The following is a 60,948-nucleotide window of genomic DNA, read 5'->3' on the forward strand; positions in this document are numbered from 1 at the left end:
CAGAAAGAGAGAAGAGTTATGTAATAGCTTAGAGTGGACATGCAATATTTAAGAGATGTACTAGTTGTGTATTCAGTTAGAATTGTGCTTGACATAGTTGTATTGTAAATCTTTGGTTGATGTACATGATCTGTATATGTATATGTTTTACAGAGTATGTGAACAACCAGGCTTAACAGGTATGAGATAACCCATCTAGAGCAAGCTCTAGTCAGGGGTACAGGGTTCGGTGATAGTGCATGAACAGGTTAAGTCTTGGTTCAGAAAAGAGTTTTATTTTCACAAAAAATGTATGATCATGTATGAGATTTACAGGTACACAGAGAGTATAGCAGGCTTGCTACGGGTTCTGACGGCCTTAAGCTGACCTGAATCCTAGCGCCGGTGACGGTCCATTTTGGGGTCGTTACAGATAAGGGTACCAAAAGCGACCTGATGACTTCTAAACTAAGAAAATATTTTAAATGTCCAAGATCTTTAATAGTAAATTTACAATGTAAACTACATTTAATTTGATCAATGATAGAAATAGAATTATCAGTTATGATCACATCATTTACATAGATAAGCATAACAGTGAAGGTACCATTGGCATCTTTTATGAAAAGGCAATTATCATGTATTGACTGAACAAATCCCAAGAACTACAGGAAGGATGTGATTTCCAAGTTCCATTGTCGAGAAGTCTGTCTTAAACCATAAAGTGACAGTTTCAATAAGTAAACTTGTCATGGATTAGCTTTTGAATAACCTGCAGGGGCTGCATGTACAATTTTTCTTTTAGGAAACCATGTAAAAAAGGTATTATTAATGTCAAACTGAAAGATAATCCAGTTTTTAGAAGTAGCTAAGGAAATAAAAATGTAAATAGTAATAATTTTGGCTATAAGAGAAAAACGATCCTTAAAATCTAATCCTTTCACTTGATTATACCTCTTAGCCATTAAACGAGCCTTATATCTATCAACTTCCCCATTGGGCTTGGTCTTAATTGTAACGCCCCGGAAATCCGGACCGCTACCGGCGCTAGGATTCAGGTCGGCTTAAGGCCGCCGGAACCCGTAGCAAGCCTACATACATCCTGTTTACCTGTTTAATCCCATACATGATCAACAAACATACATAAGAATTAAAAACTTTTCTTTTTCTTCATTCACCAAACTCAACCTGTGCATACACTATATTCATCATATACATAAACATTAATCCCTCTGTGGGATTTCATCAAAGCCTCAATGGGCAATGTATATCCTGTGTTGAGTTGGTTCACATATACATCATAAAATAAGATCATGTACATACCAAGGGATTAACATATACTATGGTCAAGCACAACTCTATCCTCAATAACATAACTATTCAAAACTTTACATTACATTCTTATCATTTGTCATGTCCACATACTCTAGCTATTACATACATATGACTTTTCTCTTCTTTTCTTCTCTATCAAACCCGTACCTGCAAACCTGGGGTTAGGGGAGAGGGGTGAGCTAAAAGCCCAGTGAGCAGAAACTAAAAACATTATATTGAAATTCATGCTTTCATGGAATGCATCATATCACAAACAATTCACATCAAGGGTGAACCTGTCACCAATTAGTCCCAACATAGTCTCGTGCCAGGCCGTAGCATGGGGTCCTGGTCTTCCTGTCATAACATACATAAAGTCTCGTGCCAGGCCGTAGCATGGGGTCCTGGTCTTCCTGTCATAACATATATAAAGCCTCGTGCCAGGCCGTAGCATGGGGTCCTGGTCTTCCTGTCATAACATATATAAAGCCTCGTGCCAGGCCGTAGCATGGGGTCCTGGTCTTCCTGTCATAACATATATTAAGTCTCGTGGACTAATTGGATCATACAGCATTCACCCACAACCACAAAATAAAATGCAATGCGACATATTCGTGAACTAATGCAATCAGCCTATTACATGTCATCATGATGCATGAACCATGCTCAAAACATTTAATTGCTTGATTTAAAACATTAAGCTTGTTTCCACTCACCTCTGGCTAGCTCTGACCAGACACTGAAGCAGCTCACTCACTGCTGGGGTCCTCGGTTCCTCGGGTCCGAACCTACACAGGTGGACTCCAATGAGGGACCAAACATATATAAACACAACTCTAATATATCCCCCAAAAACCCCCTAAAACATCATGAAAACATCACAGAAAATATGCATGAAATGGCTGAACAGGGCACCTTCGGCGGCACCTTCGGCGGCCGAAAGCCCCAGACAGAGACGAAACTCAGCTAGGTTCGGCGGCACCTTCGGCGGCCGAAAGTGCCAGACAGAGACGAAAGTCTCTTTTCGGGGGCACCTTCGGCAGCCGAAAGCTGCCTCCACAAGGGGGGTTCGGCGGCCGAAACTCCCTTCGGCTGCCGAACCTGGTTTCTGCCAAACGGCAGAAACTTGGTTCGAATGAACCTCCTGCCTCCCAAAACCATAAATCATGCATATTTCTCAACTAAAACACACATACAAGTTCCTAGGGGCCTCAAACATGCATATACCCCATCTACAACACTTCATTCACACACAAACAAGCTACATTGCTCAAAATCACAACTTAAACCCATAAACCTACACAAGAACTAAACATGCCTTTAATCCCCAAAGATCTTCATAAAACTTGTGTCAAGCATAAAAGAGTTCAAGATCGACCCTTACCTCTTGAAGATCGAGAGTAGAGGCGATCTAACTTGGAGTTGGAAGAGATTTAGCTCCTTGGGTCTCCGAGCTCAAAACTTGCTCAAAACTCGATTCAAAAGCTTAAAAACTTCAAAGCAAGATGAAAACTTGTTAAAACCATGAAAGATCTAGAGGAAACACTCAAGATCGAGGGAGGAACGGTGGAGACTCACCTTGGCCGACAATGGGAGAGAAAAAGCTCGCCCGTGCGGACCAAGGGGACCCTTTTATAGTGGCTGGCCAGGCCACGTTCGGGGGCCGAATGTGCCTCCGCATCCATGCAATGTTCGGCGGCCGAACATAAGGTTCGGCGGCCGAACCTGCACTTCCCTCACTTAGACTTTCGGGGGCCTAACGTGCCTCCCAAAGTCCATGCATGTTCGGCGGCCGAAAGTGAGTTTCGGCGGCCGAACCTGGGTTTTTCCTTAAAGAATTTTCATGCAAAAACTTATTTAAAATCATACTTAAAACATTAAAATACATGAAAACATTTTATAAAAACATGCTTTTACCCTTCTAGAGGTTTCCGACACCCAAATTCCACCGGACGGTAGGAATTCCGATACCGGAGTCTAGCCGGGTATTACATTCTCCCCCCCTTAAGAACATTCGTCCCCGAATGTTCCTCAACTAGTACATGCATAGTGAAACAAACATAACATACACACATATAGCACATGGTACACATCTCAACTAACCTCAGAAGAGGTGGGGGTACTGCTGGAGCATGGACTCCCGGGTCTCCCAAGTGCATTCTTCCAAATTGTGGTGGTTCCAAAGGACTTTCACCATTGGGATTTCCTTGTTCCTCAACTTTCTGATCTGAGTGTCAAGAATCCGCACTGGCTGTTCAACATAAGTGAGATCCTCTTGGATCTCCACATCAGGCTCGCTAAGAACCTTGCCCGGATCTGACACGAACTTCCTCAACATGGAAACATGGAAAACCGGATGGATTCTCTCCATAGAAGCAGGCAAGTCCAGCTTGTACGATACATTCCCAATCCTTTGCAGGACTTCAAAGGGTCCAATGTACCGCGGAGCTAGCTTACCCTTCTTACCAAATCGAACCACCCCTTTCATCGGAGACACCTTGAGCAATACTAGATCCCCCTCCTGAAACTCTACCTGTTTCCTGCGGATGTCTGCATAACTTTTCTGCCTGCTGGTGGCAGTCTTTATCCTTTCTCTGATAATGGGCACCACCCTGCTGGTGATCTCAACAAGCTCAGGCCCTGCTAAGGACCTCTCTCCAACCTCTTCCCAGCAAACGGGTGACCTGCACTTCCTCCCATACAAAGCTTCATATGGAGCCATCCCTATGCTAGCATGATAGCTGTTATTGTAGGCAAACTCCACCAAAGGTAGATGTTGCTTCCAAGAACCGCCAAAATCTAGCACACACATTCTGAGCATATCTTCTATGGTCTGGATGGTCCTCTCTGACTGTCCGTCTGTCTGTGGATGGAAGGCAGTGCTAAAATCCAACCTAGTACCCATAGCACTCTGCAGACTCCGCCAAAACCTGGAGGTAAACTGGGGCCCTCTATCTGACACTATAGATACCGGGACCCCATGTAGTCTGACAATCTCCTCAACATACACCTGCGCTAATTTATCCACAGAGTAGTTGCTCCTAACTGGAATGAAGTGAGCAGATTTGGTGAGTCTGTCCACAATCACCCATATGGAGTCTAGTCTGTTGGATGTTGCCGGTAACCCCACTACAAAGTCCATAGCTATGTTCTCCCATTTCCATTCTGGAATAGGTAGCGGGTTAAGCATTCCAGCCGGCTTCTGATGTTCCAGCTTCACCCTCTGACATATTTCGCAGGCTGACACGAATTGTGCCACTTCCCTCTTCATAGCTGGCCACCAATAAACCTTCTTTAGATCTTGATACATCTTGGTGGCTCCAGGGTGAATGCTGTATCTTGCATTATGAGCCTCTCTCATAATGTCTCCTTTAAGCCCGATGTCATCTGGTACACATAGTCTGTTCCCATAGCGGAGGATCCCCTTATCATCGAATCTGAACTCACTATCTTTGCCTGACTGAACAGTCCTGGCAATCTTCACTAACTCTGGGTCCTCGTGCTGTTTCTGAGCCACCTGCTCCAGAAACACGGGGGTTACTTTCATCTGTGCAATCAAAGCACCTGTACCAGACAACTCCATCTGTAGACCCTCCTCAATGAGCTTATAAAATTCCTTCACCACCGGTCTCCTCTCTGCCGTGATGTGGGATAGACTGCCAAGTGATTTCCGGCTTAAGGCATCAGCTACTACATTAGCCTTACCCGGATGGTACTGTATCTTACAATCATAGTCACTGAGCAGTTCTACCCATCTCCTCTGCCTCAAGTTCAAATCTCTCTGACTCAAGATGTGCTGCAGGCTCTTATGATCTGTGAAGATCTCACATTTTACCCCATAGAGGTAATGCCTCCACATCTTGAGGGCAAAGATAACTGCTGCCATCTCCAGATCGTGTGTGGGGTAATTCATCTCATGCCTCTTTAGCTGTCTAGAAGCATAAGCGATCACCCTACCATTCTGCATCAACACACAACCCAAGCCTACTCTGGATGCATCACAGAATACTGTGAAGTCCTCATTGCTGGTTGGCAGAGCTAACACTGGTGCTGAAGTCAACCTCTTCTTGAGCTCCTCAAAGCTTTCTTCACATCGATCGGTCCACTCGAACCTCTGATTCTTTCTGGTCAATCTGGTTAAAGGAGCTGCAATTTTGGAGAAGTCCTGTACGAACCTCCTGTAATAACCAGCCAAACCCAAGAAACTTCTGATCTCTGTCACTGAGGTGGGTCTGGGCCAGTTAGTCACAGCCTCTACTTTCTTGGGGTCTACCTCTATTCCATTCTCTGACACTATATGCCCCAAGAATGATATGCTCCTTAACCAGAACTCACACTTGGAGAACTTGGCATACAAGCCATGTTCCCTCAAGGTCTGCAAAACTATCCTCAGATGATGGGCATGCTCCTCTGCATTCCTGGAATACACTAGGATATCATCTATGAAGACAATAACGAAGTGATCCAGGTATGGTCTGAATATTCTGTTCATGAGGTCCATGAATGCTGCAGGGGCGTTGGTTAACCCAAACGGCATTACAAGGAACTCATAGTGCCCATATCTGGTCCTGAAGGCCGTCTTTGGCACGTCCTCCTCTCTGATTCTCAACTGATGGTACCCGGATCTCAGATCTATTTTGGAGAAACAGCCCGCTCCTGCTAGCTGGTCGAATAGATCGTCGATCCTTGGCAATGGGTACTTATTCTTGATGGTGACTTTGTTCAACTGCCTGTAGTCGATACAAAGCCTGAGGGATCCATCCTTTTTCTTCACAAAGAGTACTGGAGCACCCCAAGGTGAGGTACTCGGTCGGATGAAACCCTTGTCTACCAGTTCCTGCAACTGTTCTTTTAACTCTTTCATCTCGGCTGGTGCCATCCTGTAGGGAGGGATAGAGATCGGTCTGGTACCAGGCATTAACTCAATTTCGAACTCTATCTCCCTAGCAGGTGGTAACCCTGGCAGCTCGTCTGGGAAAACATCTAAGAACTCACTCACCACAGGCACTGAGGCGGGCTCTCTAACATGACTATCCAACTCCCTCACATGAGCTAGAAACCCCTGACATCCCCTCCTAAGCAACCTACGAGCCTGAAGAGCTGAAATTAGACCTCTAGGTGTACCCCTCTTGTCTCCTCTGAAGACGACCTCTGACCCATCCTGACATCTGAACATAACTACTTTGTCCCTGCAGTCCAAGGTAGCACCATGGGTAGATAGCCAATCCATCCCTAGAATGACGTCAAAGTCTGTCAAATCTAGAACCACAAGGTCGGCGGACAAGCATCTTCCCTCTATAAAAACTGGACTACACTGGCAGACTGACTCTGCAACTGACGGATCACACTTGGGTCCACTGACCCATAGGGGACACTCTAACTCAGAGACCATCAATCCTAACCTCTGAACGGCTCTCGGTGCAATAAAAGAGTGAGATGCACCCGGGTCCATTAATGCATACACATCAGAACACCCAATGATGAGATTACCTGACACCACGGTGTTGGATGTGTTAGCCTCCTGCTGCGTCATGGTGAAGATCCTGGCTGGAGCTGATGGACCTTCACCTCTGAATCCTGCTGAGGAAGAAGCTGACCCTCTCCCTCTGCCTCTGCCACTGGCCTGTGTAGCAGCTGGAGCTACTGGCTGTGCCACACTTCCTGAAGCTGTCTGCTGTGTCTGTGCCGTAGGAACTGCTTTAGGACATTGCCATGACATATGCCCCTCTTGCCCACATCTGTAGCAGGTCGTTGTCCCAAACCGGCATAAACCCCTGTGTGGCCTACCACACTTCGCACAAGCTGCATTATCTGCTCCAGAACTAGAACCACTGCCAAATCCCAGACTAGACTTGACCTTGTTCCAGAACTTATTCTTCTTACCCTTGGGCTTACCCCATCTCTTACTGCCTGAAGCTGCTGCACTCAAGGTAGAGGGATCTAACCTTCCCCCACCCGGAGTTTTAGAACCAGAAGCTTGTGCCACTGCCTGTTTGACTGTCCCCTGAACGATGGCACTAGCCTCCATTCTCCTAGCCATGTCTACTATGGCGTGAAAACTCTCTCTATCTGCTGACTGTACCAAGGAGGAATACCTGGGATGGAGCTTCATGATATACCTCCTCGACTTCTTCTGGTCTGTGCTAAGGTCTTGCCCAGCAAAAGGCAGCAACTCCATAAACCTGTCAGTATATTCGTCTACACTCATGTCATCGGTTTGCCTCAACTGCTCGAATTCTATCATCTTTAATTCCCTTGAACTATCAGGGAAAGCCCATCCTGCAAATTCATTAGCGAACTCTTCCCACGATAGGCTATCCACCCTCGGCTTCACATAGTTTTTGAACCACTCACGGGCCTTTTTGCTTTTCAAGGTGAAACCAGCCATCTGAATGGCTCTACTATCATCAGCTCCGATCTCCTCTGTGATCATCTTGACCTTCTCCAAATATACGAACGGGTCATCACCTGACTCAAACTGGGGAGCACCCAACTTCATGTAATCTGTCATTTTAGCCTTACTTCCCCCAGATGAGCTAGGCTGAGGTATCTGGGTATCTGGGCATGTAGGTGCTGGTGGTGGTGGAGGTACAGCATCCCCCGGAGTGGGGTTTGCTGGATTTGGATAGTATGGTGGAGGTGGGTACACTGGGTACTGTGGATATGGTGGGTAGTATGGTGGGTATGGCATCTGTGTGGGGTAGGGGTTAAAACTAGGGTAATCCGATGTACCTCCCATCGAATACCCGGGATTTTGGGTGTAGGGCGGATAGTGAGGTGGCTGAACAAATCCCGAGGCCTGAGTGCCTCCTTGGGATTCTCCCATACCCTCTTCTGACATACTGACGCCCAAACTGCCATCCCTCCTTTGATCAACATCCATCTGATCCCCCATATCCTCTGACATACCTCCCTGCACTGTTCCTCTGACTGATCTGCTTCTTCCCAGATCTAAAGACCTTCTAGGGTCTCTCACTGCTCGGTCCCTGTTGGACCTACTTGACATTGCCCTAGGCAATGTTGAAGGACGGGCATCAATGCCCTCGTCCTGAGGTGGTATTCCAGTCAATCGTGCAGATCGACGGGTTCCTCTCATCCTGTTTTCTGAGAAACAGTAAACATCACATAAACATTAGCATATCATCATGACATATCATACAATCATAGCAAGACAGGACTCTACATTCTACCCTAGTGGACATGATTTTTGCCTATTGTGCTTGACCTTCTATAACTTCTATGAGCCCGACACTCTAGGTCCGACCATATGAACCTAGGGCTCTGATACCACTCTGTAACGCCCCGGAAATCCGGACCGCTACCGGCGCTAGGATTCAGGTCGGCTTAAGGCCGCCGGAACCCGTAGCAAGCCTACATACATCCTGTTTACCTGTTTAATCCCATACATGATCAACAAACATACATAAGAATTAAAAACTTTTCTTTTTCTTCATTCACCAAACTCAACCTGTGCATACACTATATTCATCATATACATAAACATTAATCCCTCTGTGGGATTTCATCAAAGCCTCAATGGGCAATGTATATCCTGTGTTGAGTTGGTTCACATATACATCATAAAATAAGATCATGTACATACCAAGGGATTAACATATACTATGGTCAAGCACAACTCTATCCTCAATAACATAACTATTCAAAACTTTACATTACATTCTTATCATTTGTCATGTCCACATACTCTAGCTATTACATACATATGACTTTTCTCTTCTTTTCTTCTCTATCAAACCCGTACCTGCAAACCTGGGGTTAGGGGAGAGGGGTGAGCTAAAAGCCCAGTGAGCAGAAACTAAAAACATTATATTGAAATTCATGCTTTCATGGAATGCATCATATCACAAACAATTCACATCAAGGGTGAACCTGTCACCAATTAGTCCCAACATAGTCTCGTGCCAGGCCGTAGCATGGGGTCCTGGTCTTCCTGTCATAACATACATAAAGTCTCGTGCCAGGCCGTAGCATGGGGTCCTGGTCTTCCTGTCATAACATATATAAAGCCTCGTGCCAGGCCGTAGCATGGGGTCCTGGTCTTCCTGTCATAACATATATAAAGCCTCGTGCCAGGCCGTAGCATGGGGTCCTGGTCTTCCTGTCATAACATATATTAAGTCTCGTGGACTAATTGGATCATACAGCATTCACCCACAACCACAAAATAAAATGCAATGCGACATATTCGTGAACTAATGCAATCAGCCTATTACATGTCATCATGATGCATGAACCATGCTCAAAACATTTAATTGCTTGATTTAAAACATTAAGCTTGTTTCCACTCACCTCTGGCTAGCTCTGACCAGACACTGAAGCAGCTCACTCACTGCTGGGGTCCTCGGTTCCTCGGGTCCGAACCTACACAGGTGGACTCCAATGAGGGACCAAACATATATAAACACAACTCTAATATATCCCCCAAAAACCCCCTAAAACATCATGAAAACATCACAGAAAATATGCATGAAATGGCTGAACAGGGCACCTTCGGCGGCACCTTCGGCGGCCGAAAGCCCCAGACAGAGACGAAACTCAGCTAGGTTCGGCGGCACCTTCGGCGGCCGAAAGTGCCAGACAGAGACGAAAGTCTCTTTTCGGGGGCACCTTCGGCAGCCGAAAGCTGCCTCCACAAGGGGGGTTCGGCGGCCGAAACTCCCTTCGGCTGCCGAACCTGGTTTCTGCCAAACGGCAGAAACTTGGTTCGAATGAACCTCCTGCCTCCCAAAACCATAAATCATGCATATTTCTCAACTAAAACACACATACAAGTTCCTAGGGGCCTCAAACATGCATATACCCCATCTACAACACTTCATTCACACACAAACAAGCTACATTGCTCAAAATCACAACTTAAACCCATAAACCTACACAAGAACTAAACATGCCTTTAATCCCCAAAGATCTTCATAAAACTTGTGTCAAGCATAAAAGAGTTCAAGATCGACCCTTACCTCTTGAAGATCGAGAGTAGAGGCGATCTAACTTGGAGTTGGAAGAGATTTAGCTCCTTGGGTCTCCGAGCTCAAAACTTGCTCAAAACTCGATTCAAAAGCTTAAAAACTTCAAAGCAAGATGAAAACTTGTTAAAACCATGAAAGATCTAGAGGAAACACTCAAGATCGAGGGAGGAACGGTGGAGACTCACCTTGGCCGACAATGGGAGAGAAAAAGCTCGCCCGTGCGGACCAAGGGGACCCTTTTATAGTGGCTGGCCAGGCCACGTTCGGGGGCCGAATGTGCCTCCGCATCCATGCAATGTTCGGCGGCCGAACATAAGGTTCGGCGGCCGAACCTGCACTTCCCTCACTTAGACTTTCGGGGGCCTAACGTGCCTCCCAAAGTCCATGCATGTTCGGCGGCCGAAAGTGAGTTTCGGCGGCCGAACCTGGGTTTTTCCTTAAAGAATTTTCATGCAAAAACTTATTTAAAATCATACTTAAAACATTAAAATACATGAAAACATTTTATAAAAACATGCTTTTACCCTTCTAGAGGTTTCCGACACCCAAATTCCACCGGACGGTAGGAATTCCGATACCGGAGTCTAGCCGGGTATTACATTAATCTTGTATACCCATTTGGAGTCAATGGCCTTTTTGCCTTTTGGAAGATTAGTAAGTATCCAGATTCCATTCTTTTCAAGAGATTGCATGGCCTCAACTCAATTAGAGTCAGTTGAAGCTTGAGTGAAAGTGCAAGGTTCATAAATGTGAGATATTGTGTTGATTAAGTGTGATGTGAAGGTGTAAAGTGAATAGACAAATCAAAATTAGAAGCAGTGGATAAGTGATTCACAATAAAATCTTGTATCCAAGATGATTAATTATGAATTCTGGTGCTCTTTTTTAAAGGTAGGGGAAGAGAACTGACATTTTCTTGTGAAGGTGACTGGGAAACACAACCAGATTGAGTGAGAACCTGAGGAAAATTAGACAAACTCACAGGGAGGACATAATTCAAAATGGAATGCCCTTGAGAAGGATGATTTTAGAAAGGAAAAATATTTTCATGGAAAAGAACATCTCTACTGACAAAAATTTATTTTGTGTCTAAGTTTTGTAGTTTATATCCTTTCTGAGTATTAGAGTATCCAAGGAGAATGCATTTGGCAGATGTAGGATTAAACTTATCTTTGTGAGAACTGTGATTGATGGTAAAACATAGACAACAAATAGTTTTTAGATGATTATAATTAGGTGGTTTATGAAACAAAGTTTCAAAAGGAGTTAACCAACCCAAAGTTTTAACTGGTATTCTGCTAATGATGTAAGTAGCTAATATATATTCAGACCAATAAGTTTTTGAAAAATGAGCTTGGAATTGAACGGCTCTAGATATATTGAGAATATGTTTATATTTAATTACTACTGTACTATTTTGTTAAGGTGTATAAGAGCAAATAGTTTGATAAATGATTTTATGGAAAGAAAACAAAGAAGTACATCTTTTATTAAGAAATTCTCCTCTATTTTCAGGCCTTATAGTTTTAATTATTATGCCAAATTGTGTATTGACATATTGAATGATAGATATCAAAATATAATATGTTTGATATTTAAACCTAAGCATATAGGTCCAGATTGCTCTAGTTTTATCATCACTAATTGTTAAAAAAAATCTGGCACCAGTAATAGAGTGAATGGAATAGGGTCCCCATAAATCTATATGTACAAGGTCAAAAAGGTTAACAGTAATACTATTATTGTTATGAAAGGGCAACTTAGACATTTTAGCTAAACGACACAAAGCACATATATGATTAGTATCAACAAATTGCTTAAAAGCAGGTATATGAGATATTTTATAATAAGAAGAATGTCCTAATCTAGCATGAAGTACAGAAAAAGAAACTTTTCTTATGAAGTTTGCAACTTCTATATTTCAATTATAAAACTAAGTAGTATTTACAATGAGATTTGAAGCTACCACATTACACACAAAGTTGATACAGGATTGAATATTGGATGTAGAAAAACTATTATTGTCTAAAATATATAGCCCATTGATTATTCGTCCAACAACTATAATAGACCTAGTCTTCTGGTCCTGAAAGAAGCAACATGATGAATAAAACTGTACTGCCAAGCTAGTATATTTAAGCAGTTTGGACACATACAAAAGATTCATGGTAAAATAAGGAAGAGAAAGAGAGCATCAATTAATTTCATATGTGTGTGTGTAATGCTACAGTTCCAGTGTGTGAAGCTTGTGTGGAAGAGCCATTCGGCAAGTGCACAGTTACTGGTGCAGAAACAGAATCCATGTATATCATATGATGCCTATATGATGTGACATGATATAATGTACCAGTGTCAACAATCCGTTCCAATTATCATGGCACAGGCAAAAACCAAAGAAGAAACTTTATGATTGAAATGATAGGGGTTGAGGTTATTACCAGAATAATCGTCGGATTATAAGAGTAGCCTAAATGTGAATTGACTGTATTTATCGTAGGAGCTACTTTACCTTTGATCAGCCTACTCATCTCTTGTTGTAGTAGTTCGAGCTTTGCATTGACCTCTTCCATTTTTTTCAATTTGGTGGTGGCGACTGATTCAGCGCCTGCTAATGGTGTTCCCGAGATTGATTATGTGTTATGACCTTCGGTGTGTGACATATGAGCTGCGTATCTTGGTTTGGATGCCCATGGTTTGGTGAATTGTTTGTTCTTATTCTTGAACCATTCTGGATAATCGATCAGCTTGAAGCACCTACCCGTGTATGCCCATCTAAATCGCAGTAATCACAATGGCCCTTTCTCGTGTCATATCTCCTGCAACCACGCATGTTACCTTGAGATCAGACAGCTAGGGCAGTAACCTCAGTATGCTCTGTGAGGTTGGTTTGAACTTGCTTTTGAGACACTACTCGCAGAACCATCGAGAAGGCTTTGTTCACTGTCAGTAATGTATCCAGAAGTAATACTTGGCTGTAAACCTAGTCGAAGGCATTATTGAGTCCCATCAGAAATTTCATTAGATGATTCGCGTTGTGGATTTTTGTTGCAAGTTTCTTTGATCCACAATTGCATGGAGGAACAGGGACAATGTTGGCTAATTCGTCCAACAGTTGCTTCAATTTATTATAATACATCATCATCGAGAGATTCTCTTAGGAGATCGATCATATTCTTTGCTTGATTTAATAAATCATCGGCCTATTGCTCTCGCCATATCGTTCTCCTAGTTGGACCCAAGGTTCTTGAGTGGTGGTGGCATACAAGAAGCTTTCGACCATATCTTTTGAGATAGAGTTGAGAATTCATGACGTTGCCATGTAATTACATCGTCTCCACTTCTCGTAATCTTCAAATCCATCTTCAGGTAGAACGATTTTTCCTTCCACGAACGTGAGCTTGTTCTTAGCACCGAGAGCGATTTTCATCGCTCGATTCTAGCCTCTGTAATTAATGCCGTTTAATTGAATGGAAATGAAAACCATCATCGGATTGTCATCTAGAGTTTTACAGCGTCAATGTGTTGTCGACGATCGTTTTGAAGACGTCTCTTGTCAGAGTTAATTGGCTCTGTGACCTAGTAGAGCTACTCTCTGTTATTTCTTGATTTAGAGAAATTTTACAGGATGAGAGAAAAAAGCTAAAGGCTAAAGATAAGTAATCCGCTTTGATTCCACCTTATTTTGATAGAAAATAATTTACTTATATTGAGTCCGGTATTATAAAAAATACTTCAACTGTACATACAGGACACCTATTTATAAAATGTCTAAATACAAAAATGTGTTAAAAAAAAAATAGAATCTACTAAACACGAATACATTCTAGAACCCTATTAACACTGCATGCTAACAAGACCATGTGATGGCATAAGATCAAAGCAAGCGTAATGAGTGTGATGACAACTCATAAAGATTTTATAGCAAAAACTTCCACAAAGAAGACAATAATGTTATCCGCAGCCTCCGCCTAATCTAAGCAGAGAAAGCGTGTGGCTGAATGCACGTGCCCTTGCTAAAATTCAACCAATTTCAATCTGGCCATCTATAGTGGATTGGGACCCACAGATTATTATTATTATTATTATTACAATTTAGATATGGATTTTGATGCAAACAAAACTTTGGAGCATGAACTAACCTTACAAGTCAGAATAATATTTCTGTTCATGTCTATATTCTCATGGATCTTTCATTGCTCAACTATGACATCTTGCTAAGCTGAATTTATTTTATTTTTATTTTTTTTTACAATTCTTACAAGTACTCGATCAACTAAGAATATAAACATTTAAATCAGACATTTAATATAAATAAATATCTACTGTTTTATTATTTTATTAATTTATTATTATTATTTTAAAATTACTGTTCACTTCCTTCCATTATAATAATATATAATTAACTATTATAGTTTTATTTAATTTTATATTATTTTTAAATCAACTTATCATTAATTATTATTTTTTCAAATAAATATTCAAAATTTTTTAATATTTAATAAAATTTAATATTTTTAAAATAGTATAATTAAAAAATTAATAAAATAAATTAATTTTTTAATATGTGTGAAAAATTTATATTCAGAAAATAAATTTTTATAAAAAATAATAAACTATTATAATTAAATTATGGTTATTTTCATCTATTTTTTATTAATTAAAAAATATTTTGCAATAATACCATTATCAGTGTTTGTAAATATATATTTCAATATAAATTATTGATAAATTATTATAATTCATCACTTTAATATAGAAAAAATTTATTTTTGCTATTATTGTAATATGTAAATTTATAAAAAAAAATTATTAAAATAATATAATATTTTAATACAAAATTTACTATTAAAATTTAATTTTTTTTAAAAAATATTGTAACCCATTAAAAATTATTTTCATATAATTTAATAGTATAAATAGATTAGTAATTAAATGAAATAAATAAAAAAGACTATAACTTAATAATAAAAATGGTATATTAAAATAAATTAAATAATGTGTGAATAATCTAAAAAAATTAAGTGGAGATTAAATTTAAAATTTTGAAAATGAGAAGTAAATTTTTTGAATTGAAAAATAATATAAAAGATAAGGGACTAAATAATAATTTTTTTTTGATAAATAGATTAAAAAATTTAAAATTATAAAATATAATGATGATTTAATTAAATAATTTTGAAATTTTTCATGTTCTAATAAAAATTAACTATATACCCTTAACAAATTTCAAAAATTTCAGAAGGCTATGATTCCCTCTTCCCATGAATGGGTCGGTAGCCAATGCCCTTCATGGAATACAAAAGCAGAGAAACACATCTACTACGTGTCTCATTTAACAACAAGCTGACCTATTTCATTTCTATGATTCAGCCACTCATTTTCACTTGCTGGTTTTTTCTTCTACTAAAGAGAAATTATAGAAGAAAATTTTGGCAATGCACGTGCTGCAGTCTGGGAAAACCAGCCACCTTCATTGACCAAATAAACGTCCACGATGAGGGCAGTAGTTGTAGTGCCAACACTAAGAGTTACTGGCCATATACTGAGTTTCTAAACTTTTCACTCTCAAATCCATAATTCGATCCTCAGTATAAAATAAATCTTCGTTAAAAATATTTTACTGCTTAATAAATTAATCAGTGTAAATAAAATTTAATTTTAATTTAATGTACTAAGAATATCAAGCCATGAACTTTATTTGAACCTTCATTCAAGAATTAGTGGGGTTTGAGATTTTGAAATCTAGCTACCTACCTACCTAGGCCTGTTTCTGCTTTACAACATTATAAATAAGCAGCTTTCAAGCTGCAAGTTTTCAATTCATATCTTTTTCTTTGTTGTTCTTCAGCAAATTAAGCTTTCTTCAAGCATATAAATCAGCATTAAATCTTTTCCAAAAGAAAAAATGAAGGACATCATCCCCATCAATGATCCAAAAACAGTCGTGCTATTTAGCAAGCTGCTCACGAAAACTGATCTTGAGCATCAGTTGATTGTTCCAAGCGAAGTCCTGACGAAATATCCAATTCTTGATCAAAATGGTCATGTGAGTAAGTACATCATTTCATTCGATAAGAATGGCAAGCCATGGGAGTTTCCCCTCGCCACCCGCAACACTGGTCGTTATCCAAAACCGTCAGTTCCCCCAGCTTCTTGGCATCCATTTGTGGCGGAGTATGGCCTCCGTGCTGGTGATTCTGTGCTCTTCTATACAAGGCTAGACGACCCAGCTGATAAGATACAAGTTAGAGGCTTGAGAAAAACTATATTATTCAAGGGAGAAGAGTCTTGGGTCGAAGTGGAAAAGCTTCACAACCAGCGACGGGCATGCATGAACCTGAGCTAGCTTCAATTTTTGAAGCTTTTAAGGTGGTTCCTAACTCCAAGGAGCCATATCTATCCTCTGTGTCTTAGTTTCAGCAGTTTGGCTATGCATGCATGCATGCATGGGGTGGTGTTTTATTTTTTCTTTGCTTTTTAGTGTGGGAAAATAGATTTATCTTGGAGTTTGTATCTTGTAATTTTGTCAATAAATTTGCATTTCGTGATTGGATTTCTGAAATTTTATAATTATTTATAAGAAATTATTTTTCAGTTTTTTAAGATCAAGATAGAGTAGATGGTTATAAACTTGCTTTATATATATATATTTTTAATTAATACGAATTTTTGTTTTCTTTCTAGAAGATGAATGATGGCATTAATTTATTTTTCTCCTTATACGGCTATCCATCAATTACAATTTTCATGTACGATATTATTCTTATTTTTAATTATTATTATTTTTTTGGTTTTTTATCCATATTTTTTTATTTTTCAATTAATCTCTTCCTTATTATCAAATGTAAGTCAACTTTATCATTCTGGTTAGGACAATTAATAATAATAATATTTATCTTACAACTTATGAAGTGAATAATTTTGATTGGGCTTATCCATACCTAAGAGTCTATCCTTTAACTGGAAATTTTTGACATATATATTAAAGTGTCCATATATCAACATACATAATTGGTGTGAATAATTGGATGTAAATAAATTTAAATTAATTTGATTCGTTAAATTTTTTTTATATTTATTTATGAATGAAATTATCGATCTCGCTAAAAATAGGTGTTAAACATTCTATAAGACTTATAGGTACATTGCATTGGCAATAGACTAGTTATATATATATATATATATAGAAGCTACTTAGTTCTTGCAACTATCTCATAAGACCTCCATAATTAATCACCATGGCACCTAATCCCACAGACCCAGAGAATCCAGTGCAGCGACCATCCTCTCCTGCAGCCACCACTGATCCAGACAAAGATTGTGATAAAGACTGTTGCAAAATTATTGGGTATTATGCTGCTGCTGTTTCAATCTCAATTTTCATACTTGTTTTGATTATGGCTTTCAAAACTTACGAATGAAAGTATCCCAATTTGTAATCGATTTCTATTTCTTCTTATTGTTGCAAAGGGAATTTCTGGTTCATTTTCTAAAAATTACAGTCCCTGTTATAAAAGCAAAAGCAATTATTATAATTTGCATTTTTAAAAAAATTAGTTTTCAGTTTGATTATGTTCATCAAATTACTAAACCGATTAATTTGTGTCTAATTCACGACGATTTTTGTTCATTTTATAGTTTTTTTTATGGAATACAATATGTAATTTATAAAATGCCTAAAAAATTAAAATTATCCATAATGTTTAAATTAAAAAAATTAAATCGAATCAATATTGTTTATTAAAACTATAATAATCAAGCTATAATATCATAATTATAAAATTAAGTTTAAGACAACGATCATAAATTATTATTTTATATATTTTAGTTATAATTATAAATTTATACTAACAGTTTAAAAATTATTATATTTATTTTAGTTTTTGAGGGTAATTTTTTTTTTCTGTATTTAAAATTTTTTTTTTATTTAAGAAAATTTTATGGATAAATAATCTTGCAAGAAATGTTGGGATATAAATGAACATTTGGGATGCTATAATGATTAATTAAGCCACCATTATTGACCAAATAAAAACCAACGACCGTACAAGATAAGATACGTAGTAGTAGTACTAGCCATGAGCTTAAACACCTTTATTTAAGAAAACACACCTTTATTTAAGAATTTAAGGGCACTTGAGCTTATACGAATGACGTAAAACTATTAATATTGATTTCCGTATTCAGAATTCGATAACATATAAAAGATAGTACCTATTAAAATCATGACATATGTACATGGATTTAGAAAGTATGTGTGAATCTTTTCATTCGGTTCGATCAGATAGTAAAAAGCTCGATCTATGGAATATGAAGATCAGATCGTCAACACTTTAACTTTATCAATACTCAAAATGAATAGGCCGACCACTTCAATATTTGTACCACAAACGGAAATTTAATATGGAGACTACCAACGTCAATAAAAGCCGAGTACAATCTGATACAGTTTGAAGACAAATATAAACCTTAACTGACCTCTTCAAAGCTCGGAGCAGATAGACAAATCTTTTCAAAACTCATACTACAACGAAGCATTGAATACAGGCGTGATCTACCTCAATGACTGCAAGAAACTTACCTCTATATAGGTCGGGTGAGCTGGGACGACCTGGTGAAACCAGAGTAAGGCGCTAACCTCTAATTCGATGATCAACCCCTTTAGCCCCCTCCGAAGTATTAAATGTGCGTGCAGAGAAACTGACTAACGTGACGTACACGATAGACAAGGTATGAGTTGAATCTACTAGTCATTTATGAGCCGCCTGATACACCGGCCAAAGATTGTCTACATCCGATCTGATGGGACTTGACAATGGATACCATTAGAATGACTATCCAGTATATATATCCCTGATCTAGCCCCAAAAAAGGGGTTAATCTCTTTTTTAAGAGTCCTTCCCTCAAAATCTCTCTCTGAAACACATTCATAGAAGAACTCTCATAATACATGCCCTCTAGAAATCCCTTTTGAATGCTCCTTCGTCATTTATCTTCTTTTTGTATTAATGAGTCTCTAAAAATGATTCTAGATCTAACTTGAGTGTCAGAGAGTCTCCACCGGAAGCACCCCTGTAGACCCCTGCCTGTCCTTTCATATTTTGGAGGTTCCCTTCCTCAAGATCATGTATGGAGAGACCTATAAGAAAATAATCACGAGTCAACAAGCAATCCATCTAATCGAGCCGCTGTCCAGGTATCCGCATCTGGCCACCCCACCAGATCTCAGTTCATCAATTGGCATCGTTTGTGGGAACGAAAGAGACTATCCTATCGCCAGAGTTTTCAAATAAAACCCATTGAAATCCATATGGAAAACCCAGAAAAGCTAACAACCAGCAACAAGAAAGACCAGAGAGAAAAGAGATGGGGGAAAGACCTAAGAATCTCCGGCTACATCTAAAAGCCACATGGTGAAAGTCAGATAGAAGGAAGATGCCAGTGTGAGAGGAAAGTGTAGACTATGAAGATAACCACCAGAGAATGCAAGTGAAGCAGTGGACCTGAACTTTATGAGGTTGCTGCAATTGTTGATATTTCTGCAAAATTTGAAGTTTCTGCAGAATTTTTAAGAAAGGAGCAGTGCAGAATTTTTAAGAATGGAGCAGTGTAGCTAAGGACAGAGAAATGAAGATGTAGCTCATATTTCTTCAGAACTCAACCATTACATTTCGTTAAGGAATTGCTTTATTTATACTTGAATAAAAACTGCAAATCAAGCTTCAATCCGAGCATCACGCCATATTGCGTAAATCTCGAATTGAACAACTATCAGATGCTGACCAATTCAAAGATAAAAACATGCAGAAACAGACGTTGAAACTACGTGTAAAGTGGGTGCAAAGTGGGTACGTACAACTGTGGACTCAACAGCTGGCATAACAAGCTTATTTTCTTCATTTCTCCCCCGTAAACTTGTTCTTCACATCTTTGATCCCAATCATCATGCTCAACTCGTCGATCTTGTCCCGAGACAGTGGCTTTGTTAGAATATCAGCCAGTTGTGATTCAGTCTTGACATACTCAATTTCGACTTCTCCTCTTTGGACACACTCCCGAATGAAATGAAACTTAATATCTATATGCTTGCTTCTGTTATGATGGACGGGATTCTTTGAGAAAGCAATTGCAGACTTGTTGTCAACTCTTAACACAAACTTGTTTGTCTTCCAACCGATCAATTCATGTAACAACCTACTAATCCATATGCCTTGACAAGCTCCTGCTGTTGCAGCAATATACTCGGCTTCACAAGAGGATAAGGCTACAACTTTCTGCTTTTGAGAAATCCAAGTGATAGGGCTTTGGCCGAGGAAGTAGATTACTCCTATCGTGCTTTTTCGATCATCTACGTCTCCGGCTAAGTCACTGTCGCTATAGCCTACTAGCTTGAACTCCTCCTCTTCTACCTTGTTGTATATGCACCCATGATGTAAGGTGCCTTTCACATAACGCAATATCTGTTTTACGGCTGGTAGATGTTTCGTTGTTGGGGCTTCCATGAAGCGACTTACAATTCCAACTGAATATGCAAGATCGGGTCGAGTGTTCACCAAATACCTCAGACTTCCGATTGCACTCCTGTATAGTGTTGCATCTACTGGAGGACTTCCATCTGACTTGCTCAGCTTCACCCGTGTATCCATTGGAACCTGACATGGCTTGCACTCAGCCAGACCGAGCTTCTCGAGCATCTTCTCAGCATACCCTGACTGGTTAAGGGTGATGCTATACGGCCTTTGCTTGACTTCTATACCCAGGTAGTAGCTTAGCATCCCAAGATCACTCATCTCGAAGATCTTTCTCATCTTCGCTTTGAAATTCTCCACACCTCTCGGTTTTGAGCCCATGATTATCAGATCATCTACGTACACTCCCACAATCTGCACTTCATCTCCATTGTGTTTTTTGTAGACCGCATGTTAGATCATACATCTTTGAAACCCCAGCTCTTGGAAACATTTGTCTAGCTTTATATTCCATGCTCGAGGCACCTGCTTAAGACCATACAGGGCCTTTCGTAGCTTCAGAACCTTTCCTTCCTCTCCTTGTTCAATGAATCCATCTGGTTGTGACACGTAAAATTCTTCTTCTATCTCACCATTCAAGAAGGTGGATTTTACATCCATATGATGCACTATCCATCCTTCTTGTGCGGCTACAGCAAGCAACACTCTCACTGTCTCTAGTCTGGCTATGGGAGCAAAGACTTCTTCAAAGTCTATGCCTTGTTTCTGCACATACCCCTTCGCAACAAGTCTCGCTTTATATTTAATGATCTCCCCTTCCGGATTCTTCTTTACTTTGAAGATCTATTTCAGACCAATAGCTCTCTGGTCCTTTGGGAGTTCTGCTAGTTTCCACGTTCCATTTCTCCGGATAGCCTCCATTTCTTCTATCATTGCTTGTCGCCAATGTTCACTGCAGGCAGCTTCATGGTAAGATGCTGGTTCTTCAATTGACATCAGGTAAAGACTGTAGTCTTGGTCGACCTCCACTGTGTTGTCATAAATTTCTTAAAGAGTCCTGAACCTCCTTGGTCCCTTCGAGCTGCTTTCTCCTGTCTCTGAATGTTCTGGACCTGACCCGGCTATAGGTGATAAGGAAGCCGGCGTCAGTTCCTGACTTCGGAGGTTTTTGTCTTCTTCCATTTGTGCTTCCTTGTATGTGATGATAAGTGGTCCTTCTATTGTGGAGTTTGATGTTGTTTGGCCTTGCCATTCCCACTTCTCTTTATTTAAGAAAGCTCACCTTTATTTAAGAATTTAAGGGCACTTGAGCTTATACGAATGACGTAAAACTATTAATATTGATTTCCGTATTCAGAATTCGATAACATATAAAAGATAGTACCTATTAAAATCATGACATATATACATGGATTTAGAAAGTATGTGTGAATCTTTTCATCCAGATCGACCAGGTAGTGAAAAGCTCGATCTATGGAATATGAAGATCAGTCCGCCAACACTCTAACTTTATCAATACTCAAAACAAACAGGCCGACCACTTCAATATTTGTACCACAAACGGAAATTTAATATGGAGACTACCAACGTCAATAAAAGCCGAGTACAATCTGATACAGTTTGAAGACAAATATAAAGCTTGACTGACCTCTTCAAAGCTCGGAGCAGACAGACAAATCTTTTCAAAACTCATACTACAACGAGGCATTGAATACAGGTATGATCTACCTCAATGACTGCAAGGAACTCACCTCTATATAGGTCGGGTGAGCTGGGACGACCTGGTGAAACCAGAGTAAGGCGCTAACCTCTAATTCGATGATCAACCCCTTTAGCCCCCCTCCGAAGTATTAAATGTGCGTGCAGAGAAACTGACTAACGTGATGTACACGATAGACAGGGTATGGTTTGAATCTACCAGTCATTTATAAGCCATCCGATCTGATGGGACTTGATAATGGATACCATTAGAATGACTATCCATTATATATATCCCTGATCTAACCCCAAAAAAGGGGTTAATCTCTTTTTTAAGAGTCCTTCCCTCAAAATCTCTCTCTTACACACATTCATAGAAGAACTCTCATAATACATGCCCTCTAGAAATCCCTTTTGAATGCTCCTTCGTCATTTATCTTCTTTTTGTATTAATGTGTCTCTAAAAATGATTCTAGATCTAACTTGAGTGTCAGAGAGTCTCCACCGGAAGCACCCCTGTAGACCCCTGCCCGTCCTTTCATATTTTGGAGGTTCCCTTCCTCACGATCATGTATGGAGAGACCTATAAGAAAATAATCATGAGTCAACAAGCAATCCATGGAATCGAGCCGTTGTCCAGGTATCCGCATCTGGCCACCCCACCAGATCTCAGTTCATCAATTGACATCGTTTGTGGGAACCAAAGAGACTATCCTGTCGCCGGAGTTTCCAAATAAAACCCATTGAAATCCATATGGAAAACCCAGAAAAGCTAACAACCAGCAACAAGAAAGACTAGAGAGAAGAGAGATGGGGGAAAGACCTAAGAATCTCCGGCTACATCTAAAAGCCACATGGTGAAAGTCAGATAGAAGGAAGATGCCAGTGTGAGAGGAAAGTGCAAACCAAGAGCAATCCATCAATTGTTGAAGAGAGGTGACATGCGTGACCCAAGCTGTACACTACTTTGCTTTAGCTCAAAGTATTTTTTGCTATCATGACTAGTTACAAAATTAAAATCTTAGATGAAAGCCTTATATAATTGATCATGAACATGTTGGAATATGCTTACATGAGGTTTGAAAGGTACGTGGGAACTTTTCCATCCAGTTCGACCGGGCAGTGGAAAAATCGATCTATGGAGTATGAAGATTAGACCATCAATACTCTTGACTTCACCAATGTCTGGAATGAATAGGCCGATCACTTCAAGACTTGTACCATAAATGAAAATTAAATATGCAGACTACCGACTTCCCAAAGGCCGAGCACGATCTGATATAGTCTGAAGACAAATAAAAACCTTGACCAACCTTTTCAAATCCCAAAGTGGATGGGTAAATATCTTCAAAGCTCATACTATAACGAGGTATTGAATGCAGACATGGCCGACCTCAATGACCGGAAGAAACTCATCTCTATATAGGTCAGATGAGCCGGGACGACCTGATGAAACCAGGATAAGGCGCTGACCTCCAACTCGATGGCCAACCCCTCTAACTCCCTCCAAAGTATTAAATGTGCGTGCAAAGTATCTGACTAGCGTGACATATACGATAGACAGAGTATGGGCTAAACCTGTCAATCATTTATGAGCCGCCTGATACACTTGCCAAAGACTATCCACATCCGATCTAATGGGACTTGATGCTGGATACCATCAAAATGATCACCCAATATATATCTCCCTAATCTAGCTCCAAAAAGGGGGTTAATCTCTTTTTGAAAAGCCCTTCCTTTGTAATCTCTCTCTCACACATTCACAGAAGAACTCTCATAATACATGTCCTCTGAAAATCCCTTTTGAATACCCCTTTATCATTTATCTTCTCTTTGTATTAATGCATCTCTAAAAATAATTTTAGATTTAACTTGAACGTCGAAGGGTTTCCATGGGATGCCTTAGTAAACCTTGACCATTATTTCATATTTTACAGGCTTCCCTCCTCAAGATCCTGTATGGAAAGGCCCATAAGAAAACAATCATGGGTCAACGATGAATCCATCAAAATCTCAATCTATTTGAATCCACTCTTATTAAGATTTTGAATAATAATAATAATAATAATAATAATAATAATAATAATAATAATAATAATAATAATAAAAAAGAAGGTAGCTAGCAAAATACATCATGCTCACAATGTGTTTGGATTTTATTTTATTCGTGGGTCCTCCATGTGGTTAAAGAAGATCAGGTGAAAACTTGTTATATTTAAAATAAACAATTAAATAAATTATTTGATGTTTGTTTTTAAATGAGTTTGATAAACCTTATAAAAAATAAATATTTGTATGTAACACTTTTTTTTATAAAGTTAAATTTAATATTAATAAAATAATAATTGTGGTTATAATAAAAAAAAATATAACAATTTTTTAAAGTTGAGAGACGGATAGCACAATCACCCTTTTGCTTTATATTATTAGAAAAAAACAAAAAAACTTTTCAGATCCGGCTGGGTAGCTCGTGCGGTTGTGCCGGCTTCTAATCAAGTCCAATTTGTGGGTCCTCCACGCTTGCGGTAGGTTTAGAGATGTAAGGGAATTTAATGGATTAAAAATTTATGTACGCTAAGTATAAGAAAATAAATATATAAATAAGTATATAGTTAGTAGAAATTGAAATTTATATTAAAGTGCTCTCCTAAATAATATTATGTACAAAACAATACTGCATGTGAACTTGATACACAAAATTTAATGCTGAAATTCAAGCAAACGACTCTCTTTAAAAAAAATATATTTATGTTTAAAAAAATATTTTTTATAAAATAATTAATTAGACTGTTTCATATATTAAAAAAATATATAAAAAAATTTTGAGAAATAATATATGTGAAACGAAGAGAGTTTTAATTCAAAGATTTATTTTGACTAAAAAATTTTCATAAAAAAACATCATTAAGAGAGTTTTAATTCAAAGATTTATTTTGACTAAAAAATTTTCATAAAAAAACATCATTCTTCTTTTCTCATGTATGATATGCCAAATTTCACATGTGCTTAAAGTTAACAAAAGATTATCCAATTCTACAGTTTAATATCATGAATTCTGAAAATGAAATATTTGTCTTTATCTTTGAAAATGATATATAATATTATTTGAAAAGTGTTGATTTCTCTTTATAAATATGGTATGATTCTATAGAATATCTCACTCTTCTCGCTTGTCCTAACTTCTACTTAATCAGCTTTTCATCTTCTTCAATTCCAAAAAACTTAATAGTCATTATGGTTAGGGAAGAGATCATCAACAAAGTCCTATCTCAAACAGATGTTGATTATCGATTAGCATTTCCAACTGCTAGTTTGTGGGGTGTTCAAATCCCTGAGGATCAAAATGGTATGGAGTTTGAAGCTACTAGTGCTGGTAATATCCATGAACACTGGAACTTCAGACTCTGCCTTCGCAATAGTAACAATGGGGAGAGATACAGAAAACCTGAACTCACTGGAGATTGGCTTCAGTTTGTACGTAGCAAGAGTCTTTGTAAGGGTAACAAAATCATCTTGACAATGGAGCTTGATGAAGCTACCGGAGAGCGATCGTACACTATTAGAGCTGAGACAAAGCTTATGGGGAGCTGGGTTCCAATTGCATGATGACAAATGTTGTGTGAGTTAGTTTTTATCTTGAGTCTGCTTTCAATTTGAATAAGTGGCAATCTAATTAGTTTGAAATTAATGATAAATTTATCAGTAAAAATATCATATATATTAAAATTATGGTAAGTTTCTTATAGAAGCATATTATAAGATAAGTTTAGTGCGAATAAAAATTTTTTTGAAATAAATTTATAAAAAAAATTTTAGATGAACTTAGGATAAGTGGATAGTGCTTTATGTTGGTGTTGGTTTGCTTGTAGAAGTGTTGTTTGGGTTGTAAGCTTGTATAATATTTTTATCATTAATAATAAAGAAAAATCAGTTTGTTTGTATTATATTTATAATTTAAATAGTTCATTTTTTTCAATTATTATTTTTTTAATATAGTGTGTTATGTTAGATTAAAAAATTTATTTCAACGAATTTTAATTTCATATTAGAGTGGTCGATGAAGATGAAAAGTTAGAATTTAAATTTTTATTTAAAGTTAATTATAAAAAAATAATTATTTTATTTAAAAATTAATTTGTGAATTATATGTTTATTTATGTATAAATCATTCAAGACATTAAACGTTGAATAAAAATTTTTAAACATGAAGAAACGTGCTTAATGAAGCATCACAAATTTTATGTCTTTATTATCAGATTTTGAAATGTTTTGAAATTTATTTTTTTTTAAGTTTTAAATTTTAAGAATATTTAATTAATGAATGGTTTTAAAAATAAAATATAATTTAATATGATTATAATAATTAATTTATATATTATTATAATTAAAAAAAATGGATAATAATTTTAAAATAATAAAAAATAACAAAAATTATAGTAATAATAATTAGTAGCAGCTGCCGCGTAATGGTAAGCAAGTGGATAAAAAAAAATTGGAAAAATAAAAGAGATCCACGTTAGGGGACATATTGGATAAGTGGGTCCCACAAGAGAGAATCTCCCAGATTCTATGGTCTGCTTGAGTTCACTTTAGTATGGTCAACGTAAAGCCTAGAAATGATTGTATTATTTTGAGGTTACGTTTAACACCTGACCATCCTGCTTTCAAAAAAAAAACAAAAAAAAACACCTGACCATCCAAAATTGCGGCTGTGATGGTGAGCTTCACTTAGCTGAGCCACGCTGCTTACGTCATTCCTTTTGCGTCATCCGACACACGCATATCTTTGCTGACTGTGAGCTCAGCTCCATAAAATCACGGTGCTGATGTCATGCACGTTATCTCACGGTGATTATTTCAAATGCTGTCATGGCGCCAAAATTTTATTTTAAGTAAACTGCACTTTCGTAAAGTTTTAATATAATCAATTGATTAATTTTTATATTTTTAAAATTAAATTTTTTAATTTTTTATATTTAATTTATTTAAAATTAAAACTTTTTTATTTATTATAAATATTAATTTAAAAGTGGATATTCAGCCTTCTATTAAAGTATAATTTTTTATGTGTAATTTCTTTTTAAAATAATTTTTATAAAAGTTTATAATTTATTGAAAAATTATTTAATATTACTTAAAAATAGTTGAAATTATAAATATTTTTTAAAAGTTTTAAAATTATAAATATTGAAATATTTTAATTAATGAAAATTAAAGAATAAAAAATATTAAAAATTAGTTAAATAAGATATTATAAATAGGAGTTTATGAAAACTTAATTGTTTTTTCAAATAAAAAATAAAAAATTAAAATGTTTAAATTATAATAAATAAGAATGAATTGATTATAAAGTAATTTAAGTGTACGATTTTAAAAATACAACTATCGATTCATTAATTATGTTAAAATTTAAAAATTTAAGTGTAATTTATTTATTTAGAAAGAGTAATAAAGATATTTTTATACTTAAATGGTAAAAATAGATAGAAAAACTTTTAATTTAGATAAATCGATTATAAAGAGATTTAAATATTTAATTTTAAAAATATAAAAATTAATTAATTAAATATATTAAAAATTAAAAATTAAAGTGTAATTTATTCGTAATTATATATATATAAGAATGAGATGAATGTAGGTTAAAAAAAAACAAATTATTTATCTTTGTGCATTATCAAAGTTAGACAAACATAATTTCACTAATTTTATTCAAAATCTAAGTTGTTGGATATGGTTCTGTAAAAATACCCATAATTTGCTCAACAGTGTTTAAATAAGCATAATATAAAACCTTAAATTTACATTTAAATAAAATATTATTTTAATGATAAAGTTTTTATGTAATATTAAATATTAAAACTATTTACTATTTTTATTCTTATATTTTTGTAGTTAAAAATAATAAATAATATTTAATATTTAAATTACAGAAATATATTGTATATAGTATTTTATTCTGGTATCACTTATTAAAACTTAAAAATAAAATTTTTGATTTTATTTTGACAAAAAATATCAAATTCACATTTTAAGAGTTAATTTAGATTTTTTGCCATTTTATTTAATTCTTTTTAATATTAATTCCAAATTTTAATATCGTTTTGATTTATTTATTATTAAAAATTATATATATATATATATATATATATATATATATATATATATATATATATATATATATATGGAAAATTAATTGCTAATAACAAAACACATATATATAATTGGTTATTAATTTTATTTTAATACAATACAAAATTTGTTGTAATTGGATTCGAGTTTAAAATTTCTTTAACTCCAAAAATGGTTCTAGTAGATTTTTTGAGATAGTTTTTATAAAATATAAATGAGATTGATTAAAATTTGATTTTCAATTTTTTTAATAAAATTAAATAAGTAAATTTTTTTATAGTGCAACTGTCCATTCTAAAGGATTGGATACTATTTTGGTTATCATCTGCAAATTTACTAAGTATGGACATTTTATTACACTAAAACATCATTTTTCTGCTTCTATCATAGCTCAAGTATTCTTGGATGATATCTTTAAACTTCATGGGTTGCCAGCTTTCACTATAATGAACAAGAATAAAATTTTCACAACTTTATTTTGGAGAGAGTTCAGGAAATTAGCTCAGTGTATCACTCGGAGGCGGATGGCCAAACTGAAAGGTTGAACCAAAACTTGGAAGGGCACTTGAGATGTCTTTGTTATTAGCAACTTTATTCATGGGCTAAGCGGTTACTTATCGCTGAGTGGTGGTACAATATCAATAATCATTTAGCTCTGAAAATGTTCCCTTTTGAAGTTTTTTGAGTATCAGCCCACTTTTTTACCTATAGTTCAGTTGTAGAATGTTATTGTGGATGGAGTAGCTAAATTTCTTCGAATCAAATGACTCGAAAATATGAAAAAATTTCTACAAATTCAAAATGAATGGAACAATATGCAGATAAAAAAGGAGTGTAAGATAGTTTGAGGTTGGTGATTGGGTGTACTTGAAATTACAGGCATACAAGCAACTTTCTTAGCCTGCTAGTTTTGAGAAAGATGAGGTTACTATCGAACTCGAGAAAGTGTTGAAGACAAAGGTGATACTTAAAGATGGGCAGTTCTCCAAGGGTTAATCCTGCCAATTAAGGATGCTATTTGGGAAGACAAGTTTTTTATTCTAACTCAATTTCTATTCTTTCTCTCTCACTCACTCACCTATTCTGTTTCTTCTCTTCTGATCTCTATTTTCTCTATTCTCCCCTCATCTAATCTCTCTGTTTACTTTCATTTATGTAAGTTCATTGAAATTTGTGACATGTAGCTCATTTAGAAAACGAATTGAATTAAACGAAGTTTTTATTTGGTTGAGTCTCAATTATTTACTACTAATTTAGTCCATTTACAGCCTTAAACCAAATTAGGAGAAATTTCATACTTAGCTAACCCACCCATTTAGAATCCATTTAGAACATAAATTTGAAACCAGGGAGATATTCTAAACCTGAATTCTTAAAACTTCTAATGACTCGGCACTTAACAAGTAAATATAAACTAATAAGTGGACTTTTTTAGAACATAACTACAAGAAACAGTGAGAAAATGGCTATAAAAGAGCTAATGAACTTCCTGTGAGCATAATTGGGGAGCCTTGGGTAATCATCAGGTGGAGGCATGACACATTCATCACCATTAAATGAAATTTTTCTCGGAAAACCCCATCCTTCTCTGAAAGTGAAAATCCCTGGATCTTTATTCAGCAACATTTCACTTTGTACATTTCCACTCTCACCAGCTTGGAGCAACATATCATTGTAGTACTGTATCCCCCAAAACATTCCTGTATCATCTGTAAGAACCCATGGTTTAACAACGTAAATCTCAGCAGATTCAGTTTCATTGAGCTAATGATTGGTTGGTGTTTGATGGAACTTACTGATTATTCCATACTGATTGAGAGGCGAGTAGTTGAAGCTGAAGACTTGTGTTATGCTTCTCAAGTTGGGATGAAGCACCACCAAGTTCCACTGAGAATAATTTTTCAAGATGTTCAGATTCGTCACTGTCATCTTAACTCTCCAATATAGCTTGTAACTTTCTTTCACATGCCAATGCACTCGAATCGGACACATGTGCTGCGAACATCTTACGTTTGATGGTGTTTCTTCATTTGGATCATGTTTTTGTTCCAGCATTGATGGTGTCTCCCCTGGCCTGACAGTTTCCACAAAGCTCAGGTTATAGTTCAAATAACATGATAATCATGTCTAAACTAGAGACGAAGGCTATAGAATTTTTAAAATATTAAGTACGTTTTAAGGTAATTTTTAAAATTAAGAGAGGATTAAATAGTAATTTTTCCATTCATATTACAGCAATGAGAGGAGTTGAGAGGTTTTACTTGACACATTTTGCGCCAGGTTGTCCTTGGCATCTACAGCTGCATTTCGGACAGGGAACAATGGTCTGGTTGTAAAATGCAGAAAGAGAAACACAACACTTCGGTGTTGCGGATGAAATGAACTGGGAATAGATACACGTCACCTTCCATGTCCCTGCATCAACTCAGCAAAAAAACATGTCATATATCAAAATTCATGTGGAGAATAAACACTAGAATTAACAAAAGCAACTGAAATTAATGAGCTTACTGAGAGCCTGAGTCCATCGGCGGCCGCTATCTGCAGGGTACCTACTTGGCTTCACCTCATGTGCATCCCCACAAGTGTAACCAGGAAGACCGAGAGTAAAATTCTCGGGCATCGTGAAATCAGAATAATTACCACCACCACCTACGGACATCTGAAAAGTAGCAGCGTATCTTGAAGGGTCTTGTATCATGGATGACAAGACACCTCCTTTGCAGCAATTTTGGGACTGGATATTATAAGGAGCTCCAGGCAAAAGGTCGACGATCACCGGGCTTTTCTCACAACAATGAGGAAGTTGTCCTCCCTTGAAGGCGGAGCAGTCTCCTTGCTCGGTGGCCTCAGCTCCCCACATGCCCCATATCACTTCGTCACCTTTCCAATCCCAGTTCAGTTTCCAGCCAGGCGGCTCCACATGGCGATATAGTTGGAAGTTATATAGTGTCAACCGTAGCTGGAATTGTAGAAAACATGAGTATAACGAGAGAATTCAACCTCAATCAGAAGTTAGCCTAACCAATTTCTTAGAGTTTTTTTTTTTTTTCAATAATGCATATTAAATAATATATTTATCAAATAATACACAGACCGAAAATATTTTCAAATTCTGTATGTGAAAAAATAATATTCGATAATATGACGGCTGAACATGCATATTCAACAATATTGATATCGAACAGTTCATTATTCAATATTATTAGTATCGAAAAGTAAAATCACCTACCAGAGCTCATCTTCTATATGTATGAAATGCGTCCGAAACAATAAGTACTGAACACTTTTATGAATTGATCGACTCATCGAATAACATATCAATAAATTTATCATGGGTGCAGAGTAAACTGATAGTTTGTCCAACATGTTTAGGGACCGAACATGTCGGAAGCACAGGAGTAAAGCCAAGCATTTGACACTTTAAAATGGATTATTGTACATTTTTAACATTAACTGGGGTAGTTTTAGAATGTGAGATTTCAAATTTTAAGCTTGATTTTTTTGAACAATTTAGGAAAATAAAAATTAATTTTCCATTTCTAAATTTATTTGGTCAAGAATTTAAATCCTTTGATCCCTCTTTCTCTGTAAAAATGCCTAAAGCAAAGTTAAAAAAAAAAAAAAAACAAAGCTTTTTCATTTGGGCTTAGCCTCTCAGCTATAACACCCTTTAAAGTCAAACATCCTAGCCAATCACAATATGACATGCAATCAGTCATTCAAATTACCAAAATATCCTTCCCCTAACAGACTATGCTCTTCTGTGTTGATGATTTGATTGCTGGAATGTTAACGGGTAGAATACTCCTAAAATCATAATACTCAAATTAAAATTTAATTAATAATTAAATTATTTCAATAATTTTAAATTTAATTATTATTATTATTATTTAAATTCGTTTAATTTTGGTTGGTAAGCAAAGAGCAGTGGCCTGGTCGATATTCAGAACAGAGATTCTGTGGGGCCTTAACGACCACACCTAAAGTTAAGCATTCTGTGAGCCTCAGAAAACGAATATCATGCACGGATCTCAGCTGAGCCGTTCTACTCTTTCATAATTTTATAACATCAGAAAAAAAAACATCTAAAATCAGGGGAAAAAATGTTCAAAACTTACATCATTTGAACTAGAAGCCGATTGCAAAAGATCCCATTTAATGGTAATGTTGGCATTTGGATCCAATGGATCAAACCCATCTGCAATTCAATAAAAAAAATTCGTAACAGTCAAAAAAAAATAAAAAATAAAAGCAAAAGGGCTGAATTAGAAAAAGGGTACTTACAAGAAGGCCAGGAAGAGATGATGAGAGATGAGAAGAAGATGAAAATCAAGACAGAACCCATTGATCTATAACCAACAAACAAAAATGGATTCATCTCAGAACAAGAGAATCTCAAGTGCTATTCTTCTTCTGCTTCAATTCTGGAGTGGGAGTGAGAGGGAGAGAGAGAGATAAAAAGAGACAACATATGTGTAGTGTTAGATAGGTTTTAAAAGGATGTTTGGGTGTGTAAGAAGAAGAATTGAAGGGAGAATGAAAATGAAAATGAAGGGTAGGCGAGAGGACATATGATATTTGAAAATTTTTTTCCAAATCAAGGTGCTTAGAATGCGTTTTTGATATGTGAAATCATGCATTTATTGCTCACGCGTTAAGCTATAGCCCCTTAGGATTAGGGAGGTAAATAGGTAGGACATTAGTAAAAGTTAAATTATTCAAATTTAATTTATATTAGTAATATCTAAACCGTTTCGAATCTGATTAAAAATTAATTTAAATTATTTAAATTTATTTTAGATTTGATTATTATTATTTGAATAAAATTTAAATTTATTTAATTTTATATATTTTAATTAATAATTTATATAAAAATATATTTTATTAATAACTTCCATTTAAAAATTCAATATCTCTAAAAGATATTTAAATTTTAATTTTTAAATAAACAGATTCGCATATAGACACTATATATATAAAATTTAAATTCAATCCGGCTATAAATTCGATCCAAATCCGCAACGGTTATTATTTTTTTTGAACCTGCAACTATTATTAACTTTTAAACTTTAACACGTTCTAAATTTAAATATAACTATCCAAATTCATCCAGTTTGAATCGAATACTATTAGAGTTTGAATCGAATATCTGTTGCCATCCTGATCGGTGTGTGGCATCTTTTTTTAATTTTTGAAATTATATTTTTTTTAAATATTAAATAGTTCTAATAAAATTAATTATTTTGTGTTTTAAATAATTTTGTCAGGACATGAGAATTAAAATGTTTTTTTATTAAAAAAAAAAAAAAAGAAAGGTGAAACTAAGTCAAACCTCTAAGCTATATTAGCTCTGGCAGGCAAAGAATCATATGAAAAATCGGAAACTATATAAATTTGGGAGGTAACTAGTGCAAAATTTTATGTAATTTTCCTTTTTAGTTTTTTATTACACTTTTTGGTTTAATTCTTTTATTTCTGTGGTCTGTCCTGAGCATGCAGTTTTCTTTATCAGGAACTAACAATTCACTTGGGAGCCTGAAAAAGACATCAACAGCTGTATGCAAGAAGGACGCTATAGAAAACTATTATTGCATTTAAGATTGTTTGATCCCCAAATACAATCTGATCTATTATGAACAAGACACTTTCAAATTATAAATAAATGAGTTTATTTATTTTTTTTAATAAAAAAATTCATTTATTTATACATTAAAAAAATATTTTAATCCATAATAGATGAACTAACTAACGGGTTTAGTAGTAATTCTCCACTGAAATCATGATTTACCAAAACAATTAAAATTATTACTTGCAGATTTTTGTGTAAGAATATAGTAGTTGCCAGCTTAGACTAGTCTCAAATTATTAATATAAAATACCAAACTGGATGAGCTTTCCCAGTTTAAGATTCTCAAACACCTAATTCAAATTCAAATTTATCCTGCAACTGGATTGCCAAATCAGTAGAACTAATGAGGCCATAGTTTAGAACAGATCAAATATGTAATAATAGTAAAAAAATTCCCACTGGATGCCAAACTTTCTCAACAAGTGCATCAAGTTTCAATTTTTCTTCAGTTCTACAGCCAAAAGGAACATTAGAATAATGTGCAAGAACAACTTGAACAAGATGATTAAGTTTTACTTTTAGAAACATCAGTCAGACAATCCAAATTCTCAGCCACAACATTAATCAATAAATGACATCCACAGAAAAAGTCTTGCAAACTGTATCACATATTAATTGATGAGTTTAGTTCTAAACAAACTCCCAGTAGAGAAATTCAAAGTCTAGATATGTACCCATAGCAGAATGCAAGAAGGGTACACTTTTGCTGTATTGGTATCCATCATTTGTCTTCCCTGAAAAGAGAGATCTCATAAGAAATATTGATTATATATCGACGGTTAAACATGATGAAATTCAAAGCACCACTATCATGAAGAACAAAACAACATGAGAGAGAGAGAGGTAACAGAATAGCAAATAGGTGAAGAGGATGAGTTTATGGCAGTGGTAGGCGTTGCAATGAAAATATATATTGCCTTAGAAACGAAAGTTGAGAATTCACACCATCTGTTAAACCTTACTGATTGAATGGACCAACACTGGTATTTCAAAACTATAAGACATGAAGATAATGTGTGCGCACTAGAGAGAGAGAGAGAGAGAGAGATATGCCAAGTACATCTAACCTGTCACAAGTTACTTGAATTGAATGATCACATACAGGTAGATAAACAATTTAAAATCTGACGATGACAATGTTTATGTCATCAATGGTTAGAATTCTCTTAATATTACACATACTATTGAGGTGGGAACTGAGCTTACGGCACTAAAAGAGGCATAAAATAAATTTAAAAACAAATTTTGCAGTACCTCACAAAGTGAATATAGGAAGGAGCTTTAAGGTTTCCAAGCTTGTTAGTGTCAGTTATGCATGCCTACGCCTTTTTGTATTGTCTTCAGCAAAGAATTCCCAGTTTGCATGATTCAGAGTGCTTAAATCATCAAGTTCAGCAATGGCAAGCAAGTATTGGGTGAGCTTCACAAGCTCCTGATCGCTATCTCTATTTGCATGAGCCTTCCTGAAAGGCTTGATTGTCAAACCATTTTGTGGGTTCATTACGAAATTTCTTCGCAGATCGTCAAACATTATGGTGTTTCCTGGATTGTAAAACTAAAACATGACAAAAAAAATTGTCATCAAAGGAAAGGCGCAATAAATTCCATATTCTGCATTTCACGCAATTAAAATAGATTTGCTGATCATATAAAATGGGCAAGTTTTATACTGGAACAAGATCAATAGAGTGAAAGATTCATTAAGAATTTTACAGAAAATCATATAGCACGGAAAGTTGGTTGCCACTTTCGCTGGTATTGTACTGCCTTTAATTGCTTCCTGAGTTGATAAACTATGCACAAGAAATGAAGTGATTGTGTTTCTAGCAGAAGCATTCAAAGATTTAAAAATTTTAGAAAAGAAAAGCCTTAAAATTCAGCACCTGAGGAAACAGAGCCCAAATCAGTCCAAGTGGCTTGCAATCAAATATCCCCCGGGAATCTGATTGAACTGTAATCATTGCCAAATGGTCTAGAAGAGCTGTGATTTTATAGTTTGGATTGTTGAGCACTCCCAATTGTCCCATTTTCAGTTCAACCCACTTCATGCTGCAGAAAGTATATAAACAAACTAAGTCTTTCACACACAACAGTGACTGGTGCAATAAATAATGGCAGATGGTTGACAGCATTCAACAATGTTTGGTGGATTGGGAAGTATACGCTTACAAGGTTGTCTTGTAGATCTCTTTCATTCTAATGAGTTGTGGAAGTCTAGAAAATGGCCGCTAATTTTATTTAAACACAACTTGGTCTCCCTATGATTAGGACACGTTTTACATAAACAAATTTTTTTCACATTGCAAACACCAGAAAATGTTTGTCAACAAAATCTTTTCAGCTAAACAAATGAAGCCTTAGTTTCACATGCCCTGTTATCAAATAAAGCATAAAATAACTCATGGAACAAATCCAAAGGTAGAACTGAAAGCTAACCTGGTTGCAGACCATATTATAATGTCATACTCTGCATAAACAGCGGTGAGAAACTCATGAAGATCTGCAGAGAAGATGCTGCAATTAGAAACTAATATTAAAAGAAGTACAAACAATAACTTTCCACAACCAAACTACTTACAAGGTCGCATGAGTTCAAGTGGGTTCTCTGCTGTGGATCTGTGATCAAATAGTGTATAATCAATATCTAGAACAAGCAGCTTTTTCCCTTCACGACATGGATTCCGAAGTTCAATCTAAGATTCACATATAATCCAAAGGACCATTAAAAGTTAGCTGCATTTAGGGAAAGCATCAAATCATGGACATAAATCCATGCCACAAAAAAGTGCCAAGCCATATAAAATACATAAAATTTCATGGATATAAATCCATGCACATAATATTCGGGATATTTCTAGTCAGGGTCCAAATTTCTGCTGAAGGAAAAGTAAAACAAGGAAATAGGGAATAAATAATAGCTTGCCAATTTAATAGGATGAAGAGCAAGGTGCCCTCATAATTTCAAGTAGAGAGCAATTCCAAGGTAGGAGAAGAAATGTTCCACAATTGATGCAACCTTCTACTAATAAAACACATAACCCTAGAAAACCTTTTGATTCATGCTGCTATCCCCCCCCCCCCCCTTCCCACTACCTTATGGTATGTTTGGATAGGAGGAAGGAAAATAAAGAAAGGAAAATAAAGGAAAGTGATGATTAGGGAGTAAAATAAATCATTATTAGTATGTTTGGATATCGAGAGGAAAAAATTGAAAGGAAAGTTGCTTTTTAAAAAGTAAAATTATAATTGTGACCCAAAATATTAAAAAAGAACATAATAAATGTAGAGATATATTTGTAATTTTAAAAAATTTTCCTTTCACTTTCCCTCCAATTTGGAGAGAAATAAGAGTTGATTGTAAAATTTATTCCATCCAATATTTTCCTCTCTCTATTTTACCCTCATCCAAACAAGAAGGGGTGGAAAATAAAATTATTTTCCTTCACAATTTTCTTTCCTCCCTTATTTTTCCCCTGTCCAAACATGGCCTTAACCTCCCATGTACACTGAGGACATCATTATCCCATTCTAATCTTTCCCCTTGCCAAATCTTTAGACTTTCTCAGTTTCACTCCATTCAAAAACTTATTGCCATTGGCATTGCCACTGCAACTATATAAAGAACCAAAGGCTCCATTCATTTGGACAGATGAAGATTTAAACTGAGAGGACTTGAATTTGATACTTTTAACTCAAAAAAGATCCAAATCCACCTTCATGTCAAAAGCATACCTATCCAATTGGACACAGATAAATTGAAAAAAATGTAGATATCTTTATACACCACATATCTTAAAGGCATGGTTTTTCATGACTGCAAATCATTCAATATCATGTGAATATGTACCCTAACACTATTTACAATACACAAATACAAGTTAAACTTAATTACACCTCAAATGATTATAGCTGACCTTATATTGATCAATGCGCCTCCTTAGTTTTTGTTTATTAACTTCCTTATCTTTAATGTCAACAGCTTCATCTTGCCCAAGTTCAAAATCATCAACAACTTCAGGAGAGTCTTCTTGATCCAGAATTAAGTCATCTTCAACAGTTCTGAAAATTCAGTTGAATTCATTATCAATTTCAACTAGATTCAAAATTTAATCTTTTAAATACTTGCATGCATGTTATAAAAGAAGTCATGAATTCATGATCAATTTCAACATACTAGTCTAGTTCTTATATCCTATGCCAAAGGGTCTCTGGAATAGATTAACATTGACGCAACTTCTTTAAATGACTAGGAAATTTGTCTCAATTTTCACTTTAGTCAATAACAAATCCTCTTGACCCTTTGATTAGATTCTTCTTTTAATCTTTCAGTTCATTGACAAATTACATGCAAACTTTACTCAATCTAAGAATCAAAGGATCCGCATGGAAGAACATGTGGAAAGGATTAGACCTTATAATAGCTTAAATGATAAACCACAAAACCCAATTTGCAGGCATCTCTGTTTTTCAAATTTATCTTTCACTTCCCAATTAACAGATTCAGTCTCAAACCCCCACCACCACAGATATTTCTAGATTCATTATTATTATTATATTTTAACTATCATGGTTCCTAAGAAAAATATAATGTTTATAAATTTATAAAATGTGAAAACTTCCACTCTCAATCTACAAATTGTTCAGCTCCAATCATAAATATATCTCAATTTGGCACATATAAACTAAACCCAATTATCAAAAATCCTTTATCCAAATTCAAAAAATTGTTAATTGAGGGAGAAACTGAAAAGAGAAGTAACAGACAGATAGTATGCAACAGATTTTTAACCTCAAAATTGTCAAAAAAAAAAAAAAATGCAACCTATACATAGAGCCCCAATTGTAATAGTAGCAATAATAGTAATAATAATAATTAAACAAAAAGTGGAGAGAATGGAACCCAATCATCGTCATCTTGAGAGAGGACTTGAGGGGAAGCTGGGAGAGCAAAACGGAGTCATCGGCAAGCTTATTACCGATTTTGGGGTAGAGAAGCTTTTGTCGTTTTGGTAAAACATTAGTGAGTTCGCATATGCGGCGCTTCAATTCGCCGACAGAATCGTCGCCGCAGACTCGGACCGTGTACTCCTTGCCACTCCACTTCACAATTAGTGTAAGCTCCTCCTCAGTGACCGTCGAGGTTGATAACGAAGAAGAAGCGGCTGCCATTTTTTGACCCAGTGAGCTCTCTCTTTCTCTGAGTCACTGAGTTTAAGCCTCGTCCTCTGTTTTCACTTTTTTCTAAATGTTAGATCGATTCCCTTTATTATTGGTTCCTTTTTTTTTTTTTTTTTACTCTAAAATATACATAAATTTTATTTTATGCTAAATATATTCCATCAAAATATTAAAAACAATTTTTGAAATGAAAATATTAAAAATTATTATTATTATTATTACTATAAAATTAAATAATTTAAACATGAAAAATAAATAAAAATCAAATCGAACTGAATTGATATTATTCAATTCGTTTCAATTTGATTTGATCAATTTAAATTTTTAATAAATTTTTTATTTTTATGCATTTTAAACTTTAATTAAAATATTTTAATTTTAATATAATATAATTTTTATATTATTAAAAATAATATATTATTATAATTAATCAATTTGATTTAATTTTTTTAATTTTTTTTAATTAAAATTAAATTAAATTTAAATAATTAAAATTTTTAAAATTAAAAATCAAACTAAATTAAAATAAAATAAATAAAAAAATTAAATTAAAATTTTAAATTAATTTAATTTAATTAATTTTTTCGATTTGAAACCAATCCAGCTATCCGTCGTCAATAACACCTTAAATTTGTAATTTTTACGGCTTCAAAAGCTATATTAAGAGTAATTTAATTATTATATTATTTATTAATATAAAGCTAACCTAAAAAACTGTTCAAGTGAAACCATACGTCTAGGATTTTACTATAATTATTGATTCATACATTAGCCCAAATATCAAAACCAAATAATCTGATCTTCCTCCGGACTTCAATTCTGATCAAAGTTCCGGCAGCTTGGTGTTTAACGATTTCCTCATGAATAATGAACTGATCACCAACTCTTACATCCTTAAGACGAGCAAATTCAAGCCAATCCACAGAAAGAAAACGTCCCATATTTTCATCTTCTTTGATACAGCAAGGAAACATCCATTTCCGGCCACCTTCATCGTGGACGTGCATGTTCACCGTCTGCCTTCCGTCGAAGGGCAACTGCCCTAGAGAAGAAGTAGAAATGCACAAATGAGTTTCAATGTCGGTTTTGGTAAGCAACTTTGAGAAAAGAACCAGTGTAGCTTTCGCCATTGGCTTATTACAGTGCAGCTTGGAGAAAGAATATTAATCTGTATTTTCTGATTCTTCATTTTCTGACACGATACTCTATTTATATAATTGTTGTCTGAAATGTTTAATCATTGATGAGAAGGTTCAAGCAGGTTGCCGTGAACAGAGGAGGCTGCCGAGTTTCAATGTCCGAGAAATTTCAGAGAATTTAGTTTTGCGTGTGTTGTGCTTTAGAAGATGGAGACTGTTGCAGTAGGTCTATGGTCTTCTGTTTTTGTTCAACAGTCATAATCATGGACTGCTGACTAAGGTATAACAGATATGGCTTTTGACTTGATTGGATCATTTTTATTAGAAAAATATACTATTTACCTCTCTGATAATTTATTAATTTGATTATTTAATTTTAAAAAATATATTAAAATATTTTTAAAATTTAAAAAAATTATTAATTTATCTTTCAATTAATTTTAATAATTAAAAATTTTATTATTTAATTTTTATAGTATAAAAAAATTTATTAATTTATTATTTGACTATTATTTAGTATTATGTGTTGAGATCATTTTAAATTTTTATATAATAATTAATGATTAAAATTAATAAAAAAATTAATTAATATATTTTTTAAAATCTCAGATATATTTTAATATATTTTTTATTTAAATTTTTATTTATAATTAATGAGACTAAGAAAAAGCAAAGTCAGCTCATTGGTGGGTCCATCTACAATTTAATTATATGAAAAATGTAAATGAACTATGTACAATTATATATGATTTTTTAAAAAAATTTAAAAGAATTTAATTCTTTTATTTTAAATAAAAAATTGAAAAATATTGAATTGATTTTTTTATTTTATAAAAAAAATCTTACTTTCAAATAAGTGGATTATGTTAAGTGCAAGCTCAATAGTCTACTTGCTGTTCCATATGTAGAAAAATAAATCACCATAGAAATTAATTCAGTCATAACAATGATCGTTGCTTTTCTTTATTTAATAAATTATGTTTACTAAATGTTCGGAAGACCGCTAGAGTTTTGATATCAAGTCCAAAATCCATTAGAATCCTGGCCAACTCATCATGCGTAATCCTAACCATAGATCGGACTGATTAACGCCTAATCTCATTAAAGGAGAACCTAGCTCGTCTGATGTGATGAGGAGTAGGAGAGCAGGTCCAGCTACGCTACGGCCCTATCAACACGCGTATCGAAGGGAAATTAAATAGTCGTCTAATAAGAATAGAAGAGTAGATATGCCCATACGTACGGATTTGCATGACAGAAATAGTTAGTACTGTAGTAAAGTGACAGTTATGCGTCACACAAGGAAAAAAAAAAAGAAAAAGGCAAAGAAAAAATGCAAAACATCAATAAACGAATACTAGTTTCCTGGCAGTCCCGAAGACTGGACACAAACATGCACTTCTTAACATCATACTTCCTTAAAACAAAGGTCAGTCGGAGAAGGCAGATCTGGTCCACCAATGGTAGCCAAGGAAGGCCGTTACAACCTTAGGGAACATCCCTCCAGGAGAGATCAATATCCCAAGTGATCCCAGAGCCTTTCTTCAGCTCTACCACTACAAAGCCTCAGTTCAGCCCTTAATTGAGTCTTTGTACCTCAAGAAGATGGACAACCCTCCCCGGGGAGCAAAGTAGTAGAACCCATGGTTTGTCCAAACTAGGCGGAAAAATATAGAAAACAAAGTAGCAGAAGGGGCAAAACCCCAACACAAGCTAACTGACTTGAAGGAGCACACAAAGATTTGGTGAAAGCATGCGAGGGGTCACTCTGAAGTGACGAAAAACCTCGATCTCGAAGGAGCACATGAAGAGGATGGAATTTGGTGAAAGCATGCGAGGGGTCACTCTAAAGTGATGAAAAACCTCGATGAAGAAGGGAGAAAAGGGAAAGGTTAAACCGAAACCGCGTTGCTTGATATAGAAGATCAAGCTGCGATTTCGCTGAGGATCCATCAAACCCGCCGGCGGAGGAACAGGAAGAACGATCCTTTCATTGCGATATGGAGCCCTAATACTGCAGATGGAGGTGTCTAGGTTATCGGGAGAAAAGAAATTGGTGAGAGTGGCAGAGGTGACGGTGGACCTCATATCTACAACATCGAAAATTCTAACGGTAGCTATTAGGAAACAGAAGACGTACCTCAGAAAAATTTTGCAGAAGAGAGGAAAGACGAAGTAGAGGAAGTAGAGCGAAAAGAAGAGTCTGGAGAGAAATGGAGAATTTGAATTTGAAAAGAGTAAAGGTGGAGAAGATACGTTTTAGACAGAAGCCTCCCTAAGGTCGCGCGGTCATAATTGAGATCTAAGGATTTATCCCCTCATTAATTATGGAATAACTCATAAAGGGACACTTGATGACCGTCGGGTCTCTAGTACCCTGGCTGAGGTCGAGCCCTGGAGAAAAAAAAAAACAAGCACAAAATTCATTAGAACCCACAAAGCTGACCAACCCATCATGCATCATCCAACTTGCGGTTAAAGCAGGTCGAACTGATCGAGAGTCTAAGCCAGTCAAAGGAGAGCCTAACTCATATGATGTGATGGGGAGTAGGAGAGCAGGTCCAGCTATGCCACAGCTCTATCAGCATGCACGCCGGAAGGGAATTAAATGGCCGCCTGATTAGGATGGGAGAGCAGGTACGCCCGTACATATGAATCTGCGTGACTGGGACAGGTGATACTGTAGTAGGGTGGCAGTTATGTGTCACTAGAGGATAAGAAAAAAGGAATAAAAGAGGAATACATCCCCCAGACCAAGCATACACTCACACTTTGTAATCCTACTTTCTCTGAGTCTGAGAACATCATACCCTAAATTGATACGAGAAATGTAATTTTAAAATGAAAAAAAAAAATTCTCGAGTATGAATTTTTAAAATTTACCGGTTAATTTTTATATTAAAATAACTGAATTAAAATATTTTTATATTTTATAAAAATTAAATTATTTAAATATTTTGTAAAATTGTTAATAAAACGAAAATTAAGGAACCTGATGAGACTGGCTTAACAGGATTAAGGGAAGATATGCTACATATTGAATTTGATTACTTAGATAGTATAAAATTATAATGAAATTCACATAAAATTTCATATATTTATACTACTACTCTATATAAACTCAGTTTAAGAAAAACTATAATGAACACATATAAAGCACAAAAACCTGACAAACACATCTGATGTGTACTAGTAATTCTTATCTAGAAAAGTCTACATAGACACATAGTATAAATATACGAGATTTCACATGAATCATACCCTATATTTACAATATGGGTCCATTTTTTATCTAGGTAATTATTTTCCAATACATATAATATACCTTATTCTTCAGACATGCAACATCTTGGATTCTTGTGAATTTTTGAACATCAACCTTACCGATCACTTAGTCTGCTGCCTAAAATATGTCGCATTTCGAACAGCATCCCTCAAATCTACACCAAAAAGTAAGCATTGAATTTTTTGCGACTGGACTTTGATTCTAATTCTGCCAGTTTCATCTTCTTCCTTGTAAAAAGTAACTTCATCACCTGCTACAAGATGCTTTTCTTTGACGAAACTAATCCAACCCTTGCAGAACACAGGCTTAGGATGGCCTTTGCGGCGCTTGGAACAATTAAATTTCTTCACAGAATCATCGTCCATGTCAATAACATCAATCTCTTCAGAAAAATCACCTTCTGGTATTTGGAAAGCATCTCGGTAGTTGTCCATTGGTACCACCATTCTGTACTTGACATCAGTATCAGTCAGCTTCTTTCTAAAGAGCATTTCAAACTTCATGGCTGATTAATTAAGCTGATGAACAGATTCTTTGATCTTTCCAAGATGGTCGGTTTATTTATAGAAATAGATAATCTAGTAAGTGGGTTGTCGGGAAGCAGCAAAGGATTTGATTGGTCCACCATCATCTTTATCCAATAAAAGTTGATTTTTCAAGTCAAATCTGAATCCGGTATATTAATAGATGGAATATTCACTGAGAATTTTTCCAGACAATCAGTATAAAGTTGAATGGTAAACCCATTAATGGGTCTGAATCTCATAAGGTTGATACCTTATTAAATAAATCATTAACCGATTTTTTTTAATTAGAAATTTTAAATTTAAATCAAACTATAAATCGCTTTTAAAATTTATAAGTAATTATTTTATTTTTTTAATCGATCTGTCCGATTTAAATTTATTATAATATAATGTGTTTTGAATTCAAAGAATATATTAAAAAAATCTGAAATAACATATAAAAATTGCACCACAACGTATTTGAAGGGCAAGATATATGCTTTATATTAAGATTTGATCATTCTATGGAGAGTAGAATACGCAAGTAGGGTCATTGAAATGATTAGTGATAAATCAAGAATGTTGACAATTTCACAACTCGACAGACAAAAAGATGGTCTCTTTTGTCTTGTTTTCTTCGGATGGCTAAGAAGAGAAAATAACATAAAGGTGTTGCTGATGTTATTCCTGAGCTTTTGTCTGGAATTTCTTGCTTTTGATATGTGGCCAACCAAATGAAACATTAGAAGGTATCAAGATTCCAAAATCACCTTTATGCTATAAATGGATATAATCAAATTGATTTATGTTCAAAGAGTGAGAGACAGTTAACAATACAGTCCAAAAAATTAAAAATCGATAATGATTTTTGATGTTCTTGATCCGGTAAGAATGAGCTCAAGGGGGTATTTTATAAAACCTTCCTGGTTTATCTCCCTTCTGCTTTCTTTATTCATTTTTCCCTTTATCCTCTAATAATGCGTAACCGCTATTCTGTACCTGTATCTCCTGCTATAGTCATGTTTGGCTGTATGTACATATATACTATATTCTCCCGCCATAGTCACGTTTGGCCGTATGTACAGATGTACTGTATTCTTTTCCATCGTTAGACGGCCATTTAATTCCATCCGGTGCTATATGTATACAATCTCGGATGTTACGAGTCTGTTGTCCCACGGGTTTAACAGGTTAATCGAGTCAGGCCTCTCATATGTAGGTCTAAGCCCGGTCCGATCCATTAAAGTAAGTCCTGGACTTATATGTGAAGCAGGTCTATATATTGGACCTTAATAGAATTAAGACTTGGCCTTCCAAACACGGACTCTACCATGGCCAGGGTGTCCAGGGCCCAATTACTATCAAGTGTCCTTTTACCCTCTCATTAATTATTCCATGATTAATGAGGGGTAAATCCCCAAACTCCAATTATTATTGCGTAGCTCTAGGAGAGTTCTTGTCAAAACGTCTCCTCTTTGCCTTTACTCATCTCAAACTCACGCTTTTGATTTCACTTGCTACTCTGCAAGCTGCCTCTTGCATTGCCTCTGCTATCTTGCCTTTTTTTTTTCTTTGCCTCTGCTATCTTGCCCTTTTTTTTCTCTGTGATTCTTGTCTTTCTAATCAGAGGTACGTCCTACTCTTCTCATGGCTTCTGCTAAAGTTTCCGATGTAGTGAGTCTGGTATCCTCTATCACCCCTTCATTCCCTTCTCATTACTTTTCTAGCGACTATTCTGACACCACCATTATAGGATTAAGGCACCCCTACCTAATGAGAGGATTGTTCTCCCCTATCCATTGCCGGCGGGTCTGATAGACACCCAGCAAAGGTGCAACCTGATCTTTTTTTGTCAAACAACGTGATTTTGGTCTGACTTTCCCTTTTACCCCTTTCTTTATAGAGGTATTCCATCATTTTAGGGTGACTCCTCGAATGTTGTCCCCTAATTCTATCTTGTTCATGTACTGCTTCGAGTCTATTTGTCTGTGCTGGGGTTTTGTCCTTTCTATTGAGTTGTTCTGTACTTTTTTCCATCTCGTTAGGTCTACCTATGAGTTCTATTACTTTGGTCCCTAGGCTGGGTTGTCCATATTTGCTGGGTATAAGGACTTGATAAAAGGTTGGGCCGAGGCTTTCGTCGTTGTCAAGCTAAAAGAGAGCTCGGGAAATAATTGGGATATCGACCTCTCTTGGAGGGAGGTCCTCCAGGACTGTAACGACTTTCCTAGGTTAAGCATAGTGGATCAAATCCGCCTTTTCTGACTAACTTCTATAAAGAAGAAGTATAACATCAAGAAGTGCATGTTTATGTCCAACTTACAGGACTGCTGAAAAGCTGGTATTCTCTTATGGTTTTCTTTCTTTTTATATTTTTCTTTTGTTGTTCCGGGCTTTAACTGAATCGATTTTTCTTTTCAGCTTCTGCTGTATTAATGGATACCATCAAACTTTCCAAGAAATTTGCCCTGTCGCAAGAGAGCATGAAGGCGACTGTGGCTGCTTTTAAGGCCAATAAAACTGTAGCTAATGTGACCCGGAAGGTCTTTCAGGCCACAAACCCTGAATTTGCAACTTGTTGCTCTACCCTACCCCTGTGCCTTCTCTAGCTTTAATGCCCGTGATAGGGGGCTCTCGCTCTACAGCGTTGAGGACGTCGGTCCCCGCTAAAGCACCGACCCTTGCCAAGACTCCTCCTACTCCCAAGGAAACTCCTAAGGAGCCCATCACGCTTAATGAGTCGACTGAGAGTAGCTCGAAAGAGGGCATCGGGACTACTCCTTTGGATGTCCCACCTATCCAAGCTGTGGGAGCTGTCATGGTCGGGGGAGGGGATACCAAGCGGGCTCAGACTTTGGAACCTGTGACCAAGTGCAGGGCTGCTAAGCGTGCTCGTACCTCAAAACCTATAAGGGCATCCCCTTCCCTTCCCGTTGATAAAGGAAAGAAGGCGGTAGAGCACCTATCATCTGCCCCGGACAACGAGCTGTTGAACACCGCTAAAGTGACTGCTGAGTCTAGCCCTGCTTCTATGGCCGAGATGCTACACAGGAGGATGTTTGGAGGGGTCTTAGATGCTTCTAATCCCCACTTTCTTACTCTCGTAAGCCATTTGGCCTATTCTACAAAGTAGCAGGTAGCCTTTGGTTCATGATCCCGGGAGGATCTTAGGGACAGTTTGAGAGAGATACTCCTCATGGTAAGCTGTTTGTCTTCTTTGAGGGTATTTCTAATCTTTTGACTTCCTTTACTTTTTTTGCTCCTTCTGGCTTTTTTAACTTTATTTTTTGCTTTTTCGTGGCAGGCTTTGGCTGTGTTCATGAAAATTGATGCCCGAGACCAGTCCCTATAGAGCTTAATGGATCAACGCATTGCTGAGGCATGTAGGGAGGAGAATCTGGTTGCCACTAGTGAGGCCCGTGGGCACATCATTGAGTTTCGAAGGCAAATCAAGGGCCTCACCAAACAGCTGGGGGAGTCAAAGGAGGAGGTCACTAAGGCTTTCCAATGGGCTTCTGTGGCAGAGCCTCAGCGGGATGAAGCCCTTGCATAGTTGTCCGCTTTGGGGGAGAACCGTCGCCAGGGCGATGATGCCGAGGCCCAGCACGATGAGGCTTTAGCTCGTGCTGCTGTCCTTCAGCAGGAGCTCAACAAGTATGTCGAGGACCTGAGGGGCATGAATTTGGCAGCAGAGGAGCCCCATCTTCAGCAGTAACAACTCCGCCAAGAGGTCTCTACCCTAAAGGAGAAGTGTGCTTCATTGCTAAAGGATGCAAGGGCTACTGAGGATAGGGTCCAGCAGGCCTGCGAGGAGCGATTGCAGGAGCACAAGGACTCTGCGGAGTTGAAAGAGAAAGTTCGGCAGGCCTGTGAAGCGCGACTAGTGGAGTATAAGGCCTTTGCGGAGTTAAAAGAGAAAATCTGGCAGGCTTGTGAAGTGTGATTGGAGGAGTATAAGGCCTCTATGGAGTTAAAAGAAAGAATATAAAAAGAGGCCTTCTGCATGTTCGCTTCAGGCTTCAACTAGGGCATTAAAGCAGTTAGGGATGCCCCCTCTGCTCTGTTGGCTAACCTGCGAGCCCCTGAACTAGACTCTAACAGTAAGGAGGTCTACTACGAAGAGGATGGCAACCCTTTGCCTAAGAACCCTCCTCCTTTGCCCTCTGGACTGTAGGGGGGAATTCTGTAAATAATAATCCTATAAATGACTTAGTCAGCTCTACTCCCTTTCCCTTATTGCCTCTGTAACTCATTCTAATGATTAGTAAAATTTTCAATTTTTTTGTTGTTTTCCATATGTTTGCTTTCATTTTTCTTGTCTATTTAAATTTTATTTGTATTCTCATACTTAGACTATTTTTATGTATGTTGCCCGCGAGCTGGGCTGGGCTGGCTACTCGTTTGCTTATTTTACTTGTAAAGTGTCTAACTTATTCTGTTTTGTACTTTGTTTACCGAATGCCTTAGTGTTTCGTGCCTTCTGTTCCCTTCAAGCCTTTAGTTGGCTAGGTTTTCGTTTATTACTGTCTCTGGTTTTCTTACAGCTCTTTGCCTTAGTTCATATTGCCTCCAAATTATACTTTTTACTTACTCGTATTTTGACATTTGCGGATTCATTTCTGAAGTTAGTGACATGCCTTAATTTTATTTTGATTTTACCTTGGCTTTACTTCTCTTTGAGCCTTAGGGGCGCTGAGCTCTTTTTTGAGGACGACATTGTGCCTTAGCTTTGTTTCCTTTTAGGTGGGCCGAGCTCTTTTGTTAGGTCGACATCAAGCCTTAGATTTGATTTTCTATGAGCCGATCTCTTTCCTGAGGTTAGAACCTGGCCTTAGTCTCATTTTTCCTTGAGTCGAGCTCTTTTACGAAGTCAGAACCAGGTCTTTGCCTTATTTTCCTGTGAATCGAGCTTCTTTGTAAGGTCAAAACCAGGCCTTTGCCTTGTTTTCCTATGAACCAAGTTCTTTTGGGAGATTGAAACCAAGCCTTAACCTTTTTTTGAGTCTTGTGTATGCCAAGGTCCTTTCTTGGAATCGACATTGTATCTCTTGGTTTAGTTTCTTTTGGATTATAGCTTTGCTGGTTTGGGCCTTCATTATTGGCCTTTATCCCCTCAATCAGTTTTGTGGTACCGACAGTCTTATTTTCGAGATAGATCACCCACCTCATTGAGCGCTTCATCTTCCCAACCGATTTTGTGGTGCCGGTAGTCCATTTTCGAGACTAGTCACCCACCTCATTGGAGTCTTCATCTCCTCAACTGGTTTTGTGGTGCCGGCGGTCCATTTTTTAGACCGGTCACCCATCTCATTGAGGCTTTTATCTCCTCAACCAGTTTTGTGGTCCCGGTGGTCTTATTTCCGAGACTGGTCACCTACCTCATTGAGGGCTTCATCTTCCTAACCGGTTTTGTTGTGACGGTGGTCTATTTCTGAGATCGGTCATCCACCTCATTGGGGTCTTCATCCCTTCAACCGGTTTTGTGGTGTCGGCGGTCTTATTTTCGAGACCGGTCACCTACCTCATTGAGAGTTTCATCTTTCTAATCGATTTTGTGGTGTTGGGGGCCCATTTTCGAGACCAGTCACTACCTCATTGGGGTCTTCATCTCCTCAACCGGTTTTGTGGTGTCAACGGTCTTATTTTCAAGACCGATCACCTATCTCATTGAAGACTTCATCTTGCCAACCGATTTTTTGATGCTGGCAGTCCATTTTCGAGACCAGTCACCCACCTCATTGAGATCTTCATCATCTGCTCAGAAGTATTTTGGGAGTAGAAAAGACAATTTTATTTAAGTTTAGACATAACAGTTACATTGTATATCTTTATGGAAAATAACTCTTTAGGTGTTGAATGTTCCAAGCGTGAGGTTCTGGATTTCCCCGCATATCTTCGATTCTGTATATTTTGGGTCTGATGACTTTGGCGATTCTTGGCGATTCTGAATGGTCCTTCCTAGGTTAGCGCTAATTTTCCAACAGCAGCTCTCTTTCCTGTGGCTTCTAATCTTCTCAGGGCAAGGTCCCCAACCTTCAAATTTCTCTCACAGAATTTCTGTTTGTAATACCGATCTGCCTTCTGTTGATAGTCAATTGTTCATACTTGTGCCTCATCTTTGATCTCTTCTAGGGCATCCAGGTTGCCTCTCAATTTTTCACCATTGGTGTCTTCATCGTTGAATTGGCGTGGTGAGTAGGGATCTGCAGCTCTCCCCTGTAGGTGCTCGAGGTGTAGTTCGAAACCTATAAGATGCTATGCAGCTTAGCTGCCCAGTTCTTTTTAGAACCATCTAACTGTTTCTTCAGTCCTTGGAGGATAGCTCAGTTTGTCATCTTGGTTTGGCCATTCGTCTGCGAATGAGCTACTGAGAAAAACTTGTGCCATATACTCATGTTTCTTATGAAATCTTGAAAAAAATTGCAGTCAAACTGCTTTCCGTTGTTTGATATGAGCATCCTGGGTATCCCAAATCGGCATATGATGTTGCTCCACAAAAAATCTATCACTTTCTAGGCTGTGATGGTGGGTATAGCCTCTGCCTCAGGCCACTTAGAAAAGTACTCTACGGCCACAATTACAAATCACTTCTGCCCCACAGTCTTAAGGAATGGCCCCAGAATGCCTATCCCTCATTGTGAGAACGACCACGGGCTTGATGTAATTGAATGTGGCATAGCCAGGCTGTTGATAGCATTTGTGAACCTTTGGCAAATATCCCATCTATTCACAAATTCCCCAGCTTTTTTCTTTGTTGTAGGCCAATAATATCTCTACGAAAATCTTGTTTGTCAATGTGATTGCTCCCTTATAGACTCCACAGACCCCTGGTGTATCTCCTGGATTACCCTGGTTGCCTATTCCTAGCCCACACATCTCAACTATGAGTTGGACTTCCCCCTCTGATATAGGGTTACTCTTACTGCTTGATAATCAATTTTTTGAGCTTCTGCTTTGTCTTCGGGCAATTTTCTGGTCTCAAGGTATTCTAGGTATAGGGTCATCCAGCTTCATTCTTCATCAACTTACATGAAGGATGTTGCCTTTTTGAAGGTAGGGACATCAATTTGTTGAGAGCTCCTCTAGCTCCTCTAGCTCTTTCACAAACAATTTACTAAGTAAGTTTACCTCTTCATTTTCTTCCCGAGGTATTCTTTGGTATTTGATAATGATTCCTTGCTCTCTAAGCTCGGCTTCTAGAGCTTGTACTCTAGCTAAATACCTTTGCATGATAGGGCCCTTTGCCCGGTACACTCCTGTTATTTGGTTCACTATTAGCTGTGAATCGCTATTTATTTTGAGGTCAATTGCCCTAACTCCTGAGGCTATCTACATTCCATTCAGAAGAGCTTCATATTCTACCATGTTATTAGACGCTGAAAATCCAAAGCGCAGGGCATAACATACTTTGAACTCATCAGGCCCTTTCAGAAGAATTCCTACCCCACTACCTATGGAGCTCAATGCTCCATCTACTAACAGATTCCATATGAATTCATGCTGGTGTTGACTCCCCTCTCCTTCTTCCACTAAACTCGGCAACGCATTATTCTGTTTTTTCTTATCTGAGTGGAAGCATTCAGCTATAAAGTCAACTAAGACTTGGGCTTTGATTGCTGTCCAAGGTCGATAAATAAGGCAGTATGGGTTGATTTCTACCGACCATGCTAGCATTCGTCTTGAAGTTTTAAGCCTGTGTAAGATCTTTTTCAAGGGCTGATCAGTCATCAGTACTCCCTAGTCGCCTTCCAGATACATCCTGAATTTACTCAATGCCAATAATAGAGAAAATGCCAGTTTCTCAATATTCATATACCTGACCTCGGTATCTTTAAGTACGTTATTGACATAGAAGACGGGCTTCTAGATCCCTACCTCTTCTTTTACCAGTATGGTGCTTACTGCCTATTCGGATGCGACCAACTAGATCAACAGCTCTTCTCCTGCCAAGGGATTGCTAAGCACATGTGGAGAGCTGAGATATTCCTTAAGACTTTTGAATGCCTCTCAGCAATCCTCTGACCATTCAAAGTTTGGGACTTTCTGTAGCTTCTTGAAGAAGGGTAGACATCTCTTTGCTGACTTGGACATGAATCTTTTAAGTGCTACTACTCTTCCCATGAGTCTTTATACATCCCTTACATAAGTCGGCTCGGGCATGCTCAGAATGGCTTCTACTTTCTCTGGATTTGGTTCTATACCTTTCCCGCTGACCATGTAACCTAAAAATTTTCCTCTTCTGATGAAGAAAGCGCATTTCGTTGGGTTCAACCTCATTCTATATCGCTATAGTAACTGGAAGACCTCTTCTAAGTCAGTCAAGTGTTGCTGAAAAGTCTGGCTTTTAACTACCATGTCATCAATGTACACCTCACATTTCTCCCTATCTGATCTTTGAAGACTTTATTCATCAGCCGCTAGTATGTTGCCCCAGCGTTTTTTAACCCAAAAGGTGTAACCTTGTAGCAATATGTCCCGTCTTCAGTTATGAAGGAGGTCTTTTCTTCATCCAATCTGTCTATAGGGATTTGATGATACCTTGATATAGGATCTAAAGACGATAAGTAGTCAAAGCCAGTCGTAGAATCGATCATTTTATTAATATTTGGGAGGGGATAACAATCTTTTGGACAAGCCTAATTTAAATCAGTAAAGTCTATACACATTCTATACTTTCCATTGACTTTTTTCACTAACATAGGGTTAGCTAACCACTGTGAGTCTATTACTTTCTTAATAAACCCAACCTCCTCTAATTTCTCCACCTCTTCCCTCGTAGCCTGTTGTTTCTCCCGAAGACTCTCTTTTTCTACTTCACTGGCTTGGCTCCGGGGAGGATGTTTAGCTTGTGGGTCATCACTTTAGGATCAATTCCTAGCATGTCCATGGGCTTCCAAGCAAAGCTTAAGGCATGCCCCAGGATTAAAGCCATTACAGCTTCCTTCTAGCTTTCTTCCAGACTCGAATTGATGCTGAAGACCTTCGTGATTTCTTCTCTAGATAATGGGAAGGCCTCCAGCTTATCTACAGGCTCAATCTTGGCCACCTTTTTTTCATCTCAGACCTCCATAACTTCAGGGTTTATTTCTTTTGGATGGGCACATCGTTCCTCTACTATGGCCAGGTATACAACTCCGGCCTCCTCCTATCTTTCCCAGACGATTTTGACCCCTGCCTCTATTGGTGGTCAGATATCGAATGTTGGTCACTACTTCAAAGTCATAAAGCACCGATCTGTCTAAAATGGCGTTGTAGCTCAAGGGTAACTTCATCACCAGAAATACTGCATAGTGACTCCGTGACAATGGTGGCTCTCCTAAGGTGAGGGCTACCTTTACTTTTCCTTCCACTGCTACCGGGGTTCCCCCTATCCCTTTAACCAGGGCTTGATCCCTGACTAGCTGTTCTTCAAGTATCTTCATTTGCTAGAAGACCTTGTAAGATAGTAGATTTACTTTGCTGCCATCATCTACTAACACCTTTCAAACCTGAAGTTATGGATGACAGCCTTGATGACCAAGGCATCGTCATGAGGCACTTGCACTTCTAACGCATCCTCCAGGGAAAAAGAGATGGTTATTAGAGAATGTTTAGTGACCTGCATCACTTCTATGCTGCTTCCATCTTCATTTGTGCTTCTCTTCTTCCCTCTCCGAATCATACGGCTTCTAGTCCCTCCTATAATCATATCGATTGTCCTGTTGAAGTCATCTTTCACCGGGGCTCCGATCTGTCTCTTAGGCCTTTACCCTGAGACACTTTGCCGTTGCCTTTGGCCTCTGGCTTCTTTACAAAATTTTAGAGGTGACCTCTCTTGATAAGTCTTTCTATCTCGTTTATCAAGTAGTAATAGTCGTTTGTGTCATGGCCATGAGTCCTGTGGTATTGGTAATATTCGTATGGGTCTCTTCTGTTTGCTTCTGCCTTCATGGGCTGGGGCCACTGTATGAAATCTTTTTCTCAGACTGTCACGACAATTCAGCTTTGGACACGTTCAGGGGAGTGATCTCAGCAGGGAGTTGGGTTGATAAGGTCTCTGCTCTTTTCTCTCCCACTAGTGTTTGTTCAATGCCTCCAGTCCCCGATCCTGCCTCCTCTCCTACTTATCTTGTCACTTGTCCTCCCCAGCCCTTCCTCTATCTCTATCATCCTTAGCAAACTTGCTTGTGGTTAAGGCATCATCCTACCTTATATACTTCTCTACTATTTTCATCAGCTCCACTAGGGTAGTAGGGGGCCTTTTGCATAATGACCCGAAGAACTCTAGGGAGGTAGTGCCCTTCTGCATAGCTTCTACAACACTTCCTTCATCAAGCTCAGGTATTTGCAAAGCCTCATAGTTGAATCTGGCTACGTACTCTCTTAAGGATTTGTTCCTCCTCTGCCGAACGATCTCTAAGTAGCTTGTCTTTCTCTTTGCAGAGACTCCGACAATGAATCTGCTAATGAACAGTGGGGTAGGTCAATGAAGCTCTTAATACTTCTTGCCTCCAAGCTGTTAAACCACACTCGGGTTGGTCCTATTAAGGTAGTAGGAAAAATCTTACACATCAAGGCACCCAAATGGGTCTGCAGTTCCATGCATGTCTTATAGTTCAAAATATGCTCCCCGGGGTTTCTGTTGAATTATAAGCTGCCATTGCTTGCGGCATGAACTTCTTGGGAATAGTTTCTTGTTGAACTCGTCTCACAAATGGTGATGAGGTTGGTAATAGGGGGATGCTGTTGTCTTATGCTTCCAACTCTATCAGTAGTTGCTCTTTCAACCTTTCTAACTTTTGATCTATAGCTACGTCTTCTCTTTTAGGACTCTTCTCCAAATGGTAGTTTCTTTCTACCTCTTCACCCTCCAACCTTCCTACTAGCTCGGAGTAACGACCCGAAAATCGGACCGCTATCGGCGCTAGGATCCAGATCGGCTTAAGGCCGCCGGGACCCGTAGCAAGCCTGACATGTTACCTGTAAACCTGTTTAATCCCATACATGATCAACAACATACATAAAAATTTAAAACTTTTCTTTCATACATTCTATCATACACCAAACTCAACCTGTGCATGCACTGAACATATACATAATCATAAACTTGACCCCTCTGTGGGATCTCATCAATGCCCCCAAAGGGTGGCAATACATGTGTTGAGTTGGCTAAACATAGTCATCAATAATCATTAGGATCATGTATCAAAAGGGATTACAATATACTATGGTCAAGCACACTTCTAACCTTAATATCATTACATTACATATCTATACATCATTATACAATCTGTCATGTCCACATTCTAACTATTACATACATGACTTCATTACTCTTCTTGACTTCTCTGTCTAACCCGTACCTGCAAACCTGGGAAATTTGGGAGAGGGGTGAGCTACTAGAGCCCAGTGAGCAGAATCATAAAGCATTTAAAACACATGCTATCATGGAATGCATCACATCACAACTAATCATATCAAGGATGAACTTGTCACCATCTAGCCCTCTACATAATCCAATCATGCCAGGGGCGTAGTGCAGGCCACACCTGGTCTTTCTCTTATACATAACATAACATAACATACATATTCCATGGTGCCGGGGGCGTAGTGCAGGCCACGTCCGGTCTTTCTCTTACATAGTGCCAGGGGCGTAGTGCAGGCCACATCTGGACTTCCATATCATATCATCATGTCATAACATATGAGGGCTAATGGATCATTCAACATTCATCCACATCAACAACATTTTATGCAATGCAACATATTCGTGATTTCTAATGCAAACAGCCTAAAATATCACATGGCATCCGTGATGCATGAACATGCTCAAAACTGATTTATTTATTTAAAAGCATAAGAGTTATTCCACTCACCTCTGGCTAGCTCTGACACTGACTGAAGCAGCTGACTCACTGCTGAGGTCCTCGGTTCCTCGGGTCCGAACCTACACAGGTGGACTCAAATGAGAGACCAAACAACTAGAACATAACTCTAAAAACATCCCCCAAAAATCCCCTAAAACACCTCAAAAAAAATCATGTAAAAACATGCAAAGGAAGGCTGGACAGGGTAGGTTCGGCGGCACCTTCGGCGGCCGAAAGTCCCTCCAGAGCCGAAACCCAGGCAGGTTTGGTGGCACCTTCGGCGGCCGAAAGTCCCAAACAGAGACGAAAGTCCACCTCTATCCCATTCTCTGACACTACATGCCCCAAGAACGAAATGCTCCTCAGCCAGAACTCACACTTAGAGAACTTGGCATACAAGCCATGTTCCCTCAAGGTCTGCAAAACCAACCGCAGATGATGGGCATGCTCTTCTGCATTCCTGGAATACACCAAGATATCATCTATGAAGACAATAACGAAGTGATCCAGGTATTGGCTAAACACTCTGTTCATGAGATCCATGAACGCTGCAGGGGCGTTGGTTAACCCGAACGGCATTACAAGGAACTCAAAATGCCCATATCTGGTCCTGAAGGCTGTCTTTGGCACATCCTCATCTCTGATCCTCAGCTGATGGTACCCCGATCTCAGATCTATTTTGGAGAAACAACCTGCTCCGGCTAGCTGGTCAAATAGATCGTCGATCCTTGGCAATGGGTACTTGTTCTTGGTAGTGACTTTGTTCAACTGCCTGTAGTCGATACAAAGTCTAAGGGATCCATCCTTCTTTCTGACAAACAAGACTGGAGCACCCCAGGGTGAGGTACTCGGTCGGATGAAGCCCTTGTCTACCAGCTCTTGCAACTGTTCTTTCAATTCTTTCAACTCGGCTGGAGCCATCCTGTAGGGAGGGATAGAGATTGGTCGGGTTTCAGGCATCAATTCTATCTCGAACTCTATCTCCCTAGCAGGCGGTAAACCTGGCAACTCGTCTGGGAAGACGTCTAGAAACTCTCTAACCACTGGCACTGAGGCGGGCTCTCTAACCTGAATGCTAAGCTCTCTCACATGAGCCAAATACCCCTGACATCCCCTCCTAAGCAACCTACGAGCCTGAAGAGCTGATATCAGACCTCTAGGTGTACCCCTCCTGTCTCCTCTGAAGACAACCTCTGACCCATCCTGACCTCTGAACCTGACTACCTTGTCTCTGCAGTCCAAGGTAGCACCATGGGTAGATAACCAGTCCATCCCTAGAATGACGTCAAAATCTGTCAAGTCTAGAACCACAAGGTCGGCGGACAAGCATCTTCCCTCAACAAACACAGGACTACACTGGCAGACTGACTCTGCCACTGATGGATCACACTTGGGTCCACTGACCCAGAGAGGACACTCTAACTCAGAGATCATCAACCCTAACCTCTAGACGGCTCTCGGTGCAATAAAAGAATGAGATGCGCTAGGGTCCATCAAGGCATACACATCTGAACAACCAATGACTAAATTACCTGCCACCACGGTGTTAGATGCATCTGCCTCCTGCTGAGTCATCATGAAGATCCGTGCTGGAGCTGAGGGACCTTCACCTCTGAAACCCGCTGAAGAAGAGGCTGCCCCTCTCCCTCTGCCTCTGCCACTGGCCTGAGTCATGGCTGGAGCTACTGGCTGAGCTACACTACCTGAAGCTGTCTGCTGAGACTGTGCTCCAAAAGCTGCCCTGGGACACTCCCGAGCCATGTGTCCCTCCTACCCACATCTGAAGCAGGCTGTTGTCCCAGCTCGGCAAACTCCCCTGTGTAGCCTACCACACTTTGCACAAACTGCATTATCCGCGCTAGAGCTTGAGCCACTCCCTAGTCCCAGACTGGACTTAACCTTGTTCCAGAACTTGTTCTTCTTAGACTTCCTGTGACCTCTGTCCCACTTCTTGCTACCTGAAGTTGCTGCACTCATTGAAGAAGAGCCTGGGGTCTTAGAACCAGAAGGCTGTGCCACTGACTGCTTAACTGTCCCCTGAACGATGGCATTGGCCTCCATTTTCCGGGCCATATCCACTATGGCATGGAAGCTCTCCTTATCTGCTGACTGGATCAAGGAGGAATATCTGGAGTGGAGTTTCATGATATACCTCCTTGACTTTTTCTGATCTGAATCAAGGTTTTGCCCTGCAAACGGCAACAACTCCAAGAACCTGTCTGTGAACTCCTCTACACCCATCTCATCAGTCTGCCTCAACTGCTCAAACTCTATCATCTTCAGCTCCCTTGAACTATCTGGGAAAGCCCATCCTGCAAACTCGTTTGCAAATTCCTCCCAAGACATGCTGTCCACCCTCGGGTTCACATAATTCTTGAACCACTCTCGTGCCTTTTTGCACTTAAGTGTGAACCCAGCCATCTGAATGGCTCTACTATCATCAGCCCCAATCTCATCTGTGATTTCTTTGACCCTCTCAAGATACACAAACGGGTCATCCCCTTTTTCATACTGGGGAGCACCTAACTTCATGTAGTCGGTCATTTTGACCTTGCTCCCACTGGCTGAGCTAGGTCTAGGAGGTTGAGCAACTGGGGCTGCTGGTTCTGCTGGTGGTGGAGGAGGTGCAGCATCCCCTGGGGTAGGGTTTGCTGGATTTGGATAGTAAGGTGGGGGTGGATACATTGGGTATTGTGAATATGGTGGATAATAAGGTGGGTATGGCATCTGTGTGGGATAAGGGCTAAAGCTGTGGTAATCCGATATGCCTCCCATCGAATACCCAGGGTTTTGTGAGAAGGGTGGGTAGTAAGGTGGCTGAACAAATCCTGAGGCCTGAGTGCCTCCTTGGGATTCTCCCATTCCTTCTTCTGACATGCTAACTCCCAGACTGCCATCCCTCCTCTGCTCTACATCCATATCATCCCCCATGTCCTCTGACGCTCCTCCTTGAACTGTTCCTCTAACTGATCTGCTTCTACCCAGATCCAAAGACCTTCTAGGGTCTCTTACTGCTCTTTCTCTGCTAGACCTACTAGACATTGCCCTAGGCAATGCTGGAGGACGGGCGCTCGTGCCCTCATCCTCAGGTGGCACTCCAGTCAATCTTGCTGATCGACGAGTTCCTCTCATCCTGTTTTCTGAAAAATAGTACACATCACATAAACATTAGCATCATATGGTTCATGTGGGCACACATGAACCCGCATCACACATCATAGCATATCATTAATGCACATGCATATAATCATGGCATTTTACATCATCATGCAAGACAGGACTCCACATCCTATCCTAGTGGACATGACCTTTCCTATTGTGCTTGACCTTCTATAACATCTATGAGCCCGACACTCTAGGTCCGACCATGTGAACCTAGGGCTCTGATACTGTAATACCCGGCTAGACTCCGGTATCGGAATTCTTACCGTCCGGTGGAATCTCGGATGTCGGAGACCTCTAGAAGGGTAAAACTATGTTTTCATGAAATGTTTTAATGTTTTTGATGATTTTAAGTAAAGAGGAAATGAGTTTTTAGAATAAAAACACCCTTGGAGGAAACTCAGGTTCGGCCGCCGAAACTCAAGTTCGGCCGCCGAACATGCATGCTTTTCGGGTAAGCCTTAGGCCCCCGAAGGCATAAGTGAGGGAAGCCCAGGTTCGGCCGCCGAACCTTAAGTTCGGCCGCTGAACATAGCATGCATGCGGGGGCACGTTCGGCCCCCGAATGTGGCCTGGCCAGCCACTATAAAAGAGCCCCTTAGCCGAAATGGGCGAGCTTTCTCCCCATTTTCGGCCAAGGTGAGCCCTTCCGCCGTTCCTCACCATTCTTGAGTTCTTTCCTTCAAATCTTTCAAGATTTTCACAAGTTTTTACGTTGTTTTGAAGATTTTCGAGTTTAAAGCAAGTTTTGGAGCTTTGAGGTTCAAGAACTCAAAATCTCCCACCTCCGAGTTTAGGACGTCTCTCTCTCTCTCTCGATCTTCAAGAGGTAAGAGCCGATCTTAAGCTCATTTCATGTTTAAAGTAAGTTTTATGCAAGATCTATGGGGTAGAATGCATGTTTAGCTCATAGTTAGGTTTTTGAGTTAATGTTATGTTTTGAGCAATGTATGTTGGATTTGTGTTGTTGTTGTGTGTTGTAGTTGGGGTTTAAGGTAGTTTGAGACCCCTAGGAGCTTGTATGCATGTTTTGGTTGAGCTAAATGCATGATTGGAAGTTTTGGAGGCAAATGTGCATAAAGGAGCCAAGTTTCTGCCCTTTGGCAGAAATCAGGTTCGGCAGCTGAAGGAACTTTCGGCCGCCGAACATGGCTTGGGAGGCAGGCCTTTCGGCTGCCGAAGTTGCCCCCGAAAAGAGACTTTCGTCTCTGTGTGGGACTTTCGGCCGCCGAAGGTGCCGCCGAACCTGCCCTGTCCAGCCTTCCTTTGCATGTTTTTGCATGATTGTTTTGAGGTGTTTTAGGGGGTTTTTAGGGGATGTTTTTAGAGTTATGTTCTAGTTGTTTGGTCCCTCATTTGAGTCCACCTGTGTAGGTTCGGACCCGAGGAACCGAGGACCTCAGCAGTGAGTCAACTGCTTCAGTCAGTGTCTGAGCTAGCCGAGGTGAGTGGAATAACTCTCATGCTTTTAAATAAATAAATCAGTTTTGAGCATGTTCATGCATCACGGATGCCATGTGATATTTTAGGCTGTTTGCATTAGAACTCACGAATATGTTGCATTGCATAAAATGTTGTTGATGTGGATGAATGTTGAATGATCCATTAGCCCTCATATGTTAT

General features: G+C 38.1%; 3 protein-coding genes across 3 annotated transcripts; all 3 read right to left on the reverse strand.

The window, feature by feature from the left end:
* Window positions 1-29,846: 29,846 nt before the first annotated feature.
* LOC110619711 (COBRA-like protein 6) lies at window positions 29,847-33,172 on the reverse strand. The gene is made up of 6 exons (XM_021763256.2): window positions 32,864-33,172; window positions 32,698-32,777; window positions 31,088-31,538; window positions 30,838-30,991; window positions 30,373-30,650; window positions 29,847-30,285 (listed from the first exon to the last, which is right to left on the reverse strand). Exons 1-6 carry the CDS (start codon window positions 32,955-32,957, stop codon window positions 30,008-30,010), a joined length of 1,335 nt encoding a protein of 444 aa, XP_021618948.1. The 5' UTR covers window positions 32,958-33,172; the 3' UTR covers window positions 29,847-30,007.
* Window positions 33,173-34,700: 1,528 nt separating this feature from the next.
* LOC110619862 (ubiquitin-like domain-containing CTD phosphatase) lies at window positions 34,701-39,459 on the reverse strand. The gene is made up of 7 exons (XM_021763433.2): window positions 39,109-39,459; window positions 38,123-38,267; window positions 36,787-36,901; window positions 36,645-36,708; window positions 36,092-36,257; window positions 35,463-35,763; window positions 34,701-34,942 (listed from the first exon to the last, which is right to left on the reverse strand). The coding sequence occupies exons 1-6, from the start codon at window positions 39,375-39,377 to the stop codon at window positions 35,518-35,520; spliced, it is 1,005 nt and encodes a 334-aa protein (XP_021619125.1). The 5' UTR covers window positions 39,378-39,459; the 3' UTR covers window positions 34,701-34,942; window positions 35,463-35,517.
* Window positions 39,460-43,912: 4,453 nt separating this feature from the next.
* On the reverse strand, window positions 43,913-44,314 carry LOC110619577 (AP2/ERF and B3 domain-containing transcription factor ARF14). The gene has a single exon (XM_021763091.1). It carries the CDS (start codon window positions 44,312-44,314, stop codon window positions 43,913-43,915), a length of 402 nt encoding a protein of 133 aa, XP_021618783.1.
* Window positions 44,315-60,948: the final 16,634 nt, after the last annotated feature.

The sequence above is a fragment of the Manihot esculenta genome, chromosome 7 (assembly GCF_001659605.2).
Source record: "Manihot esculenta cultivar AM560-2 chromosome 7, M.esculenta_v8, whole genome shotgun sequence".
NCBI lineage: Eukaryota > Viridiplantae > Streptophyta > Magnoliopsida > Malpighiales > Euphorbiaceae > Manihot > Manihot esculenta.

Bases quoted from the DNA above. Each gene is read 5' to 3' on its own strand.
- LOC110619862 (XM_021763433.2), bottom strand. From the start codon at position 39,377: ATGGCAGCCGCTTCTTCTTCGTTATCAACCTCGACGGTCACTGAGGAG. The intron at 38,268-39,108 runs GTTCCATTCTCT...CTGAATTTTCAG, and splicing joins CTCAAGATGACGATGATTGG to AACTGTTGAAGATGACTTAA. The intron at 36,258-36,644 runs GTTAGCTTTCAG...TACTTTCTGCAG, and splicing joins ATAATATGGTCTGCAACCAG to CATGAAGTGGGTTGAACTGA.
- LOC110619577 (XM_021763091.1), bottom strand. From the start codon at position 44,314: ATGAAGTTTGAAATGCTCTTTAGAAAGAAGCTGACTGATACTGATGTC.
- LOC110619711 (XM_021763256.2), bottom strand. From the start codon at position 32,957: ATGAATCCATTTTTGTTTGTTGGTTATAGATCAATGGGTTCTGTCTTG. The intron at 32,778-32,863 runs GTAAGTACCCTT...ATTGAATTGCAG, and splicing joins CATCTCTTCCTGGCCTTCTT to ATGGGTTTGATCCATTGGAT. The intron at 30,651-30,837 runs GTAAAACCTCTC...GGAAACTGTCAG, and splicing joins CCTGGCGCAAAATGTGTCAA to GCCAGGGGAGACACCATCAA.